The 72,089-nt window shown below is 43.1% G+C and overlaps 3 protein-coding genes across 3 annotated transcripts in view; all 3 read left to right on the top strand.

The window, feature by feature from the left end:
- Positions 1 to 11,530, top strand: part of LOC311131306 (EVI5-like protein) — a 31,715-nt gene extending 20,185 nt beyond the window's left edge. Inside the window, exons 13-19 of the mRNA XM_084164203.1 lie at positions 3,502 to 3,618; positions 3,698 to 3,838; positions 4,653 to 4,820; positions 5,870 to 6,016; positions 6,445 to 6,540; positions 6,721 to 6,816; positions 10,108 to 11,530. Of these exons, the coding sequence (XP_084020329.1) occupies positions 3,502 to 3,618; positions 3,698 to 3,838; positions 4,653 to 4,820; positions 5,870 to 6,016; positions 6,445 to 6,540; positions 6,721 to 6,816; positions 10,108 to 10,422 (1,080 nt within the window). The 3' untranslated portion in view covers positions 10,423 to 11,530. The remainder of the gene's footprint in view (positions 1 to 3,501; positions 3,619 to 3,697; positions 3,839 to 4,652; positions 4,821 to 5,869; positions 6,017 to 6,444; positions 6,541 to 6,720; positions 6,817 to 10,107) is intronic.
- Positions 11,531 to 18,284: 6,754 nt separating this feature from the next.
- Positions 18,285 to 22,975, top strand: LOC311131307 (uncharacterized protein; the record flags this gene model as incomplete). The annotated part of the gene is made up of 5 exons (XM_084164204.1): positions 18,285 to 18,561; positions 18,780 to 18,940; positions 20,782 to 20,925; positions 22,244 to 22,409; positions 22,812 to 22,975. 5 exons carry the CDS (start codon positions 18,285 to 18,287, stop codon positions 22,973 to 22,975), a joined length of 912 nt encoding a protein of 303 aa, XP_084020330.1.
- Positions 22,976 to 25,341: 2,366 nt separating this feature from the next.
- LOC311130336 (uncharacterized protein) lies at positions 25,342 to 53,974 on the top strand (the record flags this gene model as incomplete). The annotated part of the gene is made up of 7 exons (XM_084163065.1): positions 25,342 to 25,447; positions 26,003 to 26,028; positions 49,676 to 49,841; positions 50,141 to 50,286; positions 50,642 to 50,744; positions 51,548 to 51,595; positions 53,501 to 53,974. 7 exons carry the CDS (start codon positions 25,342 to 25,344, stop codon positions 53,866 to 53,868), a joined length of 963 nt encoding a protein of 320 aa, XP_084019191.1. The 3' UTR covers positions 53,869 to 53,974.
- Between the last annotated feature and the right edge of the window lie 18,115 nt (positions 53,975 to 72,089).

Here is a 72,089-nt window from a genome sequence, read left to right on the forward strand (position 1 = left end):
TTCTTGTTTGGGGAACTGACTCATTCTGATGGTCTTCTGCTCGTAAAATATCAACATAATTTTTTGCGAATTTGACTTGTCATTTCAAAAATAGTTACATTCTAAATCGATGATGCTGAGAAATTCTTCGGCTAAAAAAATAAAGGCTGGTGTTGGCGAGAACGGGGAAGTGTCAAAGTGAATTTCCCCAAACCAGTTTGTGTTGAGTTGTGAACTCAATCTGGCCAGAGTGACACAGTTAGTGGCTGTTGGATGATGCAAACTATCGGTCTGCATCATAATTAAGTGTCAAAATATGTATTGGCCGTGTATATACAATTTATAGAAAATATGTCTAGAAGTCAACTGCTGCAGTGCATGCGTGTTATTCTGGCCTTTTGCTATTCATACCATGTAACATAATAACAACGTGTTTTTTAAACAGTTCAGTGTAACTCCGTGTATGGATGTTCGTGATTTTTTAAGTTCAGGATCAAGTTTCATTGTAAGTGTAGGGTAGCACTTTGATGATAGTGGACAGGCTGGTAAACACTTTCTTAGTTTCTCTTTATGGATCTTATCTGAAAATGTAAAATACAGAAACTGAATCACTACCAAAGTAACCCGTTTGACGCTCAAGTACAGTAAATCTGGGTGTGTTTTAGTATGGTGTTGCTTGTCAATGTATTGACTGTTTCTAATGTAGAGTCATTGCTTTCAGTTGCCAGTAGAGAAACATCGTACATTATAAATAAAATAAAATGTTATTTGTCACGTGCCGAATACAACAGGTATAGACCTTACAGTGAAATGCTTACTTACAAGCCCTTAACCAACAATGCAGTTAAGAAAATAGAGTTAAGAAAATATTTACTAAATAAACTAAAGTTTAAAAAAAGTAACACAATAAAATAACAATAACGAGGCTATATATACATGGGGTACTGGTACCGAGTCAATGTGCGGGGGTACAGGTTAGTCGAGGTAATTGAGGTAATATGTACATATAGGTAGGGGTAAAATGACTATGCATAGGTAATAAACAGCGAGTAGCAGCAGTGTAAAAACAAAGGGGGGGGGGGGGGGGGGGGGGGGGGTCAATGCAAATAGTCCGGGTGGCCATTTGATTAATTGTTCAGCAGTCTTATGGCTTGGGGGTAGAAGCTGTTAAGGATCCTTTTGGACCTAGACTTGGCGCTTCGGTACCGCTTGCCGTGTGGTAGCAGAGAGAACAGTCTATGACAGTCGGTGATCAGGCCTACCACTGTTGTGTCGTCAGCAAACTTAATGATGGTGTTGGAGTAGTGCTTGGCCACGCAGTCGTGGGTAAACCGGGAGTGTACAGGAGGGAACTAGGCACGCACCCCTGAGGGGCCCCCGTGTTGAGGATCAGCGTGGCATTTGTGTTGTTGCCTACCCTTACCACCTGGGGGCGGCCCGTCAGGAAGTCCAAGATCCAGTTGCAGAGGGAGGTGTTTAGTCCCAGGGTCCTTAGCTTAGTGATTAGCTTTGCGGGCACTATGGTGTTGAACGCCGAGCTGTAGTCAATGAACAACATTCTCACATAGGTGTTCCTTTTGTCCAGGTGGGAAAGGGCAGTGTGGAGTGCGATTGAGATTGTGTCATCTGTGGATCTGTTGGGGCACTTCATAGCTACCAACGTGAGTGCTATGGGCGGTAGTCATTGTATAGAGTTTGATTGACCTGTTTGAAATCCATAGTGTTATAACATTGTGTTCACCCAGGGCTGGTGTTGTATTAGCCAGTTGTATGTGCCATCTAATGTATAGGTGTAGACAGACAGCCATGGTGAGGTGGACAATAGTGTGATATTGAAAGCGTAGACAGACAGACAATGCCTGTAGCCCAGCTGGTACAGCACAAAAGGGGTTCAGTTAGTAGTTTTTTGACCCCTTCTCCCCAATTTCGTGATATTCAATTAGTAGTTAGTGTTGTTCCATCGCTGCCACTCCCGCTGCGCCACTCGGGAGGCCGGGGTTCGGTTATTCTATTGTAGATATGTTTTGGCAGCTGTGTGTCGCCTGTCCTTGTGTGTTTGTGTGTGTTGTATGCTACAGCAACACTGAATGCTCCTCTGTGACTTTGCCTCAAGGTGCGCTGCATCATGTGTGCAGCACACTTGTTGTTTTTGTCTATTCAAACACGTGTTTGTCAGTTAGTGCTTGAATCCGTTTTGAATGCAAGTCCCCAACTACGGCAAAAACAAAAGATGACGATATGTTTCTGTTACTAAATGTGTCAGGAACCACAACTCTTTCTACAGACGTTGGTTTCACAGTTTCAATTCAAAGGGCTTTATTGGCATGGGAAACATATGTTTACATTGCCAAAGCAAATGAAATAGATAATAAACAAAAGTGAAATAAACAGAAATGAACAGTAAACATTACACTCACAAAAGTTTCAAAGGAATAGAGACATTTCAAATGTCATATTATGGCTATGTAGTATTTTAACAATGTGCAGTTTCTCTTCACACTAATTACACTCATTCACCATGTGACGAATAGGGTGTGTGAGAGTTCACACGTCTCGACATTGTTTCCTTGACTGTCTCCTCCTCCTCCATCAGTCTTTCAACACACAGTGAACTAGGTTTAGATCTACTAGAATTGGGGCCATGGAGAGAATCAGTAGTATAGGTGTGTGTGGTGTTGTTGCTATGGAATTGGAGTTTCAGGTGTGGTCAGATAGTGTGTTGTGCCTCCGATGACTAGCCTGAGTATATTACCAAGCCAGAACTCTCACACCCCCACCTCTCACTTCTCTCTCACATTGAAACTGAGTGGGTACTTTAATTCACAAAGAAAGAAAGGCTTTTATGCCATGCATACACCTACAAATATATTGGTTTCTCACTCTCTTAGTCTGTCCCAACTTTATCTCTCACCATCTCTCTCTGTCTCTTCTCTCTGAAATGCATCTAGTGAGAAACGGCCATGTTTTCGGGTTGGTTGCAGTCTTTGCCCACCACATCCCTTCTGTCCATCCCACCACAACTATCACAGCCACAGCTACACAGAGCTGTACTCCACATCTCCTTTTAGTACATCACTCATTTATCAGCTTGGGTGTACACAAATGAGGTGAATCCACCTCGTGGATACACTGATAGACTGAGCGGTTCCCATATCCTGCCATTTAGACAATCTTCTGACCCAATCAATCAATCACATGTATTTTAAAAAGGCATTTTTACATTAGCAGTCGCAAAGTACTATACAGATACCCAGCCTAAATCCCCAAAGAGAAAGTGCTGCAGAAGTACAGTGGCTAGGAAAAACTCCCTAGAAAGGCAGGAACCTAGGAAGAAACCTAGAGAGGAACCAGTCTCTGAGGGTTGGCCCAGTCCTCTTCTGACTTTGCTGGGTGGATGATCTTTATCTTCTGATGCCTTAGTACACAGAGTAGTTTGTGATTGGTTGGTATGTGTAGTGTCAGTTTGGTATTGGTCCCAGTGTGTTGTCTCAGTTTATAATTGGTCCATGTGTTGTGTCTCAGTACACAGAGCAGTTTGTGACCGGTCTGCAGACGCAGCTGGAGCAGTCCCGGCTGCAGGAGGTGGAGCTACTGGGAGCCCTCAAAGAGATGCAGGACAAAGTACTGGACCTAGAGAAGGTAAGAGAACACACCTGTGCGTGTGTGTGTGTGTGTCGTTGTATCTGTGTGTTTCATATCTTCATCGTGTGCGTTCCAGAGGAGCAGCTCTCTGCCTGATGAGAACAACGTGGCCCAGCTGCAGGATGAGCTGAAGCTGGTGAAGCTCAGAGAGCTGGAGACACTGCACTCCTTCAGAGAGATGCAGGACACGGTGACCGAGCTCAACCAGCGCTGGCAGGTAAGTAACACACCACAGAGGTCTGTACAGTAGGGAACGGAAGGCTTTAGAAGGGGAGAGCATAGTAAAGTTGACTAGAAGAACAGTGTTTATGTAACAGTATCTGTGCCTTTCCTCGCCCCAACCTGGATTTGAACCAGGGACCCTCTGCACACCTCAACAGTCAACCTCGAAGCATCGTTACCCATCGCTCCACAAAAAGGGAAACAACTACTTCAAGGTCTCAGAGCGAGTGACATCACTGATTGAAACTGTACCAGCGCGCACCGCAAACTAGCTAGCCATTTCACACCGGTTACACTCACCCCCTTTGACCTACTCCTTTTCCGCAGCAACCAATGATCCAGGTCAACAGCATCAATGCAACAGTGTTGCTTCTGTCCCTCTCCTAGCCCCAACCTGGGTTTGAACCAGGGACCCTCTGCACACATTGACAACAGTCAGCATCGTTACCCATCGCTCCACAAAAGCTGCGGCCCTTGCACAGCAATGGAAACGACTACTTCAAGGTCTCAGAGCGAGTGACGTCACCGCTAACTAGCTAGCCATTTCACACCGGTTACATTTAGTGGTAGGTAGATGAATAGATCTACTAGTGAATCAACAAGATTACAGTGGAGTCATCACACCATAAAAGGATGAAGGATACATTCAGCAAACCTCTACTCTCTGTCACCACTCAGACATGAAAGTAATCCCAAAGATGTAAACCAGCAGGGGCACAAGAAAGAGAGAGATAGATGGAGAACCTATGCACCATGGTTGTGGCTCTCTAACCTGTTCTTCGTCTCGGTTCCTCTCTCTCTCTCTCCAGCACCACATGTCAAAAAGCGGTGGGGTTGGAGGTCACTGGAAGGAATCCCCCAAGAAGAACGCCCTGAACGAGCTGCAGGACAAGCTGATGGGGGTGCGTCTGAGAGAGGCCCAGGCCCAGGCTGAACTCAGGGAGGTCAAACTCAAAGCCATACAGCTGGAGAGCCAGGTCAGTGGAGTAACACTATGGTGAAATACTTTAGCCTGATCTCAGATCTGTTTGTGCTATATTATTGATTTAGTCTGTTCCCAGGTCTGTTGCACGTAACAATGACCATAGGAGTTGGCAAGACGGCAGAAGCAGTTCTGGGACCAGCCTAGGGAAATGCATTGTGTTGGATCACATTTCTAATAGATATTTTCATTAGGCCTAAATGACTAGGGGGTAATTCTTACATCAAATACTGTGTGGAAATGATAGATATATTCCAAGGACAAATAGTGTGACATTATATGACATTGTGAAAGGACAATGCAGTATAAAAGTGGTAAGGAAGATACATTGACCGTCTCATCTTTTTGATTTATGGAAAGTACCTCGCTCAGTGTTTTAACATTCAGTTCCACACTCATGTTTCTCACCCTGATGAGTGAGATGTTTGTTGTGGTGGATTATTCACAGCTCTATACAACAACATAGGCACACACACACACATTTTCTTTACAGTTCATCACTTTGGGCCTCAGGTTGGCATTTATTGGGATGACTCATGTACTGGAGGCAGCTCTGTAGAGGGGTCACTAGCTGGCACAGCCACAGTCATAAAAGCAGATTTGAAACCTAACCATAAATTAAGACTAAAAAGCTCATTTTTGTTTTCATTTTTGTTTATAATATAGCCAATTTTGACTTTGCAGCCTGCCCATCTAGTGGAAATCGCTCAGCTCTGCCTCCAGGACAAGATTCATCCCAATAAACGTCAACCTGCTTTTGGGCCTTAATGTAACTTGACAAGCGTGTGCATAACTCAGTTTCACATAAATAATGCATTGATGTCAACGGGTGATTTGAGTGTGTGGAAGTACAAGTTGTTCATTTCTCAAATTAGCTTTTTGTTACAAACTTGATTATTTCTTGTTGAAACACTTAGACAGAGGCAGACAACTAATATCATATACATTACATTAAAATACTTGTAATTTCACAGACGCTAATCCAGAGTGACTAATTACGCTTTCAGCCTTCTGACAGTGTCCCCACTCTCTCTTCACCTTCAGAACCAGATTCATGGCAAGCTGATTGGGCGCCATGAGGTGGAGAGCGCCGCCCTGCAGGAGAGGCTGCAGCAGCTGGCAGGCCAGAACAAGGGGCTGCAGGCCCAGCTCACCGAGATGAAGAGGAAACAGGCTGAGCTCGACTGCAAGGTGGGGGAGAGGCAGAGGATGGAGGTAGCCAATGGTAGCATTGATATGTGTGGGATAAGTGGGCTGCAAGGTAAGACGGGAGAGGGAGAGGAAGATGCAGAAAGAGGGAGGGATGGATGGAAGTGGGAGGAGAGGGGGAGTGGAGAAGGTATGGGGCGGATGGAGGAAGGTAGTGGAGTAAGTGGACTGACTGCCAGGTGAGAAGATGGTGGGAGGGAGAGAGATGGGTAAAGGAGAGGGTGGGGGGAAATGGAAGCAGTCAAGGGTGACATTAATAAGTGGGCTGTGTGTGTGAGGCTGCAATTCAAACAGACGCTATTGCACAACTAGATGGACTAGTGGCTTTCACTCAGGCTTTGCACCAGAGGTGATTTTTCTCATTCTGTCTTTTCTTTTCTGTTCTACCACTCTCTTCCCTCTCTCTGTAGAGTAAAGAGGAGGTGATGGCGGTGCGCTTGCGGGAGGCTGACAGCATGGCTGCCATGGCTGAGCTCAGACAGAAGATAGCTGAGCTGGAGATACAGGTGTGGTGTTTGTATACAGATCTAAACTTGACTTTCATATTGACTGGATGTCATTGTCAAGTGAATTTAGATTTCTTCTGGGTGGTATGTGTGCATTGGAGAGATCGTCTTCCCTGCTTCTTTGGCGTTGACTGTTCGGTTGCGTACGTGAGTTTGTGTGTCTAACCCTGTGTCCTACAGAAGGAGGAGGGTCTGATCCAGGGTCAGCTGAACCACTCTGACTCCAGGCAGTATATCACCCAGCTTCGAGACCAGATCGGAGAGCTCAAGAACGAGGTCACACACACATTTAACATTTTAGTCATTTAGCAGACACTCTTATCCAGAGCAACTTGCAGTAGGGACTTCATACATTTGCATACTTTTTTTTGGTTCTGGTCCCCTGTGGGAATGGAACCCACAACCCTGGCGTTGCAAGCGCAATGCTCTACCAACTGAGCCACACGGGACCACCCCCACACACACCAGTAAAAGCTGGGGTTAGTTTAGCCATTGAAACCCAGCTACATGTGAATCAGATCCCCTCATGCTTTTTGTATTTCCCTGAAATGATAGATGTTGGTCGCCACATGAAGCATGACATACTAGAATCTACCTTTCTTGCAATCAGGGAACACTGGCCTTCCTTTGTATGACATTTCCAACCAAAAAACAGACATACCCCTTCAAAACCCCAGACCTCAGAAAGAGAGCGATGAATGCGTGTGAGAACTAGACAACACTGATTCTCACATGCTTAAAAACACACACACACACACAAACACAGCTGAACCACGCTATACACTTGCTCATTCAGAGAGAGGCTATGCGTGAGAAGGATGTCAGAGGAGGGAGTGATGACACTGCCTTGCCCTTTTCTGTTCACTAGTTCTTAGAGTGCATACTGTAGGTTATATTCATCATATGGAGCCTTTCCGTAAAGAGTACCGAAATATTCATGACAAAGTCGAAATTAGCAAGCAGTAATTTTCCGGTCTCAAAATTCCTAGCAATTCAACTGAGTTACTGTGTATTAAAATATGGTTCAAGTTTAGAAATGAGAAATTCACCTTCAGAAGGCACAACAGGCATCTATTTAGCAAATTAATTCATGTTTTGGTGTTGGACCGTATCATAACTAGAGATTCACATGTTTTTTTAGTAACTTCAAGTTATGATTTTAAAGTGCTTGTCATGCCAATGACTTTTGAATATTCTGATTTGTCCCTGAACAATATGATTCATTTCAACATAGTACAGTATTGATACACTTCGGAAAGGGCTGAACTAGAATCAGATCTGTTTTTCCCAGACAGCATAGTGTACATGATTGAGCTCTGCTGTACACCGAGACAGAAGAGGAAGAGGTGGGCGAGTGCCTAGTCATAGTGTTCCTATTGGTTAACCACTACCCTCCCCCTCCTACCAGCCTAATTCAATACAAATCTCAGAGTTTTCTGTAAGTACTGAATCAGTGTGGTATCTACACATGCACACACACATACGCTCACACAGACACACACGTACTTGCTGAAGCGGAGACCGGCTGTGGCTTGTCACGCAAGGGATACCTACTACACGTCATTGATGCAGGTTTCATATGTGATCGCACACACACATACTGGTGAAATGGTTGGTGCTTCAGCAGGTTCTTTCATAGTAAAACAGACTTAAATCTGTACTGGCAGCTGAAAATCCACAGGCAATCTGACTTTCTGTAAAGCTTATCGACAGACCTTCTCAACCTATTTACAGTTGAAGTCGGAAGTTTACATACACCTTAGCCAAATACATTTAAACTCAGTTTTTCACAATTCCTGACATTTAATCCTAGCAAACATTCCTTGTCTTAGGTCAGTTAGGATCACCACTTTATTTTAAGAATGTGAAATGTCAGAATAATAGTAGAGAGAATTATTTATTTCAGCTTTTATTTCTTTCATCACATTCCCAGTGAGTCAGAAGTTTACATACACTCAATTAGTATTTGGTAGAAATGCCTTTAAATTGTTTAACTTGGGTCAAACGTTTCGGGTAGCCTTCCACAAGCTTCCCACAATAAGTTGGGTGAATTTTGGCCCATTCTTCCTGACAGAGCTGGTGTAACTGAGTCAGGTTTGTAGGCCTCGCTCACACACGCCTTTTCAGTTCTGCCCACACATTTTCTATAGGATGGAGGTCAGGGCTTTGTGATGGCCACTCCAATACCTTGACTTTGTTGTCCTTAAGCCATTTTGCCACAACTTTGGAAGTATGCTTGGGGTCATTGTCCATTTGGAAGACCCATTTGCGACCAAGCTTTAACTTCCTGACTGATGTCTTGAGATGTTGCTTCAATATATCCACATAATTCTCCTTCCTCATGATGCCATCTATTTTGTGAAGTGCACCAGTCCCTCCTGCAGCAAAGCACCCCCACAGCATGATGCTGCCACCCCCGTGCTTCACGGTTGGGATGGTGTTCTTCTGCTTGCAAGCCATCCCCTTTTTCCTCCAAACATAACGATGGTCATTATGGCCAAACAGTTCTATTTTTGTTTCATCAGACCAGAGGACATTTCTCGAAAGTATGATCTTTGTCCCCATGTGCAGTTGCAAACCGTAGTCTGCCTTTTTTATGGCGGTTTTGGAGCAGTGGCTTCTTCCTTGCTGAGCGGCCTTTCAGGTTATGTCGATATAGGACTTGTTTTACTGTGGATATAGATACTTTTGTACCTGTTTCCTCCAGCATCTTCACAAGGTCCTTTGCTGTTGTTCTGGGATTGATTTGCACTTTTCGCACCAAAGTACGTTCATCTCTAGGAGACAGAACGCGTCTCCTTCCTGAGTGGTATGACGGCTGCGTGGTCCCATGGTGTTTATACTTGCATACTATTGTTTGTACAGATGAACGTGGTACCTTCAGGCGTTTGGAAATTGCTCCCAAGGATGAACCAGACTTGTGGAGGTCTACACAATTCTTTTTCTGAGGTCTTGGCTGATTTCTTTTGATTTTCCCATGATGTCCAGCAAAGAGGCACTGAGTTTGAAGGTAGTCCTTGAAATTCATCCACAGGTACACCTCCAATTGACTCAAATGATGTCAATTAGCCTATCAGAAGCTTCTAAAGCCATGACATCATTTTCTGGAATTTTCCAAGCTGTTTAAAGGCACAGTCAACTTAGTGTATGTAAAATTTTTTTTAGAAAAATTACTTGTGTCATGCACAAAGTAGATGTCCTAACCGACTTGCCAAAACTATTGTTTGTTAACAAGAAATTTGTGGAGTGGTTGAAAAATGAGTTTTAATGACTCTAACCTAAGTTTATGTAAACTTCCGACTTCAACTGTATCAGTTACCAGGTACTAGATTTAGAACACACCCACACACAGAGTTAAATCCAGTCTGACGTGCTCTCACCGCAGGCTACAACACCATACCAGGTTGCTATAGAAATGGGTCACTTTCCAACCAGTGTACACACTCTTCTCACCAACTGAAACACCACCAAAAGCCTTTCTTTGTGAGATCAGTAATATCCTAGATGATTGTGATAATGATCTACGGGTATGAATGTCTTAAATATCCTTATTTCTTTCTCTTTTAGATCAGGCAGCTCCGCGGGCAGCGCTCCAAGTTCGCCCCTAGTTCCCGGGATGGGGGTGGGGGCTACCCGGACCTGTGTTTAGCTAGCCCCTCGTCGGCCGGAGTCGACTACCTGAGCTCGGATGAGGACCTGCTCCCCAGCCCCATCCCCCCCGACGCCATGTACCCCGCCCTGCCCCACCCCCACCCCTCGGCCAGGCTGGACAGCGAGGGCAGCACCGACAGCGAAGCGGAGGCCCACCCGGACCACCCCCACCACGGCCCCTCGCAGCAGCTCTACACTAGCATGGTGTGTGCTGAGGTCCTGGACAACTGAGCCATGGAGGTCCCTGGAACTCCCTGGTCCTGACCTAGACTACTGAAGTTACAGTAGATATACTGTACTCACCCCAAATTTACTGTACTACTGTTCTCACCCTAAACTACTGTAACCTGTAACAGACATCCTCCCCTCCTTCGTGCTGGTGCCATGGTCTCTCCTCTTTTTGTAATTCTCTTCTCTCCATCTCCCCCTTTTACCTCTCTCTTCACTCCTCTCTCTCCTTCACTCTGATCTCTCTCTTTATCTCACTCGCTCTCCCTCAATCTCTTTCTCCTCTACATTCTCACCGGCAGACCATGTTTTCCCTATGGGGGTATAGTCAATTCCCCTCTCCTGTCCTGTCCTTGCCATTAGTTTCCACACTGCACTCCGGACCCGAGTGAAAAACATTTTACTTCAGTACGCTCGCTCACTGTGCAGCAAGCATATCCTATCCACACAGAAAAACAAGAAAATAAAAGGGACTGAAAATTGACAAAATAAAAGCTTTCAACTTTCAATACTCCAACCATACCACACAGCAGTGACTATGAGATGCATAGGACATCGCTTTGATGAAATGATTCCCCTCAAATTGGAAGGACTTCAATATGGACTTGGGATCGGTGAAAGAGGAGATGGATGTCTTATTTGGCTTGACCCTGCTCGTACTGTACTGTCCCATGAGAGATGTGAAACATACTGTCTCCCTCCATCTCTTTCCTCCTCCTTTTCTCCCAGAAAAGTTGATCACCCTCTCGATCTCTCCTATTCTCTCTGTCTCTCTCTTTCTGTCATTCCATCATTCCAGGAAGACCCATTAGCCACCTACACTGCCTGTTAAAATAGAAACAACCATCCACTGTAACCTCACAATACACACTCTTCAAAGAAATGGGAGGGAATGATGGAAGGATAGAGGTAGGAGAAGAGAGGAGTAAGGTATGGACTTGTACACATCAATATCATAAGGATGTTACTAGATGACATCCCATGCATAGATTAATATTATCAATTTACCTTACTGAAATATGTATGTTGTGTGTCTCAATGCCTTGCAAATGAAACAAGGCAAGCAAATTACGATGGGTAATGTAAAAAATAATCTCTACGTTGCCAAATCATTGTTGTTTTTTCTGCTATTATTTATGTTATTATTTATTTTAATATTTTTTTATATATCTATATAAATATATAGATACCGACAGCGGCCAAACTTTATATATACGTTGAGTTCCATCGGTCCTTTGTGCCAAATTGAATCCTAACGCTGAGGTGTCAACGGACGGGGTAATTAACGATGCATGTAAGAGACAGAACGAACACGCTGCTATGATTTTCCTTTTTTCTCCCAGTCTTTCTCCCAGGAATCAGTTGCGAGTGCAAAAACTACCGTGAAGAAATTGTTGAATGGTTATGGCTATACTTCATAATGATGTCTCTACCTATGGCTTATGAAATACCCACACATATAGAACTCCTTTATAAACTATTTGAAATGTGTTAAGGCATTTTTAAACCCTAAGAGCAGATATTAACCCACAAGTGTTTGTAAAAGGACAACAATGGCTCAGTCAATCATTCATTTTGTCTAATGGTGAGGCTATAGTTTGACTAGTTTGGGACTGATTGGCATGTGTCCGTCAAAAGGCTGTGTGAGTGAAGTGAAGGGGTTAATTTGAAGTTGTAAAAAAAATATGAGAAAGCTATTTGTTGGTATTGACCGATCAGAGGCAATAAAAAAATAAGAGCTACAAGTGTACGGTTCAGATCATCATAAATATAATTATCAAGTTGGACCAGGGTCATCACTCTTGTTTATGTCTCTGCTGTTCTCGTCTCAGTCATGGTAATGTATTATGATGTGTCAATACCTCTCCTTCCAGAACATCCAACTGTGACATCACTTCCTCTTTCTACTGCCTGTTACCAATAGGATTTAGGGATGGATGGAAACATTCAGTTGAATGTGTTTACTGAAAATGTCTGATTATCTGATGCATGCTGTTACTACAGCTTCAGATGGCTATAATGCACAGGTGTCAGACTGGAATCAGTATTTTGCCTAGTGTATATACCTCATTGGCTAACTATGTGGCATATCATCCCAATTGTCTTGAATATAAGACAAACACTTGTTAGAATTAGCTTTAGCTCAGTCACTAGGAGTGGGGTGATGAATGCATCGGCTTGGTGTCATGTTTCCAAAGCATTCAAATATGTTGTTTGTATCAATGGGAGAGAGTTGATCATGGGAATCGATGATAGCCATCCAGAAAGAAGCTCCATGTAGTTGCTTTCCCAACGTCAAGGGGGAAAAGGGTTCCATACAAACTTAATTAATATAGATGGAAGGAGCATTGTCTTACTTCTGTGGCAGACACTTCACATATCACATTAATATATTCTTACAACAGTGGAAGCAAAATGTATGGAATATTATTGAATTATACAGTATGACAACCTGAAAACTAAAGTATTTATATAAATATATCACAAGAACGATTTAGTTGATTTGCTGATGCAGACTGTAGAGGATGTGTGTAGTAATGTATTCAAAAGGGTGTTATATAGATTCTAAGACGTAGATTCTAAACAGATTCTAGATATAGATTCTAACAGTCAGAATCTATATTTAAAGATTCTAGATATAGATTCTAAGATTAAAGATCTCCTCTTGACTTAAAGCAGTGAGTGCTGTCCTGGGAATATTGGAGTGGATGCTTGGAGTGCTTAGTGTAGCAAGCTAAGGCCCTGTCTCATGTCAGTATTGGTGAGCACCTGTAAAGGTTCTTGGTAGTATTGAGGTACTGTATGATGCTATGCCACCAAGCCTATGCATCCCAACTTTGTATCATGCTTTGTTTTCTTATGTTCAAATTATGCCATGTACTCAGATTTGTTGTGTACCTGGCTTTTGTCGCACAGTGATGATGGATGAAGGGGGAACCTGTCACCAACTGCCGAAGAAATAAGGGAGCTCCTCCAATGGGGTTCCACCGCCATGTAGCCTATCTTTTGCTCGCTCAAGTATTACAAATAACCACCTTTTGAGGTTAAAAACCAGTGTAGCAGCTGAAATCAGTTGTCTGTTGTAACATCCTGGACCAGTCAGTCAGTGCATTACTTTAGCAATGGGAGGGAGTTTGAATGCCATGTGTTGAGTCAACCTACTGTAGAGTATAGTAGTCCTGGTCAGTGGTGGAAAAAGTACTTGAGTCATACTTGAGTAAAAGTAAAGATGCCTTAATAGAAAATTACTCAAGTAAAAGTGAGTCACCCAGTAAAATACTACTTGAGTAAAAGTCTAATAAAAGTATTTGGTTTTAAATATACTTAATCAAAAAAGTAAATGTAATTGCTAAAATATACTTAAGTATTAATCATTTCAAATTCCCTACATTAAGCAAACCAGACAGCACCATTTTCTTGCTTTTTTTAATGGTTAGCCAGGGGCACACTCCAACACTTGAGACAATTTACAAACAAAGCATTTGTATTTAGTGAGTCCGCCAGATCAGAGGCAGTACTGATGAACAGGGATGTTCTCTTGATGTGTGAATTTGACAATTTTCCTGTCCTGCTAAGCATTCAAAAGGTAGCGAGTACTTTTGGGTGTCAGGGAAAATGTATGGAGTACATTTTCTTTAGGAATGTAGTGAAGTAAAAGTTGTCAAATATAAAAAGTAAAGTACAGATACCCCCAAAAACGACTTAAGTAAAAATACTTTAAAGTACTACTTAAGTACTTTACACCACTGGTCTTGTTCCGTGTTTAAATCTTCTATAGTGCCATCATGTAGGTAGATTTATACATAGTATATAAATGACATGTATATCAAATGCAATTTTCTTAGACAGTTCAGCATTTTCACTCTGGTTTAGGGTGGTGTTCACCAAAAATATCTCAGAAAGGGGAAGGCCACTGTTGAGCTAGGACTGAAGGATAAAAAAAAATATATAACAATGTTAGAATGAAACTGGAACGCTTACAATGTACTGTACATGCCATTGTCTGTCTCAAAGAAGAAGAAAAATGATGGACTGTGTCCTCATGCATACCCTGGGTTGTATTCATTAGGGCACGCAATGTAAAATATTTTAAAACATTCTGCAACAGAAAATGAAAATGTGTGTTTCTTATTGGACAAGTCCATGAAGTTCCTCCCGGTTTCAGTCAGTTTTCTTCCGTTTGGTGCCTCATAAACACAACCCTGGTGTAGGACTTCTCTCATGTACAGTGGGGAAAAAAGGTATTTAGTCAGCCTCCAATTGTGCAAGTTCTCCCACTTAAAAAGATGAGAGAGGCCTGTAATTTTCATCATAGGTACACGTCAACTATGACAGACAAAATGAGAATTTTTTTTCCAGAAAATCACATTGTAGGATTTTCTATGAATTTATTTGCAAATTATGGTGGAAAATAATTATTTGGTCAATAACAAAAGTTTCTCAATACTTTGTTATATACCCTTTGTTGGCAATGACACAGGTCAAATGTTTTCTGTAAGTCTTCACACACTGTTGCTGGTATTTTGGCCCATTCCTCCATGCAGATCTCCTCTAGAGCAGTGATGTTTTGGGGCTGTCGCTGGGCAACACGGACTTTCAACTCCCTCCAAAGATTTTCTATGGGGTTGAGATCTGGAGACTGGCTAGGCCACTCCAGGACCTTGAAATGCTTCTTACGAAGCCACTCCTTCGTTGCCCGGGCGGTGTGTTTGTGATAATTGTCATGCTGAAAGTCCCAGCCACGTTTCATCTTCAATGCCCTTGCTGATGGAAGGAGGTTTTCACTCAAAATCTCACGATACATTCTTTCCTTTACACGGATCAGTCGTCCTGGTCCCTTTGCAGAAAAACAGCCCCAAAGCATGATGTTTCCACCCCCATGCTTCACAGTAGGTATGGTGTTCTTTGGATGCAACTCAGCATTCTTTGTCCTCCAAACACGACGAGTTGAGTTTTTACCAAAAAGTTCTATTTTGGTTTCATCTGACCATATGACATTCTCCCAATCCTCTTCTGGATCATCCAAATGCACTCTAGCAAACTTTAAAAATATTATCAGTGGTCTTGTATGTCTATCATTTCCTAATAATTGCTCCCACAGTAGATTTCTTCAAACCAAGCTGCTTATCTATTGCAGATTCAGTCTTCCCAGCCTGGTGCAGGTCTACAATTTTGTTTCTGGTGTCCTTTGACAGCTCTTTGGTCTTGGCCATAGTGGAGTTTGGAGTGTGACTGTTTGAGGTTGTGGACAGGTGTCTTTTATACTGATAACAATTTCAAACAGATGCCATTAATACAGGTAACGAGTGGAGGACAGAGGAGCCTATTAAAGAAGAAGTTACAGGTCTGTGAGAGCCAGAAATCTTGCTTGTTTGTAGGTGACCAAATACTTATTTTCCACCATAATTTGCAAATAAATTCATAAAAAATCCTACAATGTGATTTTCTGGATTTTGTTTTCTAAATTTGTCTGTCATAGTTGACGTGTACCTATGATGAAAATTACAGGCCTCTCTCATCTTTTTAAGTGGGAGAACTTGCACAATTGGTGGCTGACTAAATACTTTTTTCCCCCACTGTATGTAACAGCAGGTCGGGATCCACTTTACGCCCTCCAACCTTGTTCACTCTCTCTTGCAATTCTACCAATGTGTTGTCAAGTATATTCATGACAGTAATAAAGATGATATTAATGACAATATTATGAAAACATTTCAGTGTTCTTGATGATGATTGATATGAAATAAACATTGACACTACACATTCTCAGATGCCATGTTGTGGTGGTACGGTGTTGTTGTGCTGACTCGAGTGTTGATTGTGTGCACCCCTATCTTCATTTGGATGTAAAATCCATTGTAATCTTCCATTGAACCTGTTATCCTCTCTGTCCCTCTCTCTTATCTTTCTCCCCCGTTCTGCTCATCACAACATTGATTTACCAGTTCATTACGGTTTGGGCTTTCCCTCTCCTCTCTCTCTGCTCTAACATCCATTTTGAAAGTCAATTGAAAGTGAAGAGATTAGAGCGAGTACATCTTGACTTGTTTGGTCCTATATACTGTATCAAAGCAGCGATGCGTGTGTTTTTAGGGCAACAGTAAGACCTGTTGCTCAGCAGTGGAGTCTGTCTGGTCTTTCTGAGGAAGCTCTGTGGTTGAGGTGGCTGCTGCTGAGTGGAGAGTTGCTACAGACATGCTCTTCCCCATCAGTATCATTGGGCTTCACTGAACTGAACACTACATCTCAGTGGCTGAATACAGCTTAGAGCTTAAATTTCAGCCTATAGATAGATTTTTACTTTAATGATACATGATTAGTTTACTAGTTGGAGATTCAGGAGTAAAGTTGACATTTTAGCATATCATATTGTTATATTTTAATTAATTTAAAATTTGAGCCTAAATATATTTGTTCAGCCTATTTCTTGATGTGAAATGTTGACATTTGGATACCTTTAAAGAATGAGTTATCTGGTAAGATTGTATAAAACACTTTTTTGTAGTGAGATTTTCACATTTTCCATTGCTAGCCATAATGGCATAAATTACTTCTTGCAGTCTTTCCTGCAATTAAGATTAGGAGCTTGTTTTTGCTTTGTGCTTTTAGGAAATTATCATGTACCATCTTTAAAATCAATGCTCTTTTGTTATCTCACCAGGTTACTTGACTGAACACATCAACAGGGCCAGCTGTTGGCAGAGATTTGTCATTCCTCTTTCATTAGGTGAGTTTTTACTGTACCAAATTAATTCAGCCAATGTGTTCAATCTAATCATCATCCATCTCCGCCCTATTTAGTTATGCTATTTCAAATGCCACCCTGTATCTGCAAAATTACACAGGATACATATTTCCGGGTTTTATATAGTGATCCATTGGCCCTTGGGCAAAAGATTGAACTATTCTGCCTAGTAACATAGAAAATGAGAAATATTTTATATCTGAATTTAGACCAGTATGAATCCAGCAGATGAAAATAAATCAAGTTTGGCTGTTTTGGGGAGCCTTATTGTCCCTAGTCTTTTCTCTCATTATGTATTCAATAATCTACCCTTTGCCACCTGTAAGGCCGTGCAGTCAGAGGAGAGATAGCTCACAGGGTGTGTCTGGAGTCGGGACAATACACAACGGTCTGCTGTGTTTATTTGAATTTGGGTCATTTCTAGTCAGTCAATCTCTTGACCTTCCCATCCCATTTGACTAGGATGAAAAGAGAAGTGTATGTTGCCACAATTTATGCAGCAATCCAACCAAGCTCAAGAGAAATGAGTATGTGCAATGACTTGGCTAATGCAATCTGTCTAGAGACGTCTCTGTAAATTGGACATAACGGACATTTAATGCCAAATAAATTACCTCCTTTATGAATAGATAGGGAAAGCTCAGCTGGAAAATACTTGGTACTTCCTTTCAACATATTTGAACTGATTTCATTATGGAGCTAGTTTTATGGTTTAAAAATGTTGTCTTCATAATTTTTGTGTCAGCAAAACCCACAGCACTGTTACTTTCGGAGTGGTTGTGTGACCAGGGCCTGTATTCATAAAGCATATCAGAGTAGGTGTGCTGATCTAGGATCAGGTCCCCCCTGTCCCTGTTATCCTATTCATAATGATCTGAAAAGGTAAAACTGATCCGAGATCAGCACTCATACTCTGAGAAGCTTTATGAAACACGGCAGTGTAGTAATGTGACAGTGTTAGTCAAAGCACTGCTGCCACCTGCTGTATGTTGGTTGATATGAATAACACCTGGACTATGTCAATTTTCATGTACTCCATATTGCAGGGTCTTCTACTTCCCTTCCATTAGATTGAGTCTACAAAACCCCCTGTGCCCCTGTTGCTTCTCGCTTCCCCACCATGCCTCGTTCTTTCCTGGTGAGGAGGGGGGGCTCTCACCCTCTGCGCCCCAAAGCAGGTAGCCCCTGCTTGAGCACGACCCTGGTGCCAGTGGGTCCCCCAGAAACAGACAAGAGGCAGTGGGGTACCCTTCTTCAGGGACAGCCGTCACCTAAGAGTGCAGTGTCTCTAGTGACACACAATGAGGCCTACTCACCACAGCCCTCTCCACCTCCAGCCCTCCACCCTGCCTCACATAGTCACCCTTACCTTTACCCCACTAGTCCAATGTCTTCAGGTAGGTGTTGAACACTGAGGCTCACCTAACACAAGCTCATGTACATCTGCCAGTTGTGTGTATTATTGTTCTCTCAAAATCATTCATTATTATACAATGTTCATTTAAGCTAAGACTGAAACTGCAATATGCTTAAGACCTACTAGAGATCAGTGTTTGCTTGTAAGAAGGGGCTAATTAATGTAACGTATCAACCACCTGCTATTCTCCATCCTAAGATGGTAGAGCTGCACTGCACCACCACTCTACCTCCCCGTTGAACCCTGGCAGCCCTGCTGAGGAGGTGGGCTCTCCCCTCCTGGGGGAGACCCGACACAGAGACTGTCCCCAGATCAGTGACCACAGGGCCACTGGGACTGAATGTCCATGGTGTGGAAAGGTTAGTGGATGATCCCAAGTCAGTTATGTTATTCTATTCCTCTGACAAGTGGTCATTGCCAATAATAATCTGTTCTTAATTGATTTACCTGTATACACAACCAGTCAAAAGTTTGGACACACCTACTAATTCAAGGGTTTTTCTTTATTTTTAAAAATGTTTACATTGTAGAATAATATAGTGAAGACATCAAAACTATGAAATAACACATATGGAATCATGTAGTAACCAAAAAAGTGTTAAACAAATTTAATTTGTGGAATTTCTTTCAAATAAGCAAAGAGAAACGACAGTCCATCATTACTTTAAGACATGAAGGTCAGTTAATATGGAACATTTCAAGAACTTTGAAAGTGCAGTCACAACAACCATCAAGTGCTATGATGAAACTGGCTCTCATAAGGACCGCCACAGGAAAGGAAGACACAGAGTTACCTCTGCTGCAGAGGATAAGTTCATTAGAGTTACCAGCCTCAGAAATTGCAGGCCAAATAAATGCTTCAGATTTCAATATGCCATTTAGCAGATGTTTTTATCCAAAGCGACTTACAGTCATGCGTGCATAAATTTTTACGTATGGGTGGTCCCGGGGATCGAACCCACTACCCTTTCGTTACAATCGCCATGCTCTACCAATTGAGCTACAAGTCACAGACAAAAACATCAACTGTTCAGAGGGGACTGTGTGAATCAGGCCTTCATGGTCAAATTGCTGCAAAGAAACCACTACTAAAGGACACCAATAAGAAGAAGAGACCTGCTTGGGCCAAGAAACACGAGCAATGGACATTAGGCCGGTGGAAATGTGTCCTTTGGTCTGGAGTCCAAATTTGAGATTTTTGGTTAAACCGCCGTGTCTTTGTGAGACGCAGTGTGGGTGAACGGATGATCTCCGCATGTGTAGTTCCCACCGTAAAGCATGGAGGAGGTGGTGTTATGGTGTGGGGGTGCTTTGCTGGTGACACTGTCTGTGATTTATTTAGAATTCAAGGCACATTTAACTAGCATGGCTACCACAGCATAACGCCATCCCATCTGGTTTGGGCTTAGTGGGACTATAATTTGTTTTTCAACAGGACAATGACCCAACACACCTCCAGGCTGTGTAAGGGCTATTTTACCAAGAAGGAGAGTGATTGAGTGCTGCATCAGATGACCTGGCATCCACAATCCCCTGACCTCAACCCAATTGAGATGGTTTGGGATGAGTCGGACGGCAGAGTGAAGGAAAAGCAGCCAACAAGTGCTAAGCAAATGTGGGAACTCCTTCAAGACTGTTGGAAAAGCATTCCAGGTGAAGCTGGTTGAGAGAAGGCCAAGAGTGTGTAAAGCTGTCAAGGCAAAGGGTGGCTATTTGAAGAATCTCAAATATAAAATATACATTTGATTTGTTTAACACTTTTTTGGTTACTACTTGATTCCATGTGTATTATTTCATAGTTGAGGTCTTCACTATTATGCTACAATGTAGAAAATTGTAAAAATAAAGAAAAACCCTTGAATGAGTAGGTGTCCAAACTTTTGACTGGTACTGTAAATAAAGGTGAATTATTAAACATCAATCCTACTCTCCATGAAAAAGGTTTGATATTAGTGGTAAGAGAAAGCTATGTTTGCTTCCATCATGGATAGTGAACAATTTCGACTCATTGGAATGCCACTGAGGTGGTTGGATAGACCTACACAAATACTTTTTATTAACCAAAGGTCAAAGTGCAGCAACTGAAGTCTGACATGCTTTGATTCTCTAATCTGTTTTTGACTGGATGACCAGTGTGAGGATTAGATCAAATAAGAGGTAAATTATATTTACTGCACTCCTCTTCTTGTTTTCTTTTCAGAGTTTCTTTTCTTCCTCCAGTCTGGAGTTCCATGTCCACAAGTCCCATGGTGGCAGACACAAGCAGTCATCATCAGCACACACCAAAACTGACAGTCAGCCATATGGCTATAGGCCAGACCTGGGTTTGAGATACAGGGTCAAGGTAGGAATAACACACCTAATGATGTCAATAAAGGTCTGTTGCCTGCCCCATTACTTGTATAACATAGTGTTTTAAAGCAGGTTTGGGGTCAATTCCATTTTAATTCAGTCATCGAAATGGAATTGACTCCAACCCTGGTTCAAAGTAGATACCATGAAAGAAATGTTAGTGTATTATCAGCAGAATGTTTATTAAAGCTCCCATGCAGACTTTGTACTTTTATTTTTAAATCACTGTATTCTAATAAATCACTGTTTACTTAATTAAAATAACTAAAATATATTTATCATTTATTTTCCTGAGCCTCCTTTGGCCCTTGAAATTCTGTCTAATCGTGTGGGCACGTTAGGAAACAAATTTAAATATATTTACATACACAGCCCTGATTGGCTGATAGGATGGTCTAGCGCCCACCCCCTTACCCAGATGAACAGTCATTGGTCTATTATAAATCAGATCATCATTGTGACATCATGATGTGGGTTCTACTAAGCTATATGGAATTGTTTTAAGGTCATACCAAGGATCATTTAGCTATTTGATTTTGAATTTTAAGACTCGTTGAAGTATCAAAAATAAATTAAAAATACTGCTATTAGCCCATACAAACACATTGAATAACAGATTCACTACATGGAACAACATACAGTCCCCAAAAAAATATCAAAAGGAAGTTTGTTCTGAAGTGTCTCTCCTATATGTTTTTTTTTAACATGTATTTAACCCCATATTTTGGGCATTAAATAGTCTCCATATATACTTCCTTACATTTTTTCAACTGGTATCAGGGGACCTTCAGACGAGTCTTGTGAGGCCTGTGGGCATCCTAGAGCAAAACATGTACATGTTCGTGAGAGTATCATCTTTCCATAGAGGGGTCAAAATAGTTTGTAGGACATTCGGAACGCTACAGGCGATTTTGTGTCATGGTCTGACAAACACCGCTCTAGCTCTATCACCTTTCACCTCAGATGCAGAATTGCGACAGGCGGATGCGGTTGATTGAGCATCTGCAACATCGGCGGATGTGGTGGATTGAGACGTACCCAATGCAAAAAAAAAACGATCTCTATCTTAAAACAGACATTTTTTTATGCTAATGAGATTTCTGCGGGGGCGCGGACATCTACTTTAGGGGGTTTAAAGGTTTTTATGCCAGTTATAAACTATATACAGGAAAACACACCACAATAAACCTTATACATAACTATATAGCCTATACTATATGACCTATATTTGTTTTTGTTTGGTGTAAAAAATTAAGATGAATTAAAACGCAATAAAAATAAATAAATAAGTATATGGCCATGTGTTTCAGGAGCGTACGTTTGGCTGTAAGGTGTGTGGGAAAGTGTTCAAGCGCTCCTCCACCCTGTCCACTCACCTGCTAATCCACTCTGACACACGGCCCTACCCCTGTCAATACTGTGGCAAAGGATTTCACCAGAAATCTGATATGAAAAAACATACATTCATTCACACAGGTGAGTCGATATGTATTCTATGGAAATAGGGATCTTGTCTTTGTCAGTCACGTTCGAAACATATTAACTATTTTATATATAAAAATAAATAAACAATGTGAGTGGTAGGGGCATGTGGTGCCTGTTAAAATTTGTAGTGACTACATGCCAGAGTATGGCGACGTGGGAAGTGATTTGGCCTTTAAAATAAATAAAACAGCCACCGCATGCCCCTATCACTCATTGATTTGGAATAAGTTAGCTGAAGTTTGTAGTGGCTGTTTTAATTAAAGAAACCTGAACCAAGCATTATAGTTTTTCCTGGCCACTAGACTACCTTCAGGGTGAGGAACCATCTAACATTAAGTTATAAAATAATGAACTTCCCTTTAATACTATGTCCCCTCTGCCCTCCTTTCCCAGGTGAGAAGCCCCATGTGTGCCAGGTGTGTGGCAAAGCATTCAGCCAGAGCTCCAACCTCATCACCCACAGCCGTCAGCACAGTAGAAACCAGCCCTACCACTGCCTCTATGGCTTCCAGCGCAAACAGGACCTGAGACAAAACCAGGAGAACCACTGTACATAGAGCTTTAGACTAAGACCCTGGCTAAGAGCTGATCTGAGCTCAGTTTTCACAATCGGGAGAACCACAATGACGACAGCAACTCAGACACCCTCACATGGTCATAGCTGGCCCCAGTTAATTTTTTCATTATAAGGGGCACCACTGCACAAGCTAAACAGAAGCTGGGGATGGATGGAAGGGATGGATGCTTCACTCAAAATTCTAACATTTACCTTGACTGTAGTCGAATCCCGACTATATATTTTTCCTATATATATATATATATATATATATATATATATATATATATATATATATATATATATATATATATATATATATATGTGTGTGTTATATATTCAGTGTCATCATTGGGTCATATCTGAAAATAGGTCAAAAACACCTTAGAAACATTCCAATCCAATTTATATTCCAAAAGTATGCCTTTTTTAAGTGTGCATTAAAAAATATTTGTTATCCACTTTCAGATAACAAGATTCATATTATGAATGATCATTGTTTTATTTAAGTGATCAAACTCCCTTGCTTTTTAATGAGTTACCTCTCAAGGGGTGGTTTTAAAGGTATGTCACTTTGAGATAAAATAAGTTAAACAGTGCAACGCCCACGTAGGTTCTGGAAATCTCTGGAACTGAATCATCATCTTAATTCTCTGGAACGGAAACATTTACCTGGATTTAAATACCTGTGATGGGCTGAGAATGCCCCCCTCTCTCTCAGTCAGCGCTACCCTATAAAAGCACAACCATCTCTCCACTCTGCACTAAAACGCCTGATCCCTACAACCTTCAAGCCCTCCACTGCACCACCAATGAAGAACACAGACACAGGTAAATACATTATTTAGAATACATGCTTTAGGTTTTAAGTCACAATTGGCCTCATTGTGACCTCATCCCCAGACTTAATTACTACAGAGAGAGAGCTGGCTGGGGACAAGATTAGCCTCATGGTGACATAGGGACCTTACAGAAATGTGTGTATGGGGTACATTACAGCAATGGATCAGTCATTCAAAAATCATGTTAACACCTATTATTGCACACAGAGCGAATCAATGCAATTTATTATTCGATTTGAAGTAAACTAATTTAAGCTTGCCTTAACAAAGGGGGGTGAATATTTATTATAGGCACTGTATGTAGTGTAACATCCTGATGCTGGTGCTGTGAATAGTAGTCTACTATTTTAATTCAAATTCAATAAATTAATTGGAATTCTCAAATCAGTTCTGATTTGACACCCACCCTGGTCTCGTTTCAAGACTTAAAAACAGTTTTTTTAAAACAGTTTCAATCAGTATATAGACCAAGACATCAAAATACGTATGTACTGCCAGTTTATGCAATGAGTGGTAACTGACACTTAATTTACATTTCAGTATCTTCAATGCCTGCTTTCCATTTACATTTGGAGCATTTCATTGTCTCTCTTCCTCTCACCCTCTCTCTGTCCCTCTCCATCGTAGCAACAATGGGTTAGGGAAAGAGTGCTCCAGCTTCAGTCACAAACAGCCATGACGACAGCCATGACGACAGCCATGACGAATCAGGTGTAAACGTATCAGACCAAAGCATATCAGGTGGGAAGGGCGGTATTTCAATTGGCAAATCACCAATTAGGCCGGTATGTAACCTAGTCCAGCAGGAGGGAGTCTATATAATTTCAAACATTTATATTTTATTATTGTGCAATGCCACTTAGCCTATGTGGCCCATCCCATATGGGATTATAAGACACATTTATATTAGACTTTTCAAAGAATAAGCAATTCCATGTCCATATAGAGTGAGCTCCAAATGTATTGGGACAGTGACATTTTTTGTTATTTTGGTTCTGTACTCCAGCACTTTATTATTATACAATGACTATGGAGGTTAAAGTGCAGACTGTTAGCTTGAATTTGAGGGTATTTCCATCCATATCAGGTGAACCGTTTATAGATTACAGCACGTTTTGTACATAGTCCCCCATTTTAGGGGACCAAAAGTATTGGGACAAAATCTGTGTGTATTACAGTAGTACTAAGTGAAGTATTTGGTCCCATATTCATAGCACGCAATAACTACATCAAGCTTGTGACCAAAAACATTTGTTGGATGCATTTGCTGTTTGTTTTGGTTGTGTTTCAGATTATTTTGTGCCCAATAGAAATGAATGGTAAATAATGTATTGTGTCATTTACAATATAATATTTTTCTAAACACTTCTACATTATGTGGATGCTACCACGATTGAGGCTCATTCTGAATGAATCGTGAATAATGATGAGTGAGAAAATGACAGAGACATAAATATCATACCCCTCCAAAGATGCAAACCTCCCCTGTTATTGTAATGGTGAGAGGTTAGCATGTCTTGGGGATATGATATTTGTGCATCCACTGTTTGACATCTTCCAAGCAGATTATGTTGAGGGTCACCCCAAATCCTACATGATCACTGACGACAAAGGGGTCACCGGAAAGATCTGTGGGGGATGAGGACGGGGTGGATCACACCCCCAAAAAGTAATGCCACACGGGAACCTCCTGTATCTTAACACCCTTTATTAATCACAGATTATACTACATAAAAATAATTGTAGATAAATAGGGTGTGTTCTTACTGCTAGTGCTTCCACATACACTATTGGTATATGGTCGAAATCAGCAAAGTAATCACTGTAGTTTTATGACAAATAAATAAATGTTACCAAACTGAGGAAACAGTGTATTCTGCAAGATGTTATTATGGCAAGTAACTCTGTGTGTGTGTGTGTGTGTGTGTGTTACTCAACTGGAAAACAGAAACCAACTGTTTTTCAATGGCTTAACCTTCTCACAATGGAAAAAGTTACAGCATCCACCAAAGACAAAACAAACTCCTTCAACGAAAACTGGACCCCACTCCTCAACTCATTGCAGCTACGGATGAGCTGATCCCACCCTAGTTTTTCCTCTAACACCCAAGTTGCTATTTATTTTTAGCTAATATATTATTATATTGTTATCACACAATGACTAACAACCAGCTGTATTGATAAAGACCTGGGTTTGAGCTACAGGGTCAAAGTAGGAATAATACACCTAATGAGGCCTGTCATGGTACTAACTACATAGATAATAAAGGGTTCCCTTTCAGTCGGTCACTCGGTACATACAGTGCATTCGTAAAGTATTCAGACCCCTTCACTTTTTATGTTACAGCCTTATTCTAAAATGGATTAAATTGTTTATATTCCTCAATCTACACACAATACCCCATAATTACAAAGCAAAATCTGTTTACAAATGTTTGCAAATGTATTAAAATTAAAAAAGTAAATATCACATTTACATAAGTATTCAGACCCTTTACTCAGTACTTTGTTGAAGCACCTTTGGCAGCGATTACAGCCTCGGGTCTTGGGTATGACGCTACAAGCTTGGCACACCTGTATTTGGGGAGTTTCTCCCATTCTTCTCTGCAGCTCTTTTCAAGCTCTGTCAGGTTGGATGGGGAGCGGCGCTGCACAGCTATTGTCAGGGCTCTCCAGAGATGTTCGATCGGGTTCAAGTCCGGGCTCTGGCTGGGTCACTCAAGGACGTTCAGAGACTTGTTCCGAAGCCACTCTTGCATTGTCTGCTGTGCGTTTAGGGTCGTTGTCCTCTGGTGCAGGTTTTCATCAAGGATCTCTCTGTACTTTGCTCCGTTCATCTTTCCCTCGATCCTGACTAGTCTCCCAGTCCCTAACGCTGAAGAACATCCCCACAGCATGATGCTGCCACCACCATGCTTCACCGTAGGGATGGTATTGGCCAGGTGATGAGCGGTGCCTGGTTTCCTCCAGACGTGACGCTTGACATTCAGGCCAAAGAGTTCAATCTTGGTTTTATTAGACCAGAATATCTTGTTTCTCATGGTCGGAGAGTCCTTTAGGTGCCTTTTGGCAAACTCCAAGCGGGCTGTCATGTGCCTTTTACTGAGAAGTGGCTTCCGTCTGGCCACTTTACCATAAAGGCCTGATTGGTGGAGTGCTGCAGAGATGGTTCTCCCATCTCCACAGAGGAACTCTGGAGCTCTGTCAGAGTGACCATCAGGTTCTTGGTCACCTCCCTGACCAAGGCCCTTTTCCCCCGATTGCTCAGTTTGGCCGTGCGGCCAGCTCTAGGAAGAGTCTTGGTGGTCGAAACTTCTTCCATTTAAGAATGATGGAGGCCACTGTGTTCTTGGGGACCTTCAATGCTGCAGAAATATTTTGGTATCCTTCCCCAGATCTGTGCCTCAACACAACCCTGTCTCGGAGCTCTGACATGCACTGTCAACTGTGGGACCTCATATAGACGGGTGTGTGCCTTTCCAAATCATGTCCAATCAATTGAATATACCACAGGTGGACTCCAATCAAGTTGTAGAAACATCTCAAGGATGATCAATGGAAACAGGATGCACCTGAGCTCAATTTCGAGTCTCATAGCAAAGGGTCTGATTACTTATGTAAATAAGGAATTTATTTGTATTTATTTTTAATACAGTTGCCAAAATTTTGAAAAACCTGTTTTCGCTTTGTCATTATGGGGTATTGTGTGTAGATTGATGGAATATATTTGTAATCCATTTTAGAATAAGGCTGTAACGTAACAAAATGTGGAAAAAGTGAAGCAGTCTGAATACTTTCCGAATGCACTGTACTATTGGGAGTCAACGACGCATCGCTTACCCCGGTTTAAAGATTTTGACGATGAGCTAAAGGCAACCTGGGATTTCCCTCATTCAGCCAGGCTGGTGCTACCAGGTTATGGCAAGTTCATGAATGTAGAGGGTATGGAAGAGGCAGAAGATCTCGTACAACGCTGTGTACTACGCCTTTCACAGAACAGTGCAAACTGGCTCTAACCAGAATAGAAAGAGGAGTGGGAGGCCCCGGTGCACAACTGCGCAACAGTTTTCAGCTGTGCTAACATAATTGCAAAAGGGTTTTCTAATGATCAATTAGCCTTTTAAAATGATAAACTTGGATTAGCAAACACAACGTGCCATTGGAACACAGGACTGATGGTTGCTGGTAATGGGCCTCTGTACGCCTATGTAGATATTCCATAAAACAAATCAGCCGTTTCCAGCTACAACAGCCATTTACAACATTAACAAGGTCTACACTGTATTTCTGATCAATTTGATGTTATTTTAATGGACAAAAAAAAGTGCTTTTCTTTCGAAAACGAGGACATTTCTAAGGGACCCCAAACTTTTGAATGGTAGTGTCTGTGAGAATGCTGTTCATTGACTACAGCTCAGCGTTCAACACCATAGTGCCCTCAAAGCTCATCACTAAGCTAAGGATCCTGGGACTAACACCTCCCTCTGCAACTGGATCCTGGACTTCCTGACGGGCCGCCCCCAGGTGGTAAGGGTAGGTAACAACACATCCGCCATGCTGATCCTCAACACGGGGGCCCCTCAGGGGTGCGTGCTCAGTCCCCTCCTGTACTCCCTGTTCACTCATGACTGCATGGCCAGGCACGACTCCAACACCATCATTAAGTTTGCAGATGACACAACAGTGGTAGGCCTGATCACCAACAACGACGAGACAGCCTATAGGGAGGAGGTCAGTGACCTGGCCATGTGGACAACAACCTCTCCCTCAATGTGATCAAGACAAAGGAGATGATTGTGGACTACAGGAAAAAGAAGAGGACCGAGCACGCCCCAATTCTCATCGACGGGGCTGTAGTGGAGCAGGTTGAGAGCTTCAAGTTCCTTGGTGTCCACATCACCAACAAACTAACATGGTCTAAGCACACCAAGACAATCATGAAGAGTGCATGACAAGACCTATTCCCCCCAAGGAGATTGAAAAGATTTGGCATGGGTCCTCAAATCCTCAAAAGGTTCTACAGCTGCACCATCGAGAGCATCCTGACTGGTTGCATCACTGCCTGGTATGGCAACTGCTCGGCCTCCGACCGCAAGGCACTACAGAGGGTACTGCGTATGGCCCAGTACATCACTGGGGCCAAGCTTCCTGCCATCCAGGACCTCTATACAAGGCGGTGTCAGAGGAAGGACCTAAAAATTGTCAAAGACTCCAGCCACCCTAGTCATAGACTGCTCTTTCTGCCACCGCACGGCAAGCGGTACCGGCGCGCCAAGTCCAGGTCCAAGAGGCTTCTACACAGCTTCTACCCCCAAGCCATAAGATTCCTGAACATCTAATCAAATGGCTACCCAGGCTATCCCCCCCCTCCTCTCCCCTCCTCTTTAACGCTGCTGCTACTCTGTTTAATATCTATGCATAGTCACTTTAATAACGCTACCTACTTGTACATATTACCTCGACTAACCGGTGCCCCCGCACATTGACTCGGTACCTGTACCCCCTGTATATAGCATCGCTATGGTAATTTTTTATTTTTTTAGGTATTCTTTCTTAAAACTGCATTGTTGGTTAAGGGCTTGTAAGTAAGCATTTCACTGTAAGGTTTACACCTGTTGTATTCGGCGCATGCGACAAATGACATTTGATTTGATTTTGTTCCATTATTAAAGTGGCCAGTGATTCCATGTCTATGTATATAGGGCAGCAGCTTCTAAGGTGCAGGGTTGCGGCTAGTGATGACTATTTAACAGTGTAATGGCCTTGAGATAGAAGCGTTTTTTCATTCTCAGCTTTGATGCACCTGTACTGACCTCACCTTCTGGATGATAGTGGGGTGAACAGGCTGTGGCTTTGGTGGTTTATGTCTTTGATTATCTTTTTGGCCTTCCTGTGACATTGGGTGCTGTAGGTGTCCTGGAGGGCAGGCAGTGTGCCCCCGGTGATGCGTTGGGCAGACCGTACCACCCTCTGGAGAGCCCTGCCGTTGCGGGCAGTGCAGTTGCCGTACCAGGTGGTGATAAAGCCCGACATGATGCTCTCAATTGTGCATCTGTAAAAGTTTCTGAGGGTCTTAGGAGGCTGAAGAAATTCGGCTTGACCGCTGAGGTTGAAGAGGCGCGGTTGTGCCTTCTTCACCACACTGTCTGTGTGGGTGGTCCAGGCGGTGGGTGTGGCGGCCTAGTCGTTGAATGTGGTCACAATGCTGCAGTTGCATATCGATTTGCTGCAGGAGCTGAATAAGACCGTGGAGGCGGGGAAGTGGAAGTAGGTTTCAGAGCTTCTCGACGAAATCCGTGCTAGGGCTGATTTTGTGCTGCGTCTGTCCCGCTGTACTATTCTGGCTGTGTTGCTCAAAGTATCCCTGTTACGAACCCCGTGGCTTTAAACGTCTAGGGTGGATGGAGAAGAGACCCGTAACATAAATCATGCAAATTAGAATCGTGACATGGAACAGGGAGAACAAAACCTACACGGCAACCATAAACTACCATCAAACATAAAATGTTTATTTGTGAACACACGGTAAAGGTTTGGGAAAAAAGGCTGAGCAGGACCCAAGAAATGAAACAATAGTGTAAAATACCCCTAAACTGATCTTGCCTGCCTCAAGAACCGCTAAACTACTGCTAATCATACAAAAATACAGTGGGTGGTCCGCTCAGGTCTAACTAGTGTTTATAGACAGTTTTCTTTCTACGGGTAATGTATGCCCAAGGGCAGCTTGCTTAACTTCCCCTTTTCCCAGAAACACACAAAGTTACCAAACAGAGTAACCAGCAACTTAGTGAGTACACAAAACACAGGACACCACAGTATCCATACTCACATACGGAAAATAGTATTCTAACAACAAACACAACTGACCGGCTTTTAAACAATGGGACGTGTGATTGAAAAACCAGAAACAGGTGGTGCAATGCAGAGGAATGTCCACTGATTGGTCCACCTCAGCAATCAGCAGACACCCCAACGACCACCAATCAGGAACATACAGGACACCTGTGATTAGGGCAGAAGGAGAGGAAAAACACAAAAAGACACAGGATACCTGTATCCATAACACTCCCACCCTTAAAAGAGCAAACCACAATGGTTTGCGACACACGTACCATCACACACACACAAAATTCAAAAGATCAACAGCATCCTGACGGGATAACAAAAAAAAAAAAACCTAGTTCTTTAAACACGAGACAAAGCATCTGCCAACACATTATCCGACCCCTTTTTGTGGCGGATCTCCAAATTATAATTTTGCACTACAAGTGCCCAACGCATAAGGCGTTGGTTCTGGTTGTACATCCGGTGGAGAAAAACTAAGGGGTTATGGTCAGTATACACTATCACTGGTAATGCACTGGAACCAACATAAACTTCAAAGTACTGCAGAGCTAACAACAAAGCTAGAGCTTCTTGTTCAATGGTGGAATAGTTTGTCTGACATTTGTTAAATTTCCGTGAAAAATAACAGACAGGATGGTCCACTCCACTCTGGTCCAGCTGCAGTAGAACAGCACCAGCACCTCTGGCACTTGCATCTACCTCCAGTTTAAACGGTCGTTCAAAATCTGGCGCAGCAAGAACAGGAGTACTACATAAGAGTGCTTTAGCAGTGTTGAAAGCAGTACGACAATCTTCAGACCATACAAATTTTCTCGCCGGACTGAGCAAATCTGTTAATGGAGCAACTACCGCAGATACATTTTTCAGAAACTACGGTAGTAGCCAACCATCCCTAAAAAGCAGCGTAGCTCTCTTCTGGTGGTAGGTGCGGGAAATGCATTTATAGCTGAGACCTTGGCATCTACAGGGCGCACCTGACCATGGCCGACCTATTTACCGAGATAAGTAACAGTGGCCTTCCCAAACTCGCACTTTGCTAAGTTCAGGGTTAGAGAAGCGGCTGCTAGACGTTCACACACTACCCTTAGAGTGTTAACATGATCAGACCACTCAGTTGGGGGGCGGAGCTAGCATGTTGGAGTGAACGGCTGTGTGTGAGAGGCTCCCGCAACTTTTTTGCGAAATAATCTAACCTAATTTACTTTATTGCACTTGTTACAACAAACTTTTCTTTCTAATACAATATTGTAACTTTCTATGTGAAAATGCCTAGTAATAAGCGACCAAAGGACAATAAATCCACATCAGAGGCCTACTCCCCACCAAACAACGAGACAAACATGGCGGAAGGCACAGGTAACAACGTGACACTTACAGAACTTACCCGGGCTTTGGGAGAACTACGTGTTGCTATAGCGGAGGATCTTAAGGCTGCTATTGCTGAACTGGACACTAAAATCGAGAGCACCATTCGAACGGTCGCTTCGCAGGGCCAGAGTATTGTGGACCTTGAAAAAGCTTCTGAATTCAACGCTGGTAGGATCGACGAGTTAGAGAAGCTATGCACGTCATTGCAGGATAATGTGCAGAGGCTTTCTGTGAAAGTGGTCGACCTGGAGGGCAGATCCAGGCGTCATAACCTTCGCGTGGTGGGTCTGGCAGAAGGGGTGGAGGCGGGCTCTCGTCCCACCGACTTCTTCGCCAAGCTACTGAAGGATGCAATGGGACCGGATGTTTTGGCGTCGGATCCCCTACTGGACCGTGCACATCGCGCCCTTGTCCCAGTGCCTGGACCGGGCCAGCGTCCTCGCCCAGTAATCATCTGTTGTCACAGTTTCAAGACCAAGGATCTTATCCTGCGCGAGGCTCGAATGAGGGGCAACCTGTTACATAAAGGGCACCCCTTTCGTGTCTATGAGGACTATGCGCCCGATGTGGCAAAGCACCGCGCTGGCTACAGAGATGTCATGACCAAACTCTACAAACTCCATCTTCGCCCAGCCTTGCTCTTCCCTGCAAGACTAAGAATTACCCCGCCTTCCGGGGAGAAGATCTGGCTCTCCTCGGTTCTGGACGCAGAGAAGTTTGTCCGGGAATATACGCCAATCCCCCGTACAGGTTAGAGTGCCTTGTCATTGTGTGTTAAGGTCTGCTCACGGACTCGAATACATACCATACCATAACGGGTGAAACCGTATTCAACGGTCTCAGCAAGGGCTACCGAACATGTAATACGATGAGCTGACCAATGGAGGGTGGTCAGAGCTCTCACTTAACGTTAATTTCACTTTCATTCCGACTGGGTTTAGAGCGATGCCTGTTTGGGAGGCCTTCCAGGTCAGATCATTGACACCTTCGGATGGATATACTTATTTTCCCCCATTTTTGTTTTGTTTCGTTATTTATTTTTCAATTCTTACATTATTCCTGTGCGTACATATAATAATAATTATTTGTACTTTATTATTATTTTCTCTTTAGCATTTTAGTATTATGTATGTGTATATTTTAAATTTGTATAGATTATTATTCTGGGGTATGCATGTTTGTGTGTGTAGATGTGTGTGTGTATGGATGTGTGTATGCGTGTGTATGTATCTGTATATATTTAAGAATATTTATTTTATATGTATATTTTTTTGGGGTGTGTGTATGTATGTGTGCGTGTATACGTGTGTATATGTGTGTGCGTATATATATATACGTGTGTGTGTGTGTGTATGTATGTAGGTATGCACATGTATGTATGTATGTATGTATGTATGTGTGTGTGTGGATGTGTATATGTGTATGTGTGCACATATGTATTTTTAATTTTTTTACATTTTTATTTACTTTGTTATTTTTTTGATTGGGGGGTACGTTCAATTTATCAAAATCCTTGTTCCCATCTCCTAACCCACAATATGTAACTGTACTGCTGTCTATGTCGGTTACTGATGGTTTATGTTTAGACCGGTATTGCTTAGCAATAGAATCTTGTGATGTTACATCTTGCTTATCTCAGGGATTGACCCAAGATGAACCTTATTATTATTATTATTTAACCTTAAGTGCGCAATATGTTTAAGTTGCAACTTATTCTGTTTAGGTTTATTAGATGCTAATTGAACACTTTAAGTGCGGGAGCCTCCTCAGTTCATATGTTAGTAGAAGTTCTAGGATAGTGAGAGGTGAGCGCATAGTTGGGATTTTATTTGTGTTCTACCTCTTGTTCGAGGTCGCGCCATGCTTTTTTGGCATCGGCCAGACAATGTGTTTGTTATTTTTATTTTCATATTTTTTTCTGTCCTATGTGTGTATGCCTGTTAAATGTGGGTTGATAGGGGGGGTAAAGGTTGGGGAAAGTAGGGGAACAGGGTGGAGAGTAAAGGTGCTTGCGGGGGGGGAGGGGTGGGTTGGATACTGCTCGGGTGTAGGTGCTACATATGCTGATCGTGATGGTTTGGTGCGCTTTCTTACCTTTTTAGTGAGTTACATGTTATGCAGGCCACCATAGGAACTACAAATGAGAGGAGGGCGGGACTTACATTCACTTCCTGGAATGTCAAGGGTTTAAACGAACCAATTAAGAGAGGCAAGGTCCTAGCCCACTTGAAAGCACTTTCGTCTGATATTATATTTTTGCAAGAAACCCATCTGAAAAACAAATCTCATAACAGACTTAAATGTAAGTGGGTGGGACAAGTGTATCACTCTAACTTCTCTGCCAAAACGAGAGGCACAGCGATTCTGGTACGGAAAGGAATTCCCTTTCTACATAAAACCACTATTGTGGATAAAGAGGGTCGTTATGTGATCGTAATAGGAGAGATCCATTCTACTTCTGTAACTCTACTAAATATCTATGGGCCAAACATTGATAACCCCTCTTTTTTCAAAAGAGTCCTTGCCCTGATTCCAGATATCTCCCATACTAATCTGGTCATTGGAGGGGACCTTAACTGTGTACTAGACCAATATTTGGATAGATCCTCTACCCGGCGAACCCCTACCTCCCATTCAAGCGAATTCTTGAATACCTACATAAAAAATTCTAACTTATTTGATATATGGAGGATCTCTAATCCTACGGGTAGGGAATACTCCTTTTACTCTCATGTTCACAATGTATATACTCGAATTGACTACTTTTTGGTTGATGCTAAACTACTCCCCTATACCTGTAATGTGAGATATCATGATATTATAATCTCTGACCACAGTCCACTCACCTTCTCCCTGAGATTGGGTGACATCGTACCAAACGAGAGGGTCTGGAGGTTGAATCCTCAGCTCCTCACAGAACCAACATTCTGTGAACATCTTAAAGACCAAATTACATTTTTCTTTGATACCAACGACAACACAGAGACTTCCCCAGCATTATTGTGGGAAACGCTGAAGGCTTATTTGAGAGGCTGTATCATCTCCTTTCAGACTGCCAGGAGTAGGCAAAACAGAAAAAAATTGGTAGAACTGGAGGGACAAATTCACTTACTGGATAGGGAGAATGCTAGACATCCATCTATGGAGAAACATAAACAAATTATGTCTTTAAAATTTAAATACAATCAGATCCTCTCGGCTAAAATTGCCAAATCTTTTCTCTATGCCAAGCAAAAATATTTTGAGTTTGGTGACAAACCACACAAATTACTCGCCAGACAACTTTGAAAAAACGTGAGTGACCGAATGATTCACAAAGTTCAATCTGCATCTGGGGAATTACTCTCCTCCCCCAAAGACATCAATGACAGATTCCGTCAGTTTTATGAGACTCTATATACATCTAAAGCGGATCCTAACCCCTTAATTATGCAAAACTTTTTGGAGGACTGTAATCTTCCTGCCCTGAACCAGGAAGACTCTAACTTCCTGAATAAGGAAATATCTCTTGAAGAAATTAGAGAAACAATTAAATCTCTAAAGAGTGGCAAGACCCCGGGCCCAGATGGATACCCTGGTGAATTCTATAAAACATTCAGTAACATGCTATCTCCCTACCTGCACAAAATGTTGGTTCGGGCCAATGAGGATGGAGCTCTCCCATCTACTTTGGATGAGGCGTTTATTACAGTTATACATAAGAAGGGTAAAGATCCGGAAGAGGTAGGGTCATACAGACCAATATCCCTCCTTAATACAGACCAAAAGATTTTAGCAAAAACTCTGGCTAACAGGCTTAGCACTTTAATTGGCAAATTGGTCCATTCGGACCAGACCGGCTTTATCCCTAATAGAAACTCATTCTTCAATCTCAGGCGCCTCTTCAACATTATGTATTCTCAGAGGTTACCTAACATGGACCTTGCCGTTATATCTCTTGACGCCGAAAAGGCCTTTGACCAAGTTGAGTGGCCCTATCTATTCAAGGTCCTACAGAAATTTAATATTGGAGATGGGTTCATAAATTGGATCCAGCTTTTATATAGGAACCCCTGTGCGAGAATACTCACTAACAAATCAATGTCGCCCCGATTTAACCTTCACAGAGGGACAAGTCAGGGTTGTGCGCTGTCGCCTATGCTCTTCGCCCTAATTATTGAACCTCTCGCTCAAGCGATCAGATCTAATTCAGCAATACACGGCTATAATACTAAAGATACTCTAAATAAGATTTCCCTATATGCAGATGATATTCTCCTCTATGTAACAGAACCCCAAGCTAGTATTCCAGCTATTCTTGAGGTGATTAATTTGTTTGGTACCTTCTCGGGATACAGAATAAATTGGAACAAGAGTGAATTAATGCCCATACGGTTGCAAAACACCTCCTGGCTAGAACATCTTTGTCACACCCTGGCTCTGGGACTCATTATGTTGAGCCAGGGTGTGTTCTTTCTATGTGTGTATTTCTATGTTGGTATTCTGTTGTGTTGATTTCTATGTTTTGCCTGAGTGACTCCCAATCAGAGGCAACGAGTGTCAGCTGTTGGCTGGTTGTCTCTGATTGGGAGCCATATTTAAACTGTATGTTTTTCCCTTTGGGTTTGTGGGTTTTTGTTCCGTGTTCGGTCATTGATACCGTGGACGTCACGAGTCGTGTTTTGTTTTGTATTTTGACGCTTTAACTAATGAAAGTCATGTTTGTTCATCACGCTGCGCCTTGGTCTACTCCTTACCGCGACCTTGACAGAAAAACCCACGCAACGACCAAGCAGCGTGTCCAGGGGCAGCTCTTGGGCTGGACATGGGAGGAAGCGCCGGGAGAAGACACGGTGGAGGCGCGGCGTAGAGAGGAGCTACGGCGTGATCAGGGTCGTCGTCGGACGGTCGTGAGGCAACCCCAGAAATTTTTTAGGGGGGGGCACACGGCAAGGACGACGGGGCTGACGGAGGAGAAAAGGGGGCGGATCCAGAAGGCCACCAGGCCAGGGGTACACCGCCCTGTACGTCCTGTGCGGATGCCTCACACAGAGTGTGTGAGGGTAGGCATTCAGCCAGGAAGGGTGGTGGCCGCTCTTCACTCCAGGCCTCCTATCTGTCTCCACAGCCCGGTTCGGCCTGTCCCTGCTCCACGCACCAAGCCTACGGTGTGCGTCGACAGCCCAGCCCGGCCTGTCCCTGCTCCACGCACCAAGCCTACGGTGTGCGTCGCCAGCCCAATCCGGCCTGTCCCTGCTCCACGCACCAAGCCTACGGTGTGCGTCGACAGCCCAGCCCGGCCTGTCCCTGCTCCACGCACCAAGCCTACGGTGTGCGTCGACAGCCCAGCCCGGCCTGTCCCTGCTCCTCGCACCAAGCCTACGGTGTGCGTCGACAGCCCAGCCCGGCCTGTCCCTGCTCCACGCACTAAACCTACGGTGCGCGTCGCCAGCCCGGTCCGGCCTGTTCCTGCCACCCGCACCAAGTCTACGGTGCGCGTCGCCAGCTGACCCGGCCTGTTCCTGCCACTCGCACCAAACCTACGGTGCGCGTCGCCAGCCCGGTCCGGCCTGTTCCTGCCACCCGCACCAAGTCTACGGTGCGCGTCGCCAGCCCGACCCGGCCTGTTCCTGCCACTCGCACCAAACCTACGGTGCGCGTCGCCAGCCCGGTCCGGCCTGTTCCTGCCACTCGCACTAAACCAGGGGTGCGAGAAGTCAGCCTGGTAAGGCCCGTTCCTCCTCCACGCACAAAGCCAGGGGTGCGCGTCGTCAGCCTGGTAAGGCCCGTCCCTCCTCCACGCGCCAAGCCAGGGGTGCGAGTCGTCAGCCTGGTAAGGCCCGTTCCTCCTCCACGCACCAAGCCAGGGGTGCGAGTCGACAGCCTGGTAAGGATCGCTCCTGTTAAGTCCAGTCCTGCTCCAGCCGGCGGGGCCAGACTGGACCAGGGGCACTATGGGGGGTGTATTGGAGGGTGGTGGTCAAGGCCGGAGCCAGAACCGCCGCCGAGGAGGTATGCCCGCCCAGCCCTCCCCTGGTTTGTTTAGTTGAGGCGCGGTCGCAGTCCGCGCCTTTAGGGGGGGGTACTGTCACACCCTGGCTCTGGGACTCATTATGTTGAGCCAGGGTGTGTTCTTTCTATGTGTGTATTTCTATGTTGGTATTCTGTTGTGTTGATTTCTATGTTTTGCCTGAGTGACTCCCAATCAGAGGCAACGAGTGTCAGCTGTTGGCTGGTTGTCTCTGATTGGGAGCCATATTTAAACTGTATGTTTTTCCCTTTGGGTTTGTGGGTTTTTGTTCCGTGTTCGGTCATTGATACCGTGGACGTCACGAGTCGTGTTTTGTTTTGTATTTTGACGCTTTAACTAATGAAAGTCATGTTTGTTCATCACGCTGCGCCTTGGTCTACTCCTTACCGCGACCTTGACAATCTTCCAGTTAAGTTATCTTCAGAAAAATGTATCTACCTTGGAATTGTAGTTACCAAACAATACTCCTTACTATTTAAAGAGAATTTCCCTTCTCTGATGCAAAATCTCAAGGCAAACATACAGTTTTGGAGAACTCTCCCAATTTCTCTGCTCGGAAGAATTAATGCCATTAAAATGGTCTTCCTCCCACAACTGCTCTACCTATACCAGAACATCCCAGTATTCATACCTAAATCATTTCATAAACAACTGGACTCTATTATTAATCCTTTCATCTGGGATTATAAAACACACAGGATAGGTAAAAAACACCTATGTAAATCCAAGATGGAAGGAGGATTGTCTCTCCCAAATTTTATATTTTACTATTGGGCCGCTAACCTCCGCGCTGTTACGTTTTTGCTGGATGACGCAACCCCGCCACTCAGCTGGCTTAGCATGGAGCGGGAGGAGTGTCACCCCTTCTCTATTGGTGCCGTGATTTTGTCACCTGTTAATCTGGAGATGTCACTTTACCATAACAATCCTATTATACATAGCACAGTCCGAATCTGGAAGCAAATTAAAGTCCACTTTGAGCTTAGACCAATATCATTCATGCTCCCTGTTGCCAGGAATCCCTCCTTTGCACCCTCTAACCTTGATAACACCTTTGAGCGATGGGGAGAGTCGGGGATAAGTACCATAGGGGATTTATATATAGGAGGGACCTTTTCTTCATTTGAAGCGCTGAGGGAAACTTATAACCTTCCCAGAAGTAACTTTTTCAGATACCTACAAATTAGAGACTATGTTAGAAAACACCTCCCAACATTTGAGAATGCTAAACCTTCCATGTTTGACGGATGCATAAAAATATGCCCCACCTCAGACAAACTGATATCTCGTCTATATGACGCTTTTCAATCTGTTAGCGCACCCTCTACTGATGCCATTAAGGCAAAATGGGAGGAAGAACTAGGGACTGATATTTCGGTGGCAGACTGGGAGGATAGCTTGGAGTATATCCACACCTGCTCCATTAACTCCAGACATCGTCTCATACAATTTAAGGTATTACACAGATTACACTATTCCAAAACTAAACTGCATAGGATATTTCCTGATACATCCCCTATGTGTGATAAATGTCAGGCTGAGCAGGGTACACTACTCCACTGCTTTGCCCTATGCTCTAGTCTGTATGGTTATTGGTGTGGAATATTTGGGGTCCTCTCTGAAGTTCTGGAGACTTCAATAGACCCAGACCCGCTTCTGATAATCCTGGGAGTGTCCGACTCCCTAAACGGATTAACCAACTCCCAAAAACAACTAATCTCTTACAGTCTCATCTCGGCAAAAAAATTAATCTTGTTGTTTTGGAAAAGGAGGGAAGCGCCCTCTACCAAATTATGGCTCAGCGAAGTGGCAAAAACTGTACACTTAGAAAGAATTAGATATATTCTGAACAATAAATTATCAACATTTGATCAAATCTGGCAGCCTTTCCTCTCTTACCTGGACCAGTCGGTGCTGTGAATTTGTACTTTTTAACGCACTCTCAATTGTCATATTTATATATACCTTTGGGCAGCGTGTGCTGGCCCCGACACTCGAGCAGTCGGGAGGGGAATAGGGTGGAATAGGGGGGGGGGGGGGGGTATAAATGGGGGGGTTACATCTACCCGTTTTCTTTCTACCTGTCCCTGTTCTGTATGTCGTGTCTTGTAATATTCGTTTTGTGTCCAGAACTCTGGGTCTTGTTGTTCATGTCTGTTCTCTTATGTTTAGATAAGAACTATACACATGTCTTTCATACCTATACACCATTCTTATGTGTGTTCAATAAAAAATATTTGAACAGACCACTCAGTTGAATAAATTACCAGATCATCAAGGTAAGCACTACAATTAGGAACTCCAGCCAATACTGTGTTAACCAGGCGTTGGAAAGTGGCTGGTGCGTTCCGCATCCCAAATGCCATGACAGCATATTGTAGAAAGTGATCTGGGGTCACAAAGGCAGAGATGTCGGAGGCACGTGAGGTTAACGGCACCTGCCAGTAACCTTTTAGAAGATCTAGTTTGGTTACATAAGTAGCAGCACCAACAGTATCAGTACAGTCATCCAGTCTGGGTAACGGAAACAAGTCGGGCACTGTGACAGCATTTACCTTCCGATAGTCCGTACATAACCTGGATGTCCCATCAGGTTTAGGAACCAGAATACACGGAGAACTCCAAGGACGTGAACTTGGCATAGCCAGGTTATTCTCTAGCAAATAACCGACCTCATCCCTCATTATCTTTCTTTTAGAGACGTTGACACGATAAGCATGTTGCTTGATAGGTGCAGCGTTTCCAACATTAATGTCATGTTCTAACACATTTGTGCATGTAGGAACATCATTAAAAAGACATGGAAAGCTGTGTAATAGTCTCACAATATCATCTGACTGTCCGTCCGTTAAATGAATCAGGCCTGACGGGAGAGACAGCAGCATCTCTGAATTGGGCAATCTAGCACACTGCTGCTGAGTATTTCGCAACTCCAAACCATCTCCGTCCATATCATTAACATGACCTCCCACTACAGCCGTAGCAGCAATAGAGACAGCCGACTCGGCCAGTTTCTCTGGACTGTCTATCTGAGTAACGGGTCTGGTGTGGTATGTTTTCAACATGTTAACGTGACACACACGAGATTGGCGTTTTCTATCAGGAGTCTGTATCACGTAGTCAGTTTCATTTAGTTTATTTTCAATTACATAAGGACCAGAGAAACGTGCTGACAATGACGCTCCTGGCACCGGCAACAATACAAGAACTTGGTCACCTGGCTGCAGTGAACGAGAAACAGCCTGGGTGTTATATTGCCGTTTCATCCGTCTCTGTGAGGAAGACAGCGCTTCCTTTGCTAGAGCACAGGCACCATGTAGGCGCTCACGAAAGCGACTAACGTAGTCCAACACATTTTCTTTCACACACAACTCTTGTGATAAAAACTGATCCTTAAGGACTTTCATAGGTCCTCTCATGGTGTGTCCAAACACCAGTTCAGCTGGGCTGAACCCTAAGGATTCCTGTACTGTCTCACGGACAGCAAACAAAACTAGAGGAACTCCCTCATCCCAATCCTTCTCAGATTCCAAGCAATATTTACGGAGCATAGACTTCAGTGTCTGATGCCAACGTTCAAGCGCACCCTGAGACTCTGGGTGGTATGCGCTGGACACACGGTGTGTAACTGACAAGGATTTTAACACTTGTTTGAAAAGTTTAGAAAGGAAATTCGTACCCTGATCAGTTTGTATCACCTTAGGTAACCCAAAAGTTGAGAAGAATTTGATCAACGCTTTACTCACCACCGGAGCAGTAATCCTTCGTAGAGGAATGGCCTCTGGGTACCTGGTGGCCACACACATAATCGTCAACATAAACTGGTTACCAGATTTTGTCTTTGGTAATGGTCCAACACAATCAACCATCACATGTTCGAATGGTTCACCTAGGGCAGGTATGGGACAAAGAGGCGCGGGAGGAATAACCTGGTTCGGTTTCCCACTTACTTGACAGGTGTGGCAAGTCCGACAGAACTGAGCCACATCTTGTTTTAAACCAGGCCAAAAGAAATGTCGCAAAACTCGATCATAAGTCTTGGTGACTTCCAGATGTCCGGACCACGGGTGATCATGAGCGAGGGATAAAACATTTTGCCGAAAGGCTGTAGGAATCACTATTTGGTAAACAGCATTCCAATCTCCGCCAGCGTCAACATGGGATGTCCATTTACGCATGAGGAGATTACCATCAATGAAGTATGCCATGTTTTTCTTCTTTAGCTCCTCCTCTGAGACAACATTAGAAAAACATTTAGCTAGGCTAATGTCAACCTTTTGGTTAGCGATCAGCTGCTCACGAGTGACTGGTAACTGTATTGCCTCAGGAACAAGTTCCACATCCTTCTTCCTTTCTCTGGGCTGTTGGTCAGACTGCACCAGCTTACCAGAGGTAGCACCCGAACTATCCTCTGGGTCACACTCTCTGAATAGAATCGTGTCCGACAAATCTATCACTTCACCCACTTGTCGTGCTTGAGCACGTGTGACAGCACAAGCGGGGAACACATCTGGATAACCCTGTGCCAGCTCCTCGGAGAGAGACTGGTCACTTTTATCCAATACCTCCAATACGGGTATCACCTTTCCTCCGGCAATATCGTTGCCCATTATAAATGTCACACCTTTTACTGGCAACATAGGACGTACTCCAACTCTGAACAATCCACTGACTAACTCAGAGTGTACGTTCACAAAGTGCAATAGCACGGGGACGAATCCCATTTCAATTCCTTGTACTAACACACTGTAACCACAATATGTATTATTGGAGAAGGGCAACACATCAGATAGTATGAACGACTGCGCCGCACCAGTATCTCTGAGGATTCTAACTGGACGCTGAGACGCTTCGTCATCTGATATGGAAACAAACCCCTCAAAAATGAACGGTTCATAACTGGGATCTGGGACTGGGACAGGGACTTTCAAACCACATTCACTATGAGGTCTCTGTCTTGATTCCGGCCCTACAACCGTACAAATCAGCCCAACACCCGTTGGCGGCCTGGCGTGCTGAGGCATCCCCTGTTTGCGTTTAAGCAGAAAGCAATCATTAACCATATGTCCCACCTTATGACAATAGAAACAGCGACGCACATCTTTTGGGCGTGCTGGATGTACTGCTGGTCGACTAGGACTAAAAGTTAGCAAGTCCGCGGCCCTGCTCTCCGTACGAGCCGAAAACACGCTCTTATGCGTCAACACAAACTCGTCTGCCAATACAGACGCTTCTGACAGTGAGGATACTTTCTGTTCGTTCAGATAAACTACAATGCGTTCGGGTAAGCAATTTTTAAACTCTTCTAACAAGATTAACTCCCGTAGAGAGTTAAAATCAGTTACCTTACTAGCACTGTGCCATTTGTCAAACAGATTTCCTTTGTCTCTAGCAAACTCCACATAAGTCTGAGTAGGATACTTTTTATGAGACCTAAATCTCTGTCGATATGCCTCAGGAACAAGCTCATAGGCACGAAGAACAGTAGCTTTGACCACGTCATAATTCAAGCTGTCTTCAAGAGGTAGCGCTGACAGAACCTCTTGGGCTTTACCTGTTAATTTACACTGCAGTAATAGGCACCATACCTCTTCGGGCCATTTCAACGCTACCGCAATACGTTCAAAAACACTGAAATAGGAATCAACCTCTGACTCCCTGAACACAGGTACCAAGGTGATCTGTCTACTAATATCAAACGTAGCAGACGACACAGCTGATGAGGACGGCTCACTAGTAGGCATAGTACGAGCAGAGACTAACCTCGCTGTTTCTGCCTCCAGTTCCATTTTACGCATCTCCAGTTCCATCTTACGCATCTCCAGTTCCATCTTACGCGTCTCCTGTTCTGCCTCTAGCCTACGCGTCTCCAGTTCCATCTTACGCGTCTCCTGTTCTGCCTCTAGCCTACGCGTCTCCTGTTCCATCTTACGCGTCTCCTGCTTGTCTTGCCTGATTTGTGCCCGCTCTTCCGCCTCCATTTGGAGCCGTGTCGAGCGGACATCCATCCTAGCATCACTGTCGGACAGTGGGGAGAGTGGGTCAAAACGGGGCAATGTGGCTGGAGCCTTAGCCTCGTCCTCAGACACCGACGGGCTTACAGGAGCAGCAACCACATCCCCTACAGGAGCAGCAGGGTCAGGCGGCGGTAATTCAAGCACTCGCTCGTTCAATAATATCTCTAACACTACTTCCCTAACTTCTGCTTTCTCTAAACCCCTCGGTATGGGTACAGAAAAGTGGTCAGCCAAAACCTGTAGATCCACTCTACGGCAATTCTCAAAAACCTCCCACGTAGGGTTTTCCAAAAATGCATCCAACTCAAAAGTAGCCATCCTAAACTAGCAACACGAGCCGTCGAATACTGAGCACAAAACCAGTTAGTTACAGCTGCCAAACTCAACACTGAACCAGACACTAACTAATTTGCATGAGTAGCACGGGTATCAATGAGAATGATCCCGGACGAGCACCCACTTTATGTTACGAACCCCGTGGCTTAAAACGTCTAGGGTGGATGGAGAAGAGACCCGTAACATAAATCATGCAAATTAGAATCGTGACATGGAACAGGGAGAACAAAACCTACACGACAACCATAAACTACCGTCAAACATAAAATGTTTATTTGTGAACACACGGTAAAGGTTTGGGAAAAAGGGCTGAGCAGGACCCAAGAAATGAAACAATAGTGTAAAACACCCCTAAACTGATCTTGCCTGCCTCAAGAACTGCTAAACTACTGCTAATCATACAAAAATACAGTGGGTGGTCCGCTCAGGTCTAACTAGTGTTTATAGACAGTTTTCTTTCTACGGGTAATGTATGCCCAAGGGCAGCTTGCTTAACTTCCCCTTTTCCCAGAAACACACAAAGTTACCAAACAGAGTAACCAGCAACTTAGTGAGTACACAAAACACAGGACACCACAGTATCCATACTCACATACGGAAAATAGTCTTCTAACAACAAACACAACTGGGGACGTGTGATTGAAAAACCAGAAACAGGTGGTGCAATGCAGAGGAATGTCCACTGATTGGTCCATCTCAGCAATCAGCAGACACCCCAACGACCACCAATCAGGAACATACAGGACACCTGTGATTAGGGCAGAAGGAGAGGAAAAACACAAAAAGACACAGGATACCTGTATCCGTAACAATCCCGGTCGTGCGTAAGGGCGTTGACTACTTGGCGGGACCTGCGACTGCTGTTGCAGAGGGTTCTCATGGGCCGGGTAGATCAAGACACATCCTTACTGGGATGGGGAGCGCTGTGTTTGGGCTACTCTGAAAGAGGGATTTGGTAAACAGCGCAAAGGGTGCTGCATATCAATTACCTAGAGCTACTGACTGTTTGCTAGCGCTAAGGCATTTCCTTCCAATGTTTGAGGGCCAGCATGTGTTGGTCCGACAACAGGACAGTGGTGGCTTACATCAACAGGCAGGAGGGGACGTGGTCTCAGTCTCTCCTAAACCTGGCCCGTTATCTGCTCGTATGGAGCAGTGCACATTTCCTGTCGCTCAGGGCGACGTATCTTCCCGTATTTCTCAACGTGGGTGCGGTTCTACTTTCCACGGGGGCGCTATCTCTATGTAGTGGAGACTGTACCCCTCGGTGGTTGCCCAGATATGGGTCCAGTTCAGCAGTAGATCTTTACGCATCGCGAGAAAATGTGCATTGTCGTCTTCTTCACAATGAGGGATCTGTGCACTCCGGTGGGAACGGATGCTTTACCGTATCAGTGGCATCGGACACTGCTCTATGTGTTTCCTCCGGTGTACCTGACTCGGGTCACGGTGGAGAGGGTCCATCAGGAGGGTCTGTTGTTGATTCTGGTGGCTCCCCGTAGGCCCAGACAACCATGGTTCCTGGAGATCATCTACCTGTTGGGCGGGGACCCGTGGAGAGTTTGGCATCCACGGCCACATATGGTATCTGTGGGTTTGGCCCCTGAAAGGTTGAATTTGACGGCCAGGGATTTATCCTTGAACGTGATTGACTATACAGTTGGCACGTGCACCCTCTACGAGAGGGTTTAAACAGTACCAGTCAAAAGTTTGGACACACCTACTCATTCAAGGGTTTTTCTTTATTTTCACAAAATTATTTTCTACATTGTAGAACAATAGTGAAGACATCAAAACTAGGAAATAACACATATGGAATCATGTAGTAACCAAAAAAGTGTTAAACAAATCAAAATATATTTTATATTTGAGATTCTTCAAATAGCCACCCTTTGCCTTGATGACAGCTTTGCACACTCTTGGCATTCTCTCAACCAGCTTCACCTGGAATGCTTTTCCAACAGTCTTGGAGTTCCAACATATGCCAAGCACTTGTTGGCTGCTTTACCTTCACTCTGCGTCCGACTCATCCCAAACCATCTCAATTTGGTTGAGGTCGGGGGATTGTGGAGGCCAGGTCAACTGATGCAGCACTCCATCACTCTCCTTCTTGGTAAAATAGCTCTTACACAGCCTGGAGGTGTGTTGGGTCATTGTCCTGTTGAAAAACAAATTATAGTCCCACTAAGCCCAAACCAGATGGGATGGCGTTTAGCTGCAGAATGCTGTGGTAGCCATGCTGGTTAAGTGTGCCTTGAATTCTAAATAAATCACAGACTGTCATCAGCAAAGCACCCCCACACCATAACACCTCCTCCATGCTTTACAGTGGGAAATACAAATGCGGAGATGATCCGTTCACCCACACCGCGTCTCACAAAGACACGGCGGTTTGAACCAAAAATCTCAAATTTGGACTCCAGACCAAAAGGACACATTTCCACCGGTCTAATGTCCATTGCTCGTGTTTCTTGGCCCAAGCTGGTCTCCTCTTCTTATTGGTGTCCTTTAGTAGTGGTTTCTTTGCAGCAATTTGACCATGAAGGCCTGATTCACACAGTCCCCTCTGAACAGTTGATGTTGAGATGTGTCTGTTACTTGAACTCTGTGAAGCATTTATTTGGGCTGCAATTTCTGAGGCTGGTAACTCTAATGAAGTTATCCTCTGCAGCAGAGGTAACTCTGGGTCTTCCATTCCTGTGGCGGTCCTCATGAAAGCCAGTTTCATCATAGCGCTTGATGGTTTTTGCGACTGCACTTGTAGAAACGTTCAAAGTTCTTGAAATGTTCCATATTGACTGACCTTCATGTCTTAAAGTAATGATGGACTGTCGTTTCTCTTTACTTATTTGAGCTGTTCTTGCCGTAATATGGACTTGATCTTTTACCAAATAGGGCTATCTTCTGTATACACCCCCCCCCCCCCCCACCTTGTCACAACACAACTGATTGGCTCAAATGCATTAAAATTAACTAACCACAAATTAACTTTTCAGAAGGCACACCTGTTAATTTTAATGCATTCCTGGTGACTACCTCATGAAGCTGGTTGAGAGAATGCCAAGAGTGTGCAAAGCTGTCAAGGCAAAGGGTGGCTATTTGAAGAATCTCAAATATAACATATTTTGATTTGTTTAACACTTTTTTGGTTACTACATGATTCCATATGTGTTATTTCCTAGTTTTGATGTCTTCATTATTATTCTACAATGTAAAAAATAGTAAAAATAAAGAAAAACCCTTGAAGGAGTAGGTGTGTCCAAACTTTTGACTGGTAGTGTATAAATGGCACGCGTTTGAAGATTGGGGTCAGGTGAAGAGTTTTTCCTTTTCAGAAGTCTTTGGTGGACATTGATGTTCTTGCAAGAGCTTTTTGAGCAGGGCCTTTCTTTTTCCACATTGAAGGTTTATATGGCAGCTATCTCAGCGTGTCATGTAGGGTTTGACGGCTCTACCCCGGGGTCTCACCCTCTGGTGCTGCGGTTCCTGAAAGGTGTGCGTCTGCTCGGACCAGTGTCTAAGCCTATGGCACCGACCTGGGACCTGGCTTTGGTCCTAGACACTCTGTATGAGACTCCATTTGAACCATTCGATTCTGTGGACCTGAAGGTCCTTTCCTACAAAACTGCCCTGCTCATGGCTTTGGCGTCGGCCAAGTGCATTGGGGATCTCCACGTGCTATCAGTTTGGAGTTTGCGCCTGGCAAGTCCAAAGTGATGTTTCGTCCTGCCTTGTTGTGTGGCAGCGCGTAAAGTGTGCATTATCAGGGTTACCACAGTTTCCTGTTGGTGCGAGTACACAGTTTCCAGGTTACTGCAGTTTCCTGTGGGTTTGATCCTCGGGCTGCCGTGGTTCATCAATGCTGGTCGATGCTATGCAGCGCACATGTGCACTTTACCAAGTCACAACAGGTGTTCTGTTGTTTTGGACTTTTGGACGGTTCCTTGTACGAGTTCTGGCATTTCAGGCTCGCAAGATAAGTATTCTTGTAACCGTGGGATCTATGGACTTGGGCTGCAGTGGCAGCATGTCAGTGCACATAGCCAAGTTGCAGCAGGTTCTGGTTCCCTATATGGGGCTCAGAGTTCAGGGCTCATGAGGCTCTGACAGTTCAGGCTTCTCGGGTATGTATTAGGGAAAAAGGTGGCTTCTGTAACCCCTTTTTTGGAGCCGGTAGAACCTGTGTTTGCTTGTGCTGCCGTGGGCCTCCTAGTTTGGTACCCTCTGAGCCGGCTTGGGGCGTGATTTTATATCCCCATAGTATGTTATACCGACTGACCGACTGAAAGGGAATGTACAGTTATGAATATAACTACTGTTCCATGAAGGAAGGAACGAGGTATAACATATTTTGGCCCTCTCCGTCTGGGGGTTTGGGCTCGCTGAAGAGCAGTACTGAATTGAGGAAATTAATACAAACCCCGGAATTATAGCCAGGAAGGCGGGCTTACGAGGGCGGGCTCGGCATCCATTGGCCCGGTTGGGCGTGATTTCTTCAGGTGAATAGGATTGGTTGTTGACTCCCCGTAGTATGTTATGCCTCCTTCACAGGAGGTTGGTGGTACCTTAATTGGGGAGAACATGCTCGTGGTAATGATGGGAGCGGAATGGTATCAAACATGGTTTCCAGGTGTTTGATGCTATTCCATTTACTCCGTTCCTGCCATTATTATGAGCTGTTCTCCCCCTCAGCAGCCTCCACTGACCTCATTCCCTCCTTAAGGGAACAGTAGTTCTATTCATAACTGTACATTTTAAAGCAGGGTTGGGGTCAATTCCATTTTAATTCGGTCATCGAAATGGTTTTGACCCCAACCTTGGTTCAAAGTAGATACACTGAATGAAATATGTGATAGTGTATTATCACCAGGACTGTTAATTAAGGTTTTGATGCCAGTTATAAACTATATACACCACAGTAGACCCTATACATGACTATATGGCTTATACCAGGGGTATTGAACGCTTACCCTACGAGGTCTGGAGCGTGCTGGTTTTCTGTTCTACCTGATAATGAATTGCTCACACCTGGTGTCCCAGGTCTAAATCAGTCCCTGATTGGAGGGGAACAATTAAAAAATGGTGTGGAACTGGCTTCGAAGTCCAGAGTTGAGTTTGAGGTGCCTATACTATATGACCTATATTAGTTTGTTTTGGTGTATTTGTAAAAAAAGGATTAATTAAACTTCATATAAAACGGTGATTGAAATTAAATGTGACAACTCAATAAATAATGTTCCACAAAATATATTGCCTATATGTTGTGTTCTCATGAGTTTCAGGAGCGTACGTTTGGCTGTAAGGTGTGTGGGAAAGTGTTCAAGCGCTCCTCCACCCTGTCCACTCACCTGCTTATCCACTCTGACACACGGCCCTACCCCTGTCAATACTGTGGCAAAGGATTTCACCAGAAATCTGATATGAAAAAACACACCTTCATTCACACAGGTGAGTCAATATGTATAGGGATCTTGACTTTTATCACGGTCACATTAGAAACTTATTAACTATTGAAAAGAAAAGAACAAAAAACCAATGGGAGTGGTAGGGGCATGTGGTGCCTGGTAAAAATGTAGTGGCTACGTGCCGGAGTATGTGGGAATATATATAAAATATAAAGAAACCAAACCATGCGTTAGTTTTTCCTTGCACATAGACTACTTTCGGGGTGAGGAACCATCTAACATTACATTATAAAAGAATGAACTTCCCTTTAATACTATGTCCCCTCTGCCCTCCTTTCCCAGGTGAGAAGCCCCATGCGTGCCAGGTGTGTGGCAAAGCCTTCAGCCAGAGCTCCAACCTCATCACCCACAGCCGTCAGCACAGTAGCAACCAGCCCTACCACTGCTGCCTCTACGGCTTCCAGCACAAACTGGACCTGAGACAGCGCGTAGACCTTCAGGCGAAGACCCTGCTACCAGCTGATCTGAGATCAGTTTTAACAAGCAAGAGAACCACTCCACATAGATAGCAACTCAGAGACTTTCACATGGTTACAATTTTGTAAATCTTAGTCTGATCATTGTTTTATTATTTTAGGTGATCAAACTCCCTTAATTGTCAGTGATTTACCTGTCAGGGGTAGTTAAAGGTATGGCACTTTGAGATGAAATACATTTTAGTGCTAAATATACTGCTCTTGTGATGCCCACGTCAGTTCTCGAACTGAATCCTTCTCTTCAGTTCTCTGGCACATAAACTTTTACCTGGATTGGGCTGAGAACTCCCCATCCACCCTCTGTCAGCGCTACCCTATAAAGGCAGAGCCATCTCTCCACTCTGCACTAGAACACCTGATCACTACAACCTTCAAGCCCTCCACTGCACAGAGGAAGAACACAGACACAGGTGGGTACATCATTTAAAATACATGCTTTAGGTTTTAAATCACTATTGGCCTCGTGGTAATCTCGTCCCCAGGCTTAATTACTACAGAGAGACCCGGCTGGCGACGAGATTAGCTTCATAGGCTGCGTTTACACAAGCAGCTCAATTCTGATATTTTTTCTACTAATTGGTATTTTGACCAACCACATCAGATCTTTTTCAGAACTGATCTGATTGGTCAAAAGATCAATTAGAGCAGATCTTTTTTCAGAACTGATCTGATTGGTCAAAAGACCAATTACTGAGAAAAATATCAGAATTGGGTTGCTTGTCTAAACACAGCCATAGTGGCATGACCTGAGCAGAGACGACTGAGGGAACTTACAGATGTTGTATGTATGGGGTACAGTGCAGAGATGGATCAGTCATGAACAAAATCATGTTAACCACAATTATTGCACAGAGAGAGTCAATGCAATCTATTATTTGATTTTTAAAATAAATGTTTTCGTGAACTAATTTAAGCTTGCCATAAAAGGGGTTGAACACTTAGTTTATTTTAAAGACATTGTTTTAAATCACTAACATTATGGAATATTTTGTGTAGATCAGTGACAAAGTCCCAAATTAAATAAATTTTAGTTGCCGTTTAACACAAAAAACGGAAAGTAAAAGGGGGGTGAATACTTGGACACTGTCTGTAGTGTAACATCCTGATGGTGGTACTGTGTATTGTAATCTACCATTTATTAAAATTCAAGAATTGAAATCGATCAGGAATTTGCATTTGTCCTCTTTCTCACCTCTCTTCCCTCCCTCTATAGCAGCAATGGGAGCTAGTGGTTCAATCAACATCAACAGCGATGCGGAAGGTATGTAAACCTTCACTGCAAGCAGATTGTTTTAATATTCAATAAAAAAAAAACATTACAAAAAACATATAAGAATGTAATCCAGTCCAACTGGAGCAGGGACTCTGTCTATTAATAAATTAGTTGCCACTTAGCCTATGTGGCCCATCCCACATGGGATTCTAAGCAGAAGCGGAACTGCCACAGGGGATGGGGGGGACATGTCCCCCTCAAAATTCAGAGCAGGTTGTTGGCCCCCTGGAGGTTGGGGGCCCCCCCAGATAGCATATGAACATGTCGTAAGCAATGGCAAAATATGTAGAATTGCAGGAAATTAGCTATAACGGTCGGCTTTGGGCACGGAAAACGGTCCAACTCCTCCTTTCTCAATTTTCAAACAGAAATGGGGTGTGCCTTTGGTGGGTCATGCGCGCCGCGAACGACGTAGCTAGTTCATTAGCTAAGCTAGCCACTTGTAGCTAGCCAGTAACTTCTTCAGTATGTGTTGTCATTTCACAGGATTTGTTTTTGGACGGAAGCTGTAGAGATGGCACTTCCGTAGCCAAATATCGTATTCATTTATTTTTAAAGCATTAAATAACTGATCAATGCACCATCATACCAGGTTCAAGTTTAAAGCCGTTATTTTTGCGTTTTTGACCAAAGTCTACCTTTAAAGTAATTGCCCAGTGTTTCCAGATTTCTATGAAATATGACCTATAATGAATTACAATATGAGCGAAATGGTTTTCCTTCCCAAAAATGTTTAATTACGTATGTTAAGCATATTTTCTGTGTTGGAATGGTGTGGGCGTACCCCAACAACAGAATGGTTTGGGCATATACCGTTCATTAAATATTAATTTGAGTAGACTGCTGATTGGTCAGCTCATCCGCCTCAGGACAACGACATCCTCTGAGGAAATAGCAAGCATTGTGGTTTTTTCTCAAATGTATGCTTTCGCCACAAATACAAGTATAGGATGAGTCAACAACATTATTTGCGTATGAGTTAACAGAATATGAACTTAAGTGAGATTTTCACTGAACAGTTACTTTAAAACTGCATACTTTTCTCTCATCCTCATGGCAAAATGTGAAGAATAGCATGACATGAGCTATAAAACCACATTTTTTTCTCTCTGCCCCATGGCCAAGTGTAGAATTGCAGGAAATTAGCTTTAAAACTGCTAAATTCTCTCAGACATAAAAACACATTTCTCTGCCCGATGGCAAAATATGTTGAAATGCAGGAAGTTCACATTTTTCCTAAGCTTTTTTGTTGTTGTTGGGGGGCCTTCCACTTATACTGCGTTTTCATAGTATCCCTCCATATACCCCTCAAGAGAGGCATAGTAAGTCATGTCAAACTGTAGAATTGCAGAAAATGAGTTTTAATGTTAAAATAAATTGCTTGTAAGACCATGCTAGAGAGTTTGTAGTGTACTCTTGACTAAAGACAGTAGTGGGTGGATTAACAATGCTAAAGAGGGGGTCCAAACAAACACATCAATAGTTATAGTAAGTTGAACTAGGAGTTAAACAATGAATGTAGTACATTAAAGGCACAGGTAAAACTCATGTTGATCATGATCGCATACTGGTGAAGTCAGTCGATGGCTGCCAAACCAAGAAATGTTTGGTGCGCTTGGCAGCCATCTTTATAGGGTCAGGTGACAGGTCACCTGATTTTCATTTGATGGTCACCTGAGAGGTCACCTGACTTGGAGGCCATCTTGGTATGGAACATTGTCATTATCTGGCTGAACAGTTCTGAACATTTACATTGTTAGTAGTGTGTGTGACTGTTGCTCTCAGCAGTGTTCCTAGCAAACACCTAATACTGACAACCACATTTCTTTCAGCACTGTCCAGTATTGATTCTCTCTCTCTCTCTGTTTCTCTTTTGTTCTCTCATTCTCTTAGGTTGTAATATAGCCAACGCTACAGGCGGCAAAGTGCGTCTCTACTACAAGGCAGAGAAGATGGCTCTCTGTGACCTCATCGAGGGGAGTCAACTCAAGAAGGGCGACTCCATCCTCATCCTGGAAGGGGACTTTAAGAAGAGCCTTCTCCCTCATAACCTCTATGTCACTGGCTTCCAAGTAGAAAGTGGCAATACACATATTTGCCATGAGAAATCTCCACTGAATGGGCTGAACAATATCCTGGCAGAGTATGCTGACGGTCACCCCAAGTCCTACATCCTCACTGTCGACAAAGAGGTGAAGTTCGCCAAGACCGGAGAGATCTGGGTGGATGAGGACGGGGTGGATCACAACCCCAAAAAGTAGCACCACCAGGGAACCTCCTGTACCTCCTGTAACACCATTTATTAATCAAAGATTCAACTACAAAATAAAACAATCTGATTTAAAAATCAATAGAGATTAAATCACAGATAAATGAAATGGGGTGTTCTTACTGCTAGTGCTTCCAGATGCAGTGTATGGTACAAATCAGCAATTTAATCACTCTACTTTTTGACAAATAAATACATATTACCAAACTGAGAAGTGAGCACGTGTTCTGTAGGATGTTATTATGACAAGTAACTCTGTGTGTGTGTAAATATATTACATGATTATGGTTGCCATCCGATATCCTTCAGCGAGCAGGCCTTCCTAATTGACCTGGCCCAGGTATCCTGGATGGATATAGATCTCATTCCGTCAGTAGAGGATGCCTGGTTGTTCTTTAAAAGTAATTTCCTCTCAATCTTAAATAAACATGCCCCATTCAAAAAATACAGAACTAAGAACAGATATAGCCCCTGGTGTTCCTCAGACTTGACTGCCCTTGACCAGCACAAAAACATCCTGTGGCATACTGCATTAGCATCAAATAGCCCCCACGATATGCAACTTTTCAGGGAAGTTAGGAACCAATATACACAAGCAGTTGGGAAAGCAAAGGCTAACTTTTTCAAACAGAAATTTGCATCCTGTAGCACTAACTCCAAAAAGTTTTGGGACACTGTAAAGTCCATGGAAAATAAGAGCACTTCCTCCCAGCTGCCCACTGCACTGAGGCTAGGAAACACTATCACCACCGATAAATCTACAATAATCGAGAATTTCAACAAGCATTTTTGCTACGGCTGGCCATGCTTTCCACCTGGCTAATACTACCCCGGCCACCAGCTCTGCACCCCCCACTGCAACTTGCCCATGCCCCCCCCGCTTCTCCTTCACACAAATCCAGACAGCTGATGTTCTGAAAGAGCTGCAAAATCTGGACCCCTACAAATCATCTGGGCTAAACAAACTGGACCCTTTCTTTCTAAAACTAGCTGCCGAAATTGTCGCAACCCCTATTACTAGCCTGTTCAATCTCTCTTTCGTAACGTCTGAGATCCCCAGAGATTGGAAAGCTGCTGTGGTCATCCCCCTCTTCAAAGGGGGTGACACTCTAGATCCAAACTGTTACAGACCTATATCCATCCTGCCCTGCCTTTCAAAAGTTTTTGAAAGCCAAGTCAACAAACAGATCACCGACCATTTCGAATCCCACCGTACCTTCGCTGCTATGCAATCCGGTTTCCGAGCTGGTCATGGGTGCACTTCAGCCACGCTCAAGGTCCTAAACAATATTATAACCGCGATCGATAATAGACAGTACTGTGCAGCCGTTTTCATTGACCTGGCCGAGGCTTTCGACTCTGTCAACCACCGCATTCTTATTGGCAGACTAAATAGCCTTGGTTTCTCAAATGACTGCCTCGCCTGGTTCACCAACGACTTCTCAGATAGAGTTCAATGTGTCAAATCGGAGGGCCTGTTGTCTGGACCTATGGCAGTCTCTATGGGGGTGCCACAGGGTTCAATTCTTGGGCCGACTCTTTTCTCTGTGTATATCAATGACGTCGCTCTTGCTGCTGGTGACTCTCAGATCCACCTCTACGCAGACGACACCATTTTGTATACATCTGGCCCTTCATTGGACACTGTGTTAACAAACCTCCAAACGAGCTTCAATGCCATACAACACTCCTTCAGTAGCCTCCAACTGCTCTTAAACACTAGTAAAACTAAATGCATGCTCTTCAACCGAACGCTGCTTGCACCCGCCCACCCGACTAGAATCACTACTCTCGACGGGTCTGGCCTAGAGTATGTGGACAACTACAAATATCTAGGTGTCTGGTTAGACTATAAACTCTCCTTCCAGACTCACATTAAGAATCTCCAATCCAAAGTTAAATCTAGAATCGGTTTCCTATTTCGCAACAAAGCCTCCTTCACTCATGCTGCCAAACATGCCCTCGTAAAACTGACTATCCTACTGATCCTTGACTTCGGCGATGTCATTTACAAAATAGCCTCCAACACTCTACTCAGCAAATTGGACGTAGTCTATCACAGTGCCATCCGTTTTGTCTCCAAAGCCCCATATACTACCCACCAATGTGACCTGTACGCTCTTGTTGGCTGGTCCTCACTACATATTCGTCGCCAAACCCACTGGCTCCAGGCCATCTATAAATCACTGCTAGGCAAATCCCTGCCTTATCTTAGCTCATTGGTCACCATAGCAACACCCACCCGTAGTCTGCGCTCCAGCAGGTATATCTCACTGGTCATCCCCAAAGCCAACACCTCCTTTGGCTGCCATTCCTTCCAGTTCTCTGCTGCCAATGACTGGAACAAATTGCAAAAATCTCTGAAGCTGGAGACACTTATCTCCCTCACTAACTTTAAGCATCAGTTGTCAGAGCACCTTACCGATCACTGCACCTGTACACAGCCCATCTGAAATTAGCCCGCCCAACTACCTCATCCCTATATTGTTATTTATTCTGCTCATTTGTACCCCAGTATCTCTATTTGCACATCATCTCTTGCACATCTATCATTCCAGTGTTAATACTAATTGTAATTATTTTGCACTATAGCCTATTTATTGCCTTACCTCCATAACTTGCTACATTTGCACACACTGTATATATATGTATTTCTGTTGTATTTTTGACTTTGTTTTGTTTTACCCCATATGTAACTCTGTGTTGTTGTTTTTATCGCACTGCTTTGCTTTATCTTGGCCAGGTCGCAGTTGTAAATGAGAACTTGTTCTCAACTGGTTTACCTGGTTAAATAAAGGTGAAATAAAATAAAATAAATAAAAATAAAAATAAAATCCTACATACTTATATTTAACAGGTCAAGAACACAAGATTGTAATCAAAGTTTCTATTTCTAAGGTTGTAGTCATGCTATTTCAAGCATACACAGTGATGGTGCAAGACACTTGCAGGGAGAATAAATAGGTCAGAAAAAGCCTTCAAATGTACTCATTACATTGGATTTGAAAATCATGTGAACTAGAATGTTAGATAAATGTTTCCCAACTAAAGGATTGATGATGAGTTTAATCAAGTGTGTTAGTGCTAGGGTAAAAACAAAGGATTGGGAAATACTATATTAATGCATCAAAATTAATGAACAACACTCCAGACAACTATTTTCACACCTCATGGCTCTGTCCACCCACCCTACAGTTATGGAAATAAACCATACACAAACTATCCATATTTTTGTGTCACAGCATTCCACTCTCCTCATCCCTCTGTCTTCTTGGAGATCTTCAGACCTACCACCCAAACATCAGTATTACTCAACTGGAAAAACAGATACAAACTGTCTGTTTGTCAATGGCTCAACCTTCTCACAGACCACATCACAATGGAAAGAATGACAGCATCCACCAAAGACAAAACAGACTCCTTCAATGGAAACTGGACCCCACTCCTCAACTCCTTGCAGCTACGGATGAGCTGATCCCACCCTAGTGATTCCTCTAACACCCAAGTTGCTATTACTATTTATTTTTAGCTAATATATTATTATTATTATTATTGTTATTATTATTGTTTTATTATTTTTACTTATTTACTTCTGTATCTAATCAGGTTTACAAAACCAAATAAGATTTACCCCCTGCAACAATCTTTTCCCCATATATACACGGTGACTTCCCCAAAATACAAATGTTGAATTTGTTATTAAATGGTGTCCTGTCTACATTTCCGGTCCTGTCCTGTCAACCTGTCCCTTCAAGGACCTGTTGAATGTGTGTCTTGTTTGTTTGTTTTGTTGTTATAATTGTTATTAGCTTATTATTTGACTCACATTAAATGGTGGGATGGGAACAAACAGGGTGGGATGGGTTGTTTATTTAAATTGTTTTGATCTAGGGTATTAGGAGCAGCTTCACTTTAGTAAAAATGTATACTAAAAACTTCTATAAAAAATAAATGAACAATTCATCATTAACGCCTACGTTTAAATGAGACAGCAGAGGATATGTCATATTTTTCACAATGGTCTGAATCAAAGTTTACTTGAATAACCATTGAGCTCTGGCAAGAACACCCCTGGAGTAGTCCCTCCCAGTGGTGTTCTCATCAACATGAGTGGACATTATCCAGACCCATATTGTAGGCCGCTAATCCTCCTGAAAATATAAACACAACAGGCTGTATCCATGTAACCTATGCAGTTCCATAATATACCTAACTTTGTATTAAATGTATGACACATCTCTATCAAACTCTTGGCAAAAGGGCGAGGGAAGTGGTACCTTTCAGCTACTGCTCCGTGGTACATTTTCTATAATATTAATTCAGACAGAAAACACCATGTATTTGTTTAACCAAGTAAATGAGAATACAGTACGTCTTGGCAGTAGGCTCTGCAGCTTCAGGGTAACTCACTGCCATAGTAAAGCTAAATAATTACCATAATAATAAACTACAGGCAGTGAGTGCGGTATAGCTATCCCCTGACTGAAACAAAAGCAGAGCCAAACAGGTGGAGGCTGCCGACTGGGCAAAAACTGGTTGAATCAACGTGGTTTCCACATAATTTCAACCCCAAAATGTGATAACATTGAATCAACGTGGAATATGTTCTGAGACTCCGCCGATAGCGTTGACGAGCTAACCACCTCTGTCACTGGCTTCATTAGGAAATGCATCGGCGACTTGGCCCACAGTGAAGGTTCACTGCTTCCCCAATCTGAAGGAGAGGGCTACCGCACACAGGGATATTGCAGACAATCCTGAGGCTACAGCTGAGGACAGGAACAAGTACAAGAAGTCCCATTATGACCTCCTCTGAGTCATCAAACAAGCAAAAGGTGGAATCATGTTACCCATGCTCCGCCGCATGTGGCAGGGGCTACAGTCCATTACGGTTTACAAAGGAAGACCAAGCCGTAATCTGCCCAACAATGCCTCTCTACCAGACAAACTCAATGCAGCAACACGCTGAACCTCAAGACGGGGGCCCTCCAGAGAGCATCTTGACTGGCTGCATCACTGCTTGGTATGGCAACAGCATCGCCCTCGATCGCATTGCACTACAGAGGGTGCTGTGGACAGCCCAGTACGTCACTGGGGTCGAGCTCCCTGCCATCCAGGACGTCTATATCAGCCGGTGTGAAAGGAAAATTAGACTCCAGCCACCCAAACCATAGACTCTGCTTCCGCACGGCAAGCGGTACCGGTGCATTAAATCTGACACCAACAGGCTCCTGAATAGCTTCTATCCCCAAGCCATAAGACTGCTAAATAGTTAACAAGATTGCTACACGGACTGAGTTGACCCTTGCATAACATTTTGGGACTGCCTCTATGAACACTCACAGGACTCTACACACACTCACACACACACTGACATTCCAACACACACACACATTTATACTTACTCATATACAATCATCATATACACTGCTGCTACTCTGTTTATCACATATCCTGATGCTTAGTCACCTTACCCCTATACATATCTACCTCCATCACTCCAGTGTCCCTGCACATTGTAAATGTGGCATTGGAACGGACCCTGTATATAGTATATAGTGTTCTTCTTTATAATTTTTATTTTAAACCTTGCTCTACCTTATGATATTTTAGGACTACATTTGGATATTGATTACTGCATTGTTGGGTTTAGAGCTAGCAAGAAAGGCATTTCATTATACTTTGACATTGAAACTTGAACTGATTTGATTTGCAAAAAGTAATCAATAAGGGGATTTTGTCTTTTTTTCACCCTATTTTTTTAACTAAATCCAATGACATGGTGACATTTTATGTTGATTTCAAATTGAATTCCCGTTAGTTGACAACTCAACCAAATGTAAATCAAAACTAGACGTTGAACTGCCGTCTGTGCCCAGTGGGTGGGGTGGTGGTGAGATAACAGAAAACTGACATGCATAGTGAGTAACGCATGTTACAGCAACTGTATGTCACCAAGCAACAATGGCGCATAGCTTGCACGTGGCAGCCATCAGAGAATGTGTGTGCAGAACCTGGTCAAGTAAATAGACCGCCATATTAGGGTAGAGTGATTAATCTAATTGGTGTAATATCAGCTGATGCGAACACTCGGGTTTCCTGTCTGAACTGTTTCTCATTATTGATTTTGATTTTATCAATGAGAATCCCAGTCTATAATCTATATTATAAACTGCGTGGTTCAAGCCCTAAATGCTGATTGGCTGACAGCCATGGTGTATGACAGCATATACCACGGTATGACAAAACCTGTATTTTTATTGCTCTAATTACATTAGTAACCAGTTTATAATAGCAATAAGTCACCTCCGCGTTGCATAGTGCCTAAGAACAGCCCTTAGCCGTGGTATTTTGGCCATATCCACACACCCTCGAGCCTTATTGCTTAAATCAAATCTTCAATAGAAATCTATGGACACCATTTACAGTGCCTTCAGAAAGTATTCACATCCCTTGACTTTTTCCACCTTTTGTTGTGTTACAACCTGAATTTAAAATTGATTAAATTTAGATTTCTGTCACTGGCCTACACACAATAACCCATAATGTCAAAGTGGATTTTTTTGTTGTTGACATTTTTACAAATTAATATCAACTGAAAAACGGAAATATCTTGAGTCAACAAGTATTCAACCCCTTTAGTATGGCGAGCCTAAATAAGTTCAGGAGTAAAACATTTAATAAAAAGTTAAAGAATAAGTTGCATGGACTCACTCTGTGTGCATTTACAGTGTTTAACATGATTTTTGAATGATTACCTCAGAGTAGCACATTTCAAACACAGATTCAACCACAAAGACCGCCTCGCAAAGAAGGACACATATTGGTAGATGGGTAAAAAAAAAAAGCAGACGTTGAATATCCCTTTGGATAGTGTTTCAATACACCCAGTCACTACAAACATACAGGCATCCTTCTTAACTCAGTTGCCGGAGTGAAAGGAAACCGCTCAGGGATTTCACCATGAGGCCAATGGTGACTTTAAAGCACTTACAGAGTTTAATAGCTGTGATAGGAGAAAACTAAGGATGGATCAACGACATTGTAGTTACTCCACAATACTAACCTAATTGACATAGCGAAAAGAAGGAAGCCTGTACAGAATAAAAAGATACCAAAACATGCATCGTGTTTGCAACAGCGCACTAAAGTAATACTGCAAAAAAAGTGGAAACGTCAAGGGGCAACAGCGGCTCAGTTGCGAAGTGGTAGGCCACACAAGCTCACAGAACTGGACTGCCGAGTGCTGAAGCACATAGCAAGTAAAAATTGTCTGTCTTCGGTTGCAACATTCACTACCGAGTTCCAAACTGCCTCTGGAAGCAACATCAGCACAAGAACTGTTCGTCGGGAGCTTCATGAAATGGGTTTCCATGGCCAAGCAGCCGCACACAAGCCTAAGATCACAATGCGCAATGCCAAACGTCGGCTGGAGTGGTGTAAAGCTCGCCGCCATTGGACTCTGGAGCAGTGGAAACGCGTCCTCTGGAGGGATGAATTACGCTTCACCATCTGGCAGTCCAACGGACGAATCTGAGTTTGGCGGATACCAGGAGAACACTACCTGCCCCAATGCTAGTGGCAACTGTAAAGTTTGGTGGAGGAAGAATAATGGTCTGGAGCTGTTTTTCATGGTTCCCCCCAGGGCCCTTAGTTCCAGTGAATGGAAATATTATCGCTACAGCATACAATGACATTCTAGACGATTCTGTGCTTCCAATTTTGTGGCAACAGTTTGGAGAAGGCCCTTTCCTGTTTCAGCATGACAATGCTCCCGTGCACAAAGCAAGGTCCATACAGAAATGGTTTGATCGGTGTGGAAGAACTTGACTGGCCTGCACAGAGCCCTGACCTCAACCCCATCAAACACCTTTGGGTTGAATTGGAAGGCCGACTGTGAGCCAGGCCTACTCACCCAACATCAGTGCCCGACCTCACTAATGCTCTTCTGGCTGAATGGAAGCAAGTCCATGCAGCAATGTTCCAACATCTAGTGTAAAGCCTTCCCAGAAGAGTGGAGGCAGTTATAGCAGCAAAGGGGGGACCAACTCCATATTAATGCCCATGATTTTGGAATGAGATGTTCGACGAGCAGGTGTCCACATACTTTTGTGTAGTGTATATTGACTCAGGGCTCAGGGGTGTGATACTTATCTAAATGAGATATTTCTGTATTACATTTTCAATACATTTGCAAAAATATTTAAAACATGTTTTCACTTTGTCATTATGGGGTATTGTATGTTGATGGGTGTGGAAAAAACTATTTAAACCATTTTGAATTCAGGCTGTAACACGACAAAATGAGGACTAAGTCAAGGAGTATGAATACCAGGAGAATCACTGCACGAATAGACCTTCAGGCTAAGAACCTGCTACCAGCTGATCTAAGATCAGTTTTTTACCACCAGGAACACTACTGATGATAGGCTCACTAATCGCCACAACTGCTGAATTCAGTTTTAATTTATCAGTAGCCAAAGAATTCTCTCAATCCGCTCTGTTTGGCACCAGCTGAAAATGTTTACTTAAGAGGACTGATCAATTGAGATATACTCAGAAATAGGTGATACAGTCAGTCTTGGATCAATATGATACCATATATTATGAGCCCAGAATCTAGAGCAATTACTATTGATATTTTGTTTAATTCTTCTTCTTTTTGGATACTAAGGGCTTATTTTCGGCTAGCGTTAAAGTGGCGCTAGTGTCAAATGTACGTTAGTTTGCAGTTTCGTCGTGTAAAAACTGGTGCACTGGCATTTTCCAGCCCTAACGCCAGGTTTGGCAATTTACCTGTCTGACATAAGCACGCTTGCGCTCAGATGGGAGGGGTTGGATTTTATTTTGACGTGTCCAGTGCTGTAGTGGTGCCTGAAGAAGTGGTTATACTCCAAACTGCTTTAAATTTTGCGCCTGCACAGATTTAAAGCAACGGTATTTGAGTGATAGGCTGTTTTAAAACTCTGCACCTGCAATGAAAATATATATATCTTTACAATTAAAAAATAAGGTGACCCCTGAAAGCCACACTCGGTCCTTATATTATTGTAACATAGGCTATGCTGCAGCAAATGCAGCCCATGGCCTACCTGTCACAAGAAAAAGAGTGACTGAGCTGTATGTCCCCACCCTGAGCATTGATGATTGATCATGCAGAGAGCAGAGAGAAGAAGGCCATAGAGAAGCCAGATTTAGACATCACATATAATTTAACAGTTCCATTTCATGTCATGCTGTTCATAGAAATCATTTATTATAATTTACCGGTTTCTAGCAGCTTTTTATCTCGGGAAAATTGAGTGATTTTGGGCGGTAAATCTTGGTAACCAGGTTCCCACCATTCAACCCTAGTAGAGGCATGTGGTGCATGTTAAAATGTAGTGGCTACCTGCCGGAGTATGTGGGAATATATATATATGTATACACTACCAGTCAAATGTTTGGACACACCTACTCATTCAAGGGTTTTTCTCTATTTTTTACATTGTAGAATAATAGTGAAGACATCAAATATATGAAATAACACATATGGAATCATGTAGTAACCACAAAAGTGTTAAACAAATCAAAACATATTTTATATTTGAGATTCTTCTATGTAGCCACCCTTTGCCTTGATGACAGCTTTGTACACTTGGCATTCTCTCAACCAGCTTCACCTGGAATGCTTTTCAAACAGTCTTGAAGGAGTTCCCACATATGCTGAGCACTTGTTAGCTGCTTTTCCTTCACTCTGCTGTCCAACTCATCCCAAACCATCTCAATTGGGTTGAGGTCGGGTGATTGTGGAGGCAAGGTCATCTGATACAGCACTCCATCACTCTCCTTCTTGGTCAAATAGCCCTTACACAGCCTGGAGGTGTGTTGGGTCATTGTCCTATTGAAAAACAAATGATAGTACCACTAAACCCAAACTAGATGGGATGGCATATCGCTGCAGAATGCTGTGGTAGCCATGCTGGTTAAGTGTGCCTTGAATTCTAAATAAATCACAGACAGTATCACCAGCAAAGCACCCCCACACCATCACACCTCCTCCTCCATGCTCCACGGTGGGAACCACACATGCAGAGATTATCCTTTCACCTACTCTGCGTCTCAGAAAGACACAGCGGTTGGAACCAAAAATCTCACATTTGGACTCATCAGACCAAAGGACAGATTTCCACCGGTCTAATGTCTACTGCTCGTGTTTCTTGGCCCAAGCAAGTCTCTTTTTCTTATTGGTGTCCTATAGTAGTGGTTTCTTTGCAGCAATTCGACCATGAAGGCCTGATTCACGCAGTCTCCTCTGAACAGTTGATGTTGAGATGTCTGTTACTTGAACTCTGTGAAGCATTTATTTGGGCTGCAATTTCTGAGGCTGATAACTCTAATGAACTTATCCTCTGCAGCAGAGGTAACTCTGAGTCTTCCTTTCCTGTGGCGTAACTCATGAGAGCCAGTTTCATCATAGCGCTAGATGGTTTTTGCGACTGCACTTGAAGAAACTTTCAAAGTTCTTGAAATGTTCCAGATTGACTGACCTTCATGTCTTTTCTTTTTACTTATTTGCACTGTTCTTTCTATAATATGGACTTGGTCTTTTACCACATAGCACTATCTTCTGTATAACAACCCTACCTTGCCACAACACAACTGATTTGCTAAAACGCATTAAGAAGGAAAGAAAAGTCAACAAATTAACTTTTAACAAGGCACACCTGTTAATTGAAATGCATTCCAGGTGACTACCTCATGAAGCTGGTTGAGAGAACGCCAAGAGTGTGCAAAGCTGTCATCAAGGCAAAGGGTGGCTACTTTGAAGAATCTTAAATATAACATATATTTTGATTTGTTTAACACTTTTTTGGTTACTACATGATTCCATGTGGTATTTCATAGTTTTGATTTCTTCACTATTATTCTACAATGTCAAGAATAGTAAAAATAAAGAGAAACCCTGGAATGAGTAGGTGTGTCCAAACTTTGGACTGGTACTGTCTATAGACTACTTTCAGGTTGAGGAACCATCTAATATTGTTATAAAAGAGTGAACTTCCCCTTTAATACAGTCTGTCCGCTCTGCCCTGCTATCCGAGGTGAGAAGCCCCATGTATGCCTCCTGTGTTGCAAAGCCTTCAGCCAGAGCTCCAACCTCCAACCACTGCCTCTATGGCTTCCAGCGCAAACTGGACCTGAGACAGCACCAGGAGAACCACTGTGCATAGACCTTCAGGCTAAGACCCTGGCTAAGAGTTGATCTGAGCTCAGTTTTCAAAACCGGGAGAACCGCTGTACATAGATAGCAACTCAGAGACCATCACATGGTCACAGCAGACCCCAGTTAATGTTTTCATTATAAGGGGCACCATTACACTAGCTGAACAGAAGCTGGGGATGGATGAAAATTCTAACAAACATTTACCTTGACTGTAGTCGAATCCCGAATATACACTTTGCCTACATATGTGTTTTAAAAGTGTCATCCTACGGAAAATAGGTCTAAAACACCTTAGAAACACTCCAATCCAATTTACACTGAACAAAAATATAAACGCAACATGTAAAGTGCTGGTCCCATGTTTCATGAGCTGAAATATAAGATCTCAGAAATGTTCCATACGAACAAAAGGCTTATTACTCTCAAATTTTGTGCACAAATTTGTTTATGTCCCTGTTAGTGAGCATTTGATCATTTGGCAAGATAATCTATCCACCTGACAGGTGTGGTTTAAACAGCATGATCAATACACAGGTGCACCTTGTACTTGGGACAATAAAAGGCCACTCTGAAAGGTGCTGTTTTGTCACGCAACACAATGCCACAGATGTCTCAAGTTTTGAAGAAGCATGCATTTGGCATGCTGACTGCAGAAATGTCCACAAGAGCTGTTTCCAGATAATTTCATATTAATTTCTCTACCATAAGCCGCCTCCAACATCATTTTAGAGAATTTGGCAGTACGTCCAACTGGCCTCACAATCTCAGACCACGTGTAACCACGCCAGCCTAGGACCTCCACATCCGGCTTCTTCACCTGCAGGATTGGCTGGGCCTGGCTCCCCAGTGACCGGGCCTGGCTCCCTAGTGGCTGGGCATATGCCCTACCAGGCCGACCCATGGCTGCGCCCCTGCCCAGTCATGTGAAATCCATAGATTAGAGCCTAATGAATTTATTTCAATTGACTGATTTCCTTATATGAACTCTAACTTTTTGCTCAGTAGATATTACAATAGTATCGCTTTAAGTGTGTATTACAAACATGTTTATGTTATCCACTTTCAGATTTGGATAACAACAGTACTCATATTATGAATTAACAGTTTTTTATTTAGGTGATCAAACTCTTTAATGATGTACCTGTGTGGGTGGTTTTAAAGAAGTCACTTTGAAATAAACAAAGTTAATCAGTGTGCAATGCCCACGTAGGTTCTTTGGAATTCTATGGAAATGAATCATCATTTTCATTCTCGGAAACATTTACCTGGATTTAAATACCTGTGGTGGGCTGTGATGAGGTGATTTTGAAGGATTCAGGCGCAGAAGGGTAAATCACAGAATAACAGGATTTATTCTGTTCCACAGAGTTACGCAGAAATGCATCAAAACACTCCAGCGTGCAAAACAGGCGCACTGGAAAATACAAGGCACACAGGGAATATTCCCGGTGATACAAAATAAAAGGAGCTCCAACGAGCATCTCTCTCCTCCACAATAAACAATCATACACAAAGACAAGGGGTCAGAGGGAACACTTATACAGGTACTGATGAGGGGATATGAACCAGGTGTGTAATAAACAAGACAAAACAAATGGAATGATTAGATGAGGAGCGGCAGTGGCTAGAAGGCCGGTGACGACGAACGCCGAAGCCTGCCCGAACAAGGAGAGGAGGCTGCCTCGGAGGAAGTCGTGACATTGCCTGAGAATCCCCCCTCTCTCTCTGTCAGCGCTACCCTATAAAAGTCATCAAAATGGAATTGACCCCAACCTGAAATATGTGATATTGTGCATTATCACCAGGACTGTTTATTAAGGTTTTGATGCCAGTAATAAACTATAAACAGGAAAACACACCACAGTACATCTTATTCATGACTATATGGCCTATACTATATGACCTATATTAGTTTGTTTTGTTTTGTGTAATTGTAAAAAATAAAATTATAAAAAGATTAACTTAACTTCACATGAAACTGTGATTGAAATGAATGTGGAAACCCAATAAATAAAATGTTACACAAAATATATGGCCTGAACAGTATGCTGTGTTCTCATGTGTTTCAGGAGCAAACATTTGGTTGTAAGGTGTGTGGAAAAATGTTCAAGCATGTTCAAGTGGTCCTCTGTAGCTCAGCTGGTAGAGCACGGCGCTTGTAACGCCAAGGTAGTGGGTTCGATCCCCGGGACCACCCATACACAAAAAAAATTATGCACGCATGATTGTAAGTCGCTTTGGATAAAAGCGTCTGCTAAATGGCATATTATTATTATTATTATTCAAGCATGTTCAATCATTTAAAAACAAAGGTGTCATTGCATGCTGATGACTCAAGTTTCCTCTTAAATCCACATTCTGGATCCCTGCACAGTCTCATAGAGGATATAGATAATTTTTCTAACCTCTCTGGGCTACAACCAAACTACGATAAATGTACCATATCACGTATTGATCGCAACTTTTACATTACCATGTAGTTTACCAATGAAATGGTCCGATGGTGAAGTGGACATACTCTGTATAAAATAAAATAAACATAAAGAAAGAAAAACACTTGTTCAAGCGCATCTCAGCACTATCCACCCTCCTGTAATATAATCTGACACTTGATCTTGCCCTACCCCTGTCAATACTGTGGAAAAAGATTTAGCTAGAAATCTGATATGAAAAAACACACCTTCATTCACACAGGTGAGTCAATATGTATTCCATGGGAATAGGTGTCACGCCCTGGCTCTGGGGACACTGTTATGTTGAGCCAGGGTGTGTAATTCTATGTTTGTATTTCTATGTTGGCCTGAGTGACTCCCAATCAGAGGCAACGAGTGTCAGCTGGTTGTCTCTGATTGGGAGCCATATTTAACTGTCTGTCTTTCACTTTGTGTTTGTGGTTTCTTGTTCTTATTTGGTTTGTTTATGTAACCAGAGACATCACATTTTCGTCTGTTATTTTGATCGTGTGATCATACCCTAATAAATATAAATATGTTCACCTTCAACGCTGCGCCTTGGTCTCTCCCTGACGATCGTGACAATAGGGATCTTAACTTCATCACGGTCACATTAGAAACAAAACTAAAATATAAAAATGAATTTGGGAGTAGTAGTGGCTAGGGTTGAATCTTTTTTCAGATGTTCCATCCCGAGAATAAAACACCTTTCTCCCGTGTAACCCCATATTTCCCGCCTAAACCGGAAGTGTAATTTAAAAGCTTATAAAGCATGTAAATAGAACTACTGTATGTCTGGATTTGATTATAGATTTGATCAAAAATTCAAGGCTGATGCTACCTGAGCCTAATGAGCCATACCTTAAAGACATTTTATGATCTCAAGCCCAAAAAAGCCCAAATGATTGTGCCGTTATCCAATACATAGATGATATATACAGTGCCTTGCAAAAGTATTCATCCCCCTTGGCGTTTGTCCTATTTTGTTGCATTACAACCTGTAATTTAAATGGATTTTTATCTGGATTTCATGTAATGGATATACACAAAATAGTCCAAATTGGTGAAGTGAAATGAAAAACATATACAGTGGGGGAAAAAAGTATTTAGTCAGCCACCAATTGTGCATGTTCTCCCACTTAAAAAGATGAGAGAGGCCTGTAATTTTCATCATAGGTACACGTCAACTATGACAGACAAATTGAGGAAAAAAAATCCAGAAAATCACATTGTAGGATTTTTAATTAATTCATTTGCAAATTATGGTGGAAAATAAGTATTTGGTCACCTACAAACAAGCAAGATTTCTGGCTCTCACAGACCTGTAACTTCTTCTTTAAGAGGCTCCTCTGTCCTCCACTCGTTACCTGTATTAATGGCACCTGTTTGAACTTGTTATCAGTATAAAAGACACCTGTCCACAACCTCAAACAGTCACACTCCAAACTCCACTATGGCCAAGACCAAAGAGCTGTCAAAGGACACCAGAAACAAAAGTGTAGACCTGTACCAGGCTGGTTAGACTGAATCTGCAATAGGTAAGCAGCTTGGTTTTAAGAAATCAACTGTGGGAGCAATTATTAGGAAATGGAAGACATACAAGACCACTGATAATCTCCCTCGATCTGGGGCTCCACACAAGATCTCACCCCGTGGGGTCAAAATGATCACAAGAACGGTGAGCAAAAATCCCAGAACCACACGGAGGGACCTAGTGAATGACCTGCAGAGAGCTGGGACCAAAGTAACAAAGCCTACCATCAGTAACACACTACGCCGCCAGGGACTCAAATCCTGCAGTGCCAGACGTGTCCCCCTGCTTAAGCCAGTACATTTCCAGGCCCGTCTGAAGTTTGCTAGAGTGCATTTGGATGATCCAGAAGAGAATTGGGAGAATGTCATATGGTCAGATGAAACCAAAATATAACTTTTTGATAAAAACTCAACTCGTCGTGTTTGGAGGACAAAGAATGCTGAGTTGCATCCAAAGAACACCATACCTACTGTGAAGCATGGGAGTGGAAACATCATGCTTTGGGGCTGTTTTTCTGCAAAGGGACCAGGACGACTGATCCGTGTAAAGGAACGAAGGAATGGGGCCATGTATCGTGAGATTTTGAGTGAAAACCTCGTTCCATCAGCAAGGGCATTGAAGATGAAATGTGGCTGGGTCTTTCAGCATGACAATGATCCCAAACACACTGCCCGGGCAACGAAGGAGTGGCTTCGTAAGAAGTATTTCAAGGTCCTGGAGTGGCCTAGCCAGTCTCCAGATCTCAACCCCATAGAAAATCTTTGGAGGGAGTTGAACGTCCGTGTTGCCCAGCGACAGCCCCAAAACATCACTGCTCTAGAGGAGATCTGCATGGAGGAATGGGCCAAAATACCAGCAACCGTGTGTGAAAACCATGTGAAGACTTACAGAAAAAGTTTGGCCTGTGTCATTGCCAACAAAGGGTATATAACAAAGTATTGAGAAACTTTTGTTATTGACCAAATACTTATTTTCCACCATAATTTGCTAATCAATTCATTAAAAATCCTACAATGTGATTTTCTGGATTCTTTTTTCTCATTTTGTCTGTCATAGTTGACGTGTACCTATAATGAAAATTACAGGCCTCTCTCATCTTTTTAAGTGGGAGAACTTGCACAATTGGTGGCTGACTAAATACTTTCCCCCCCACTGTATACACCTGTTCTGAAAGGCCCCAGAGTCTGCAACACCACTAAGCAAGGGGCACCACCAAGCAAGCGGCACCATGAAGACCAAGGAGCTCTCCAAACAGGTCAGGGACAAAGTTGTGGAGAAGTACAGATCAGGGTTGGGTTATAAAAAAATATCTGAAACTTTGAACATCCCATGGAGCACCATTAAATCCATTATTAAAAAATGGAAAGAATATGGCACCACAACAGACCTGCCAAGAGAGGGCCGCCCACCAAAACTCACGGACCAGGCAAGGAGGAAATTAATCAGAGGCAACAAAGAGACCAAAGATAACCCTGAAGGAGCATCATAGCTCCACAGCGGAGATTGGCGTATCTGTCCATAGGACCACTTTAAGCCGTACACTCCACAGAGCTGGGCTTTACGGAAGAGTGGCCAGAAAAAGCCATTGCTTAAAGAAAATAATAAGCAAACCCGTTTGGTGTTCGCCAAAAGGCATGTGGGAGACTCCCCAAACATATGGAAGAAGGTACTCCGGTCAGATGAGACAAAAATTTAGCTTTTTGCCCGTCAAGGAAAACGCTATGTCTGGCGCAAACCCAACACCTCTCATCACCCCGAGAACACCATCCTCACAGTGAAGCATGGTGGTGGCAGCATCATGCTGTGGGATGTTTATCATCGGCAGGGACTGGGAAACTGGTCAGAATTGAAGGAATGATGGATGGCGCTAAATACAGGGAAATTCTTGAGGGAAACCTGTTTCAGTCTTCCAAAGATTTGAGACTGGGACGTAGGTTCACCTTCCAACAGGACATGACCCTAAGCATACTGCTAAAGCAACACTCGAGTGGTTTAAGGGGAAACACTTAAATGTCTTGGAATGGCCTAGTCAAAGCCCAGATCTCAATCCAATTGAAAATCTGTGGTATGACTTAAAGATTGCTGTACATCAGCGGAACCCATCCAACTTGAAGGAGCTGGAGCAGTTTTGCCTTGAAGAATGGACAAAAATCCCAGTGGCTAGATGTGCCAAGCTTATAGAGACATACCCCAAGATACTTGCAGCTGTAATTGCTGCAAAAGGTGGCTCTACAAAGTATTGACTTTGGGGGGGTGAATGGTTATGCACGCTCAAGTTTTCTTTTTTTTGTTGTTGTTATTTCTTGGTTGTTTCACCCCCAAAAATATTTTGCATCTTCAAAGTGGTAGACATGTTGTTTAAATCAAATTATACAAACCCCCCAAAAATCCATTTTAATTCCAGGTTGTAAGGCAACAAAATAGGAAAAATGCCAAGGGGGGTGAATACTTTCGCAAGCCACTGTAGACTACTGCACATTATGCATGAAATAAAAACATAAAAGCCTCTTTTTGAGTGTGAACTGTATTACTGTACTGTATTGTATTACACTGTATTATATGGATTGGAATAATGCACCTCCTTCAAATCATGCTAAAGTTGGGAGAGAACATGCAATTCTGGTGCACCCACTGTGGCCTACAAATATATATGTAGGCAAAGTGTATATTCGGGATTCGACTACAGTCAAGGTAAATGTTTGTTAGGGGTCTGAATACTTTCCGAATGCACTGTAAATGCAGTGTTTTCCAACACACATGAGTGATGATGAGTTGAATCAAGTGTGTTAGTGCTAGGACAAAAACAAAAATGTGCACCCCTTTGGGTCCCTTGGACCAGGACTGAGAAACTCTGTCCACCCACCCTACAATTCTGGAAAGAAACCATACACAAACTAATCCACCCTTTTGGGTCACAGCATTCCACTCTCCCCATCCTTCTGCCTTCTTGGAGACAATCAGTCCATTTTAATCGCCTTAAATATTGCCAAGAAAACAATATTACTCAACTACAAAAACAG

Source organism: Coregonus lavaretus, assembly GCF_964263955.1.
Source record: "Coregonus lavaretus genome assembly, chromosome: 6".
In the NCBI taxonomy this organism is placed as follows: domain Eukaryota; kingdom Metazoa; phylum Chordata; class Actinopteri; order Salmoniformes; family Salmonidae; genus Coregonus; species Coregonus lavaretus.